The following is a 72,089-nucleotide window of genomic DNA, read 5'->3' on the forward strand; positions in this document are numbered from 1 at the left end:
ATGCACCTTTCAGCAACTTCCCTGTATTCATTTTTCATGTTCTACTAACCTAAAAATGTTTTGCCACAGATTTCCATTTGCATCCAATGACAGATGCCTCTTGTGTCAGTGTTCAACAATAGTCAGCCAACATTAATGGATTCCAGTCGTTCTAATACTGCATTTTCATGGTTGCAATATCCTGGTCAAACTCAGTCTAACCTTTCTGTCATTTTCTGTAGCATGTAAGTAGAACAGAGATGAAAACTGCACAATTCTCTGAATGAATCCTACTAGGATCGCATTAAATCTAAACCCACCTTCAACACTTCTGAATTCTATTTCCCTGGAAGTAAATCACATAACTTTGTTAGAATTGTGAATTGATTTGAAAATCAAAAGTTTTGTGCTTAGTAATTTGCAACCTAAATATTTTTTGCTTTCTACCTGACCCCAATTCTGGAATGACATATAGTCCAGAAGGGGAGTTGTCCACTTAGCATTGTAGTGACTAGAATTTTTTGGGGGAAAACATGTATTTAATTCTTTGAACTTCAACTCTTCAGTTATAATCGTGGAGATTGAATTAACTCTAGAACTTTGAATAGAAGTCTAATCACTTAACAATTACTCTCGTACCATCTGTTAGGACCCAAGCACCTAGAGTAGCCAGGATATATTTTTAAAAATTTTTGTCTTGTTTTTATTTTTTAAGCCAAATTACTGCAGTATCATGGAATCATTGGATCCCAAAGGGAACCACTGATGGAAATTGCCTTTCTGTTTTGATGTCTACAAAACATTTTAGTCTATTTTTAACTATCTTTTCCCGCTTACCTAATCAAACTTCGAGAGTTGTAAAGTATTGCAGCATGACATCCTATCTTTCCTCAAATCCTAATTCACTAATTTGATACAACCATCAAAAATTGATACATTCCTTATCTCTAAGTCCAAATCATTAATGTATGTGATAATTCACAATAGTGTCAAGACTTGCCTCCAATGGAATAGCTGTATATTATTCTAGTGTTATGTTTTTTTTTTTTAATTCTAATATATTGTTTTGGCGTAGTAATGGTTATCTATTTACCTCTGTAAGTCTAACCTTATTCCTGAGTCAGCCACACACTTTCTAGATGGCATTTTACAAACCTAAGAAATAAGACATAATGCAATTTTCATCACAGCTATTTCCAGCTATTTCTTCAAGTTGATAAAAGGTGGTTTCACTTTTCGGAAACCACTTGAAAGTTTTTTTTTTAATTTATTTTTCATTTCTTGTCATTCTTCCAAGAAAGAGAAGAAAAAAAAAAATTAATTGTCATTTCCTGGTTATCTTAGTTGCTACAATGTTGAGATGACAGGTCTAAATTTCATTTTTTTTATCTGTAAGTTCATGATCAAATGGCATAAGTTGTTCTTAAGTTTTCAAGCACTCTGCTGCAGAAGAAAATCAAACATGTTCAGAACTGAACATAAAAACAGAAACTATCATAAATACTAAGCAGCTAAAGTATCCGTGGAGAGAAAAACAAAGTTAATGATCATTCGTCAGAATTATACGAGCGAGAAAGTGTAAAGGCATGTTGGTAATTGCTGAGAAGGAATGGATGGAGAAACTAAGGAAATATGAAACCCAATGTTGTCCAGGACACACAATATTTTTGGAACTGCCTACTTAAAAGATGAATGAGTACAGTCAGAAAGAGAGTTCAAGATGGAAGAAAGGACCATGCTAAGACAGCAAGACGCAAAACATCAATTGCTGGAAATTTGGAACATCATTGTAAATATGTGGCATATCTGACACACCAAAAAAATAGCATTGGATTAATGTAAATTATCATTGAGCAATTCAGACCCAAGCAAGAAAAAGCTAGTAACCTGAAATTGTTGAATGTTGTATTAAGGGGTGAAGGCTGCAACCTGCTCAGAGGGGAATGAGATGTGGTTCCTAGAGCTTACATTGGGCTTCACTGAAGATTGTTGGAGCCCAGTGACAGAGAGGGTGAATTAAAGTGAAAGGCTGGAAGTTCAGGGCTAGTCATAGACTGAATAGAGAGATGTTTAACAAATACTCATCTAGTCCAGCCACTTCACCTGGAAGGACTGTTCACTTGCATTTCCAGCAATTCCGTGAAAGGTATGCAAATGAACAGTCCTTCCTAGTGAAGAGGCTGGACTTTCTGTATTTTCCTGCACTTTGTGTTTTATTTCACTCTTCTATATAGCTTACAAACATCAAAACTTCTGTTTTTTTTTAAAACAAGTTTAGGTTTACTTGATAAAATATGGGTACAGAGCTGGATTTTAACATCCTAGTTTTCTTATCTCAATTATGTTTTCCCACTGTATTGCCACTGTATTGAAATGCTTTCAAAACCCATCTTAAAACAGTGTCCATTTCATTACACTTCTTAGCTAAAAAAATAAGGTAAATGTCATCCAATTTTTATTGGATTTATTTTTTTTATTATGGTTAATTTGTCTTGATCAGCCTTTAATGGTTTTATCCTTTCTTAATTTATTTTCTATCACAAGAAATAGGAGCAGGAGTGGAAAGAACAAAAAAATACTGCAGATGCTGAAATAAAACAGAAAATGCTGGAAATGCCGACGTCTTGATGATCCTGTTATTGCCATGGTAATTCTGCAGCTGATGGAGCTGTCTGGTTTATAATGAGAGGGTAGAAGAGAGGGAGAAGATCAACAGCAGGACATGGACGAACTGTGAAATGCAGATCACAACTGTTTCTGAGGCCTAAAGATAAAAGGAGAGTGCTGGAAATACCCTGCAGATCAGGCAGTGTCTGTGGTGAGATGAAAAAAATAAAACAATATTAAAGCTAGGATCTGTCAAACTGAGGAATCCATAAAGAGTTGAATCCTGACTTCATCCAATCAGGAGAAATCCCTTGTCCTAGCAGGTCCTCCACCATGGTCTCTACACCTCAAACAAACTTGTTTTCCCACTTTCGCAATGATGTTGAAGGATCTTTAACATGAAACTTTATGTTTGATTTCCATCCCAGAAACTTCCTTACCTATTAAATGATTCCAGCATTTTCTGTTGTTTTCGGAGTAAGAAATGGCCATTCACATTAATGGACCTCTTCTTCCATTTGGCTGATCTAATGATGATAACAGGTTTATTGACATCCACTGTACAATAGCACTGAAATGTTTACTTGCTGCAGTGAAGCAGGCACTTTTGTTAAAAAAAATGTCTGATGGTATACACAAAGTTACCTTAAAATGTCAAGAGACGATAAATATAAAAGATGGATAATAAGCATTCACTGTTAATGTTAGAACAAAGAAAAATAAAGTGGTGTTCCAATAATGCAAATAGGTCTTTTTGTAATACTAGTGCAGTTGATGATAAGGGTAGTAAGGAGATGTTCAGGGGCCTGATAGCTGTTGGCAAAGAAAAAGTGTTCTTGAACCAAGAGATGCAGGACTTCACGCTTCTGCACCAAAATAATTGGGTAGCATGGCTGGTGAAGCAATGCCATTACAGTCCCAGTGATCGGGGCCAGAATTTGAATCCTGCACTGTCTGTAAGGAGTTTGCATGTTCTCGAGGGGTTCTGATTTCATCCCACCATTCAAAACATACAGGGGTGGGCGGGGTGGGGTTAATTGGGCGGCACGAGTTCGTGGACCAAAATGGCCTGTTACCATGCTGTATGTCTAAATTAAAAAAAAAATACATTCCTGCCAAATCTCTACAATGCTTCACTCCCCTATAGCTCAAAATTTATCAATGTCAGCTTTAAATATATTCAATGACTTATTTCTCTGGGTTCCTTGATTCCAGATTCACAAACTTCATTTCAGTTTTAAATGGCCATCTCCTCATTTTGAGATTGTGCGCCCACAAGAGAAAGTTGCTCAAATAAGCCACTTGGGATCATGTTTGTCTCAATGACATAACCATCATACTTCTAAGCACTAGGAAGCACAAACTCAATTGTTCAGTCTTTCATCTCAAGACATGATCAAAATGGTGAACTTTCCTTTCATAGTCTCTGACACAATCATATATCTTCTTATGTAATTGAGCAAAATTGTACATAGTATTCCAGGGATTGTTTCACCAAATCCCAGCACACTTACCGCAGGACATCCTTTTAATTGCATTTTACCAACATTGTGAAAAAGACTGATGTCACATTTGCTTTGGTTCAAAGGTTCAAAATTGAATTTGCAATTGATGTTTCATCTTGGAAGTCACCTTCAGAAAGAGAACACATTTTGACAAACAATATACAAGTAATAATGTGCTCAGCAGCAATACTGCCAAATGGGCAGATAAGGGATTTTTGAGACAACAAGGCAAAGAACCCAAACAAATGTTACCTTGGAATATCAGAAACTCACTAACCAATTGTGTACATCCATTGCTTCAAAGTTTCCATCACAAAAACTTGGAGGTTGAGTGGTGAATAATTAAGCATAAAAAGCTACGTGGACTAGTTGGCCGGTTGTTGACGTTGGTTGTCTCTCAATGGTTGTAGGTATCCCTTTCCTTTATAAAAAAATCATGTCATTTGCATGCATCACAAAAATACAGAACTTCCTTTCTGTAGAATAATTTTTTTTTAAATGCCCTCGGAGCTTGAATGCAGCCGATATTCCACCTGCTCTGAAGAACAAGTGTAAAACCTGCAAGGAAATATCTCCCACCACTTAGCTTTGACAGTGCCAATTGAAACAGGAACTTGACAGATGTGGTGTTTGCTTGTTGTGAGTGAAGACTTCAGGCAGCATGGTGATATTTTGCTGAAGACCAAAGCAGCAAGCTGAAAGAAACTGGTGATAGGTTTGTGCCTTGGCTCACTGAATTAACTGCCAACTACCTACAATACATCTCTTGTCTGGAAATGTGGGTGTTTATTGTGCCAGCTATCAAGAGTACATTCCATTAAAAAATGTGGAGGTGGCAGCTTAAAGAAAGAAAATGACATTGGAAACAGGCAAAACAGAAGATCACACGGTTACTTTGGGACCAGCTCACAAGTGATGTACATGTTCTTCCTGTTATGATATAACTGAGGGAGGAGGGGGGTAAGAGTGCTGTCTGAAACATGTGATTTTAGAGGCCGCTGTGATTTGCTGAGATGCTTTCTTAGCTTTTTCAAGGAAATGCTGATGCTCAGTGAACAGTTAGTAGAAGCAAACATATATCCAAAGCAGCACTCTAGTAGGAGGTTAGTGCCAAGCATGTTGATAATTGACAGACCTAAAGCCCAACAGCTCCACTATGAACAGAGTTGCTGAATGGAGGTAAACAATAATCACTATCTAGAAATAATGATGGATCTTATCCACATCATGTCAGATCAATTCACAAAAAAAACCACAATAAATGCTGTTTAATTGGATGAAGGGAGGAAAAAAATTGCATAATAGCTCAGTGAAATTAATAGAATTTTAGACAGGGATATAGAGTCTGGGTAACTTTTAGACAATCACAAGAGTCCTGAGGAAATAATCAAGCTGCAAGATGCAGAATGAAGGAGAGATCCGTTTTATTGGATATTCGAAAATAGAAAAGTTTGAGGTAAAATTATAGTTTCAACTCAACCTTAACTCTCTCATTCTACAAGTAAACAGGATCCGGGGGGGTTTAAGTAGAACATGGGAACAGGGTTCTGAACAGTTCAAGGTTCAAAGTTCAAGGTTCCTTTTGTCCCGCATCGGACTTGTCAGCCACAAACGAGCCTGCAGCTGATGTGGACATTACCCCTCCATAAATCTTCGTCCGCGAAGCCAAGCCAAAGAAAGAATAATACATTAAGAATGTAACATACATTCTTTATTTCTTATATTACTTAGAAGAAAGATCTCTGGATTTTTTCGATTTGGATGGAGCATAAAAAAGATTTATTATGATAGCCTTACCTGGAAATTAGAAGATAGCCTGAGAATACAGCAATGGTACATAGAAATGAATAAATGTATTCCATTGGAAAAAATAACATATAAGAAAAAAAATCACAGTATTCGTACAAATTTGGGAACCGAACATGGAACACAACAGAGAACTCTGACCGCGGACCTCCACCACCTAAAATGACGGAAGGAGAAGACGACAAAATGAACTGACCCATTATGTAAAACTAGATGACACAAATTTCTTGTTTATTTTCATTGTGTGATGAAATTGTTTAATGGGTTTAATGTATCATATATGTTGAGTGGGTGGGGAGGGGGGGTGAAGGAGGGAGGGAAGGGAGGGAGGAAAGGGGAGAAAATGACACTGTGTATATTCAAGAGGGAAATGTTTGTGTGTATTTTGGTCAGTATGGTTCATAGTGTGAAAAAAATAAATAAATAAAAAAAGAATGTAACATACATGATATACTTTAACTTCTGTCTGCCTTAATTGAACATTGCCCCACGACCTTAACTCCAGGAGAAAGAGAAACAAAAAAACAATCCCTTCAGAGCAACTGCATGTCACTGGATTTGGTTCCAGCAACATCTGCAGCCACACAGATTTCTGTTCAAACCATCTGCTGTCCAAGCTCCTGATCCAAACCTGTGATGCAACCAGGAGACCTTCAGTACTTGAGGCCCCTCTGAACCCTTCATTCCCTCAGCACCCTCTCAAATTCCAGTTCTAATGCCTGGCTCCCATGAGCTAGTCTTCAGCTGCCTGCAGCAGGTCAGGCAGCCTCCTTAGGTAGAAATGTTGTCAACATTTTGGGTCTGAACCCTTTATCAGGATGATGAGAGATTGGGTGAAATTACCTATGAGAAGTGGGTTAGAAGCAGAAGGAGGGGCACAGTGGTAAGACAGGACAGAAGGTGTGAAAGTTGGAGAGACAGGTAGAAGGAGAAACCATGTGGAAGAGGGGGTTGGAAAAGAAATGTTAGAAATGTATATGAGTACGTAAAGAAGAGTGGAATTTGAAGGGGTTAGGGGTTACCAAAAAGTAGAAAAATCTTTGTCTTCAATTATAGTTAGATATCTACAGCTAAGTTATTGTGCAACATTGTAACAAAAATCAAGGAGCTTCCAGACCAGACTTATTTTGTCACTGTGCAGGAATCTCTGGGTATTTAAGCATCCAGAGAGTCAGCCTTCCAACACTGCATTTGGGTGACTGGGCTTTCTGTTTGCAGTTTTTAGAACATCAATGTGAATTATTTTGCCCCAACCAAGGAGTCTGAAAATTCAGGTGTTTCATCAATAACAGTGTACTTCCATTATACATATTCAAATGAACAATTTGTCAAACTCAAAATATTGAAGAAACTATGTCATTTTTGCAACTAATACTGGAATAAATTGCCTTCTGTTACCTTTATATTTCAGAGTATAAAACCTCAATGTGGATCAGATATTTTTGTTCAGAATTTCCACTGACAAGTTCTCTGAGAGTAGGCCTGCTTCCCATGATAAATAAAGACCTTTTGCAACTATTAGTTTCAAGTCACCAATAGCTTAGACAGTCACACTAGAAATTAGTGTTTAATCCAGACCACTAAAATTCCCTTTCAAAGATGAGATGGTGATCTATGATCTTGAGTAGAAACACTTAGAAAACCATGCACAAGAGAGAGAGAGAGAGAGAGAGAGAGAGAGCGAGAGAGAGCGAGAGAGAGCGAGAGAGAGCGAGAGAGAGCGAGAGAGAGCGAGAGAGAGCGAGAGAGAGCGAGAGAGAGCGAGAGAGAGCGAGAGAGAGAGAGAGAGAGGTAATCTAAAGCAGTTGGTGTACAAAATCTCAGTGTCATACTTGCAGACAGAACTTAGGTGTTCTGCATTAGTCATTCCCAATACAATGTACTTTCTCCAATGTAAGGGAGACAATATTGTGAAAAGTCATTACAATTGCATCCAAGTTAAAAATGCACAAATAAATTAGTGTTTCACTTAAAAGGTAAATTTGGGACTCTAAGCAGGGAAGGGAGGAAGCAAAATGACAGATCTTAATTTCCAGCATGAAGGTAGCAAGCTGCTGTGGCAATGGCAAGTGACACTGATAATTATAGAAAAGTGTATAATTAACTGAAATTTACATCTGAATCAGGTTTATTGTCATGAACATGGGTAATGAAATTTGTTGTTTTGCTGCAGCAGTATGGTGCATTACAGGTGGAAAAAGTGCTATAAATTAACTTTCCATAAATATACCATCTAAAAATAAATAAGTTACTGCAAAAGAAAAGAGAAATGTGAGGATGTGTTGGTGCTCCATTGTCCATACAAAAATCTGATGGCAGAGGTGAAGAAGTTGTTTATGTAATGTTGGCCATACATCTTTCCTGATGGTTGCAGTGAGAAGAGAGCATAGCCTAGATGGTGAAAGTTCTTAATGATGAAGGCTGCTTTCTCGAGACACTGCCTCTGAAAGATATCCTTAATGGAGAGAAGGCTAATGCTCATGATGATGCTGGCCCAGTCCACAACCCTCTGTAGCCTTTTCCTGTCCTGTTCAGTGGCATGCCAACACCCAACAGGGATGCAACCAACCTGATTGCTCTCCACAGTACTCCTGTAGAAAATTTCAAGAGTTTTTGGTAACATACCAAATCTCCAGCTCCTAATGACATATAACTGCTGTTGAGCTTTACTTCATGATTACATTGACATGATGGCCCAGGATAGATCTTTAGAGATGATGACACTTAGGAAATTTGAGTTATTTACCCTCTCCACTGTTGACTCCTCGATGAGGACTGGTTTGTGTTCTCCTGGTTTCCCCTTTCTGAAGTCCATAATCAGCTTTTTAGCATGTAAGGTTGTTGTGGTGACACCATTCTATCTCATTCCTGTACATTTCCCATTGCCATCCATGATTCTGCCGACAACCATGGTAAATATTTCGATTGCATTTGAATTGTGCCTAGCCCCATAGTCCTGGGTGTAGAGCGAGTAGAGCAGTGGGCTAACCAAATATCCTTGAGATGTGCCTGTGTTAATTGTCAGTGAGGAGGAGATGGAACAAATCCACACTGACTGTGGTCTTCTAATGAGGAAGTCAAGGACCCAATTGCTGAGGGAAGTGCAGTGTCCCAGGTTTTAAAGATTGCTGACCAGAATTGAAGGGATGATGGTGCTAAAAGCTGGGATGTAGTAAATAAAAATCACCCTGTTGTACGTGTTGCTCTTCTCCAAGTGATCCAGGGCTGAGATGGGAGCCAATGAGATTGCATTTGCTGTGGAAAAGTTCTGGTAGCATTTAACACTGATAATAGTGTACAGGGCTTTTCTCTTCTGTGTTTGTTGCACTTGAGCTAATTATAGAGTTCTATCATGAGTACAAGTGCATTTCATAATTTCCATAAGTTATATGTACAAATTTAAAAATAAGTTAATTAACACATTTAACTGCTTGAGTCAATATATAAAGGAATGTGGTTTTCATACTTCTATTTTGGGCAAACCTGTTAATTAAAAGATTGCACTTGTAGCCATCAACTGGATTGGAATTTGTGATTATTATCCCACATAGTCTACTAGTCACTATCATACTTCTAAGATCGAAGCTTCCCTGTGTTTTATTTGCATCAGTATTTACTCAGGAAACTGGCAGAGCGCATAAGGAACAGAAGTGTCATGGAAAATGGATTTAAAGGAGAAGTGTTTGCTGCCTTACAGCAACTAAATGTAGATAAATCCCCCAGGCCAGGTATAATACTCCCTTGGAACTTGAGGGAGACTAGTGTAGAAATTGCAATGGCCCTGGCAGGTATATTCAAAATGTCCTTAGCCATGGGTGAGGGGTCAGAGGATTGGAGGGGAGCTCATGTTGTCCCATTATTTAAAAAAGGCTCCAAAAATAAACCAGGTAATTATAGGCCAGTGAACCAGATGCCAGTAGTAGGTAGATCATTGGAAGGAGTTCTGAGAGGTAGGATATATAGGCATTTGGACAGCCATTAAGAAAAGTCAGCATGGCTTTATGCATGGTAAGTTGTATTTAACAAATCTTGTAAAGTTTTTCGAGGAGGTTACCAAGAAGGTAGATGAAGGAAAGGCTGTGGATGTAATCTAAAAGAACTTTAGAAAAGCCTTTGACAAGGTCCGACATAGGAGGTTAGTTCAAAAGGTTAAGACACAAGATTGTAATCTGGATTGTAAAAATTGGTGAGTGGTAGTGGACAGTGCTTCTCAGACTGGAGAACTGTAATGAGTGGTGTGCCTCAGAGAACTGTGTTAGAACCATTGTTATTTGTTGTCTATATCAATGATCTTGTAGTGGGCGCACAGCACGGTATTGCAAACCATCACCACCAGTTCACAGACTTATCTGAAACATCGAGGGCTAGCAGTGCAGGGCACAAAGTACAGCGAGTAGATCAGATGAAGCCCCTGCCTAAAGGCACGGGGCACTAATGGCTCATAGCTTTAACCTGCTGGTCCTGTGGACCAACAGCTGTTCACTAATGAGCTCATTAACAGGCAGGGAGGGAATAAAAGGTCTGTGTATGTCTGCAATAAACCAGTCTTGAGTTGACTACCTTTGTGTGTGTTTGCCTTTATTTAGTAGCATCTACCATAGTAGTTGCTATAAATTAGTGACCCTGAAGTTAAGATTCAATGAATTTGAATCATTATAGAAAAGGAGGAAATTTTAACAGCAGCAACAACTGCCGCCGCCACCATGGCAGTTAATGTAGTTGGCCTTCATTTGCCTCCTTTTCTGGACACATCAGCCTCGAATTTGGTTTCTTCAAGCTGAAACCCAGCTTTGTCTTTGGGGTATAACAGCGGAAGACACAAAATTTTGGCATGTCGTGAGTACATTGGATGCAGCCACTACATCGCGAGAAAGTAAACTTATTGCTCATCATCTGGCAGAAGACCAGAACACAAGGTTCCGCCAGTTACTTCTTGACACATTGGAACTTACAAGGCATGAGCGTGGCATGCGTCTTTTGAACATGGAAGGCCTAGGTGATAAGTATCCATCCGACCTGATGAATGAGATGGTGGCATTGTCAGATGGTCATTCCCATTGTCTGTTTTTCAAAATTTTATTTCTGTCAAAACTTCCAGCTCACATTGCCATACCCATTGGTAACATGGATTTCTGCTGTCCCCATGACGTGGCTCGAGAGACTGACAGGCTCTATCGTACTCCTACACATGAGTTGCCAGAATACATCCAGTTTTTGCAACAGAAGCATCTCCTGCATCCTACCAGCCTCCTGTATCTCAGTCCAATCCAAGAAAGAGAAACCTGCTGAGGTACATCGAGAGTGGTATTTTTACCATCGCCGCTGAGGAAAAAATGTCCATAAGTGCATCCAGCCATGTGCCTACTACAAAAGAAGTCGGGAAACGAGAGAGCCGGCTGCCAGTAGTGGCCTCGGCAGCTGGCGTACATACAGGCCTATTGAATCTTCAGGACGATGTGGGTAAGTGCAAATTCCTTGTAGACACAGGTGCTGAATTTTGTTTGCTCCTTCTGACCTTTTTTGGAAGGATGCATAAAAAAACTCCACTCGGCCCTGCCAGTGGTGAATGGAACTGCCATTCCAAGTTTTGGCACTAGAAAAGTCACAATCGGAATAGGTAAAACCTCGCTTCTGTCGCTCAACCCATTTTGGGTGTGAATTTTTTACGTCCCCACGATTTATTGGTAGACGTAAAACACAGAAAATTAGTTCAGGCCACCACCTTTCAGACATATCCACTGGCATGCATCAAGGGAAGAGTTTCACAGCTCGGAGTACATACACAAGGACGCATATACTACTCTACTCAACGAATTTCCCCATATTCTCACCCCTAACTTCCATGCCTCAAGAACAGCCCATGGTGTATCTCATTACATAGACACATCAGACCCACCGGTCCATGCCAGGGCTCGTCTTCTGGCACCTGATAAATTGCGGCAAGCAAAGGCAGAATTTAAAGCATGGAAGAATTGGATATCATCCGACACTCAAACAGTCCTTAGTCCTCACCTCTGCATATGGTACCCAAGAAGATAGGCGGATGGAGACCCTGCGGTGACTACCTAGGCTTAATGATGTCACTACACCTGACAGATACCCAATTCCACACATACAGGACTTCACCGCCCATTTGCATCGTTGCCACATATTTTCAAAGATTGATTTGGTTAAAAGATATCATCAGATACCGATTCATGAGAATGACATTCCAAAGACCGCAATTATTACGCCGTTTGGTCTTTTTGAATTCCTCAGAATGTCATTTGGCTTAAATAATGCCACGCAAACTTTTCAGTGGCTTATGGACGCTCTAGGCAGAGATTTATACTTTGCGTATATTTACTTGGATAACATCCTTGTAGCAAGTCAAAATGAGCAAGATCACCACCTGTATTTGTGCCGCCTTTTCCAACAGCTCCAAGACTTTGGTCTGACAATTAACTTTGACAAGTGTCATTTTAGCAAATTAACCATAGAATTCTTAGTGCATAAAATTACAGCAGATGGCATTATCTCGGTTATCAGGCAAGGTAGATGACATCCATATATTCACCAGACCTGTCACTGTCAAAGGGCTACAGAAGTTTTTGGGAATGATAAATTTTTATCACAGATTTATTCTCGCGATTGCTGACATCCTGCGACCCCTGTTTGACATCATCTCTGATCCAAACAAAAACAATACCTGGACTGCAAAGGCAGAGGCCACATTTATGGCTGTTAATGAGGCATTAGCCAAAGCAGCAATGCTTGCACATCCAAATCCTGAAGCTGTTTTGACGCTTAGCACAGATACCTTGGGAACAGCTGTGGGTGCAGTTCTGGAATAATACGTCAATGGCAATTATCAGCCCCTTGTCTTCTTTAGTCATCATCTAAGACCAGCGGAAATGAAGTACAGCGCCTTTGATTGAGAACTATTAGCACTTTATCTGGCTATAAGCCACTTTTGTTATATCTTGGAAGGTCGACATTTCACCATATTCACAGGCCATAAACTGTTCATTTTTGCCTTTAGCAAAGTCACAGATCCTTGGTCGGCAAGACAACAATGACATTTTTCCTACATTTCGGAATTTACAATGGACACACTTCATATTTCGTGAAAGGACAATCTGGTCACAGATGTGCTCGCTAGATCAAGTGTGTGCCATATTCAAGGTGGAGTCAACATTGCTGAACTGGCTGCGGCACAATCCGCGGATCTGTATATACAGGCATACAGTACAGCTATTACTGGACTCGACATTCAACAGGTGGTACCACAACAAGGTAGACCAGAACTCCTTTGCAATGTTTCATTGGGCTATCCTCGACCATTGGTCCCATTATCTTGGCGACAGCGTCTTTTTGATGACATTCACAATCTATCACACCCATCCATCAGGACTTCAGACAAAATAATGTCAAACAAGTACATGTGGCATGGTCTGAAAAAAGACATTGCGCAATGGTCATGAACGTGTATATCTTGCCAATCTGCAAAAATTCAACACCACACCAAAGCACCCCTGCAGCCTTTCCTGACAATACACAGAAGATTTGAGCATGTGCACATGGATTTAGTTGGGCTATTACCAGTATCACAGGACACAAGGTATATTCTCACGGTAGTAGACTGCTTCACATGCTGGCCAAAGGCCATTCTATTACCAGTCAGTGATACTGAGGCATGTGCTAGAGTGTTCATCTTAAATTGGATTGCTAGATTTGGAGTGACTACACACATAACTTCGGACCGTGGACCGCAGTTCACTTCAGCATTATGGGCTTCCTTGGCTCGTTTTTGTGGTACACAATTGCACCACATTACTGTGTACCATCTGCAGTCCAACGGCCTGGTGGAACGTTTCCATCGACAACATAAATCTTCACTGAAGGCCCACCTCATCGGCCCCAACTGGGTCGATGAACTACCTTGGTTCTACTAGGAGTATGAACAGCTCCAAAAGAAGATCTGTCTGCATCGTCTGCAGAATTGATGCATGGTACGACCCTTATGGTTCCAGGAAATATTCACTTCACAAGCAATTCAGACATGGATGGCCTGCAACAACTCCACAAGGCTATTGCTAATAGGAAACCATCCTAACTGGCATGGGAAACCCAGGCAACAAGTGCCCAAATCACTATTAATCACTGAATTTGTATTCATACGAAGACAGGTTCCAGGGTCACTGTTACTTAAACTATATGAAGGACCATTTTGTGTGATTAAGAGAGATGGAGTGGCATGTACATTAGATATCGGAGGGCATCCACAGCTATTCAGCGTGGATAGACTTAAACCTGCCCATACTGATCCTACTTCACCAGTTTAGTGCTCTCAAACCAGGCGACGTGGATGTCCACCTAAGTCGAGCGTATCTGGCATCTTAATTTACGGTGAAGATTCTGGGGGGTGTTGTAGCGGGTGCACATCATGGTATTGCGAACTGCCACCATCAGTTCACAGACTTACCTGACACATCACGGGCTAGCAGTGCTGGGTGCCAAAGTACAGTGAGTAGACCAAATGAAGCCCCTTCCTAAAGGTGCGGGGCACCAATGGCTCATAGTTTTAGCACTAACGAGCTCATTAACAGGCAGGGAATAAAAGGGCTGTGTGACTGTGTGCAATAAACCAGTCTTGAGTTGTATGTATTGGCCTTTATTTAGTAGCATCTACTGTAGTAGCCACTACAATCTGGATGATAATGTGATAAAATGGATCAGCAAATTTGCTAATGTCACTAAGATTGGAAATGTTGTGGACAGCAATGAAAATTTTCAAAGCTTGCAAAGGGATCTGGACAAACTGGAGGAATGGGCCAAAAAGTGGCAGAAGGGCTTTAATGCAGTCAAGTGTGAAGTGATGTATTTTGGAAGGTTAAAGCAAGGTAGGACATCCACTGTAATGGTAGGTTACTGAAGAATGCGGAGGAGCAAAGAGATCTGGAAATACAGATATATAATTCCCTGAAGGTCGTCTAACAGCTGGACAGGATTGTAAAGAAAGCTTTCAGCATCTTAGCCTTTTAAATTCTAAGTATTTTGAGTGTATGATTTGGGATGTTATGTTGAATTGTCTAAGACATTGGTGAAACCAAATTTGGAATATTGTGTGCAGTCATGATCACCTAACTTCAGAAGGATATCGATAAGAATGAAAGAATGCAAAGAAGATTTATTAGGATGTTGCTGGATTTTCAGGAGTTGAGTTACAGGAAATTATTAAATGTTAGGACTTTATTCCTTGGAACAAAGAATAATGAGGGGAGATTTGAAAGAGCTTTAGAAGATTATGAGAGTTATAGACAGAGTGGATGTAAGGCGGCTTTTTCCTCTTAGGTTGGGGGAGATGAATTCAAGATGTTATAGTTTTAAGCTAAAAGGAGAAAGATTTAGGGGAAAGCTCTTCACTTAGAGAGCGGTGGGAGTGTGGAATGGACTGTTTTCTAATGTGGTGAATCCTAGCTTTATCTTGTTTTAAGAATAGATTTGATAGAAACATGGATGGGAGAATTCTGGAGGGTTATGGAGTTGAAGCATGTCAGTGGGATGAGCAAAATAGTGGTTGACACAGACTAGAAAGGCCAAATGGCCTGTTTACTATGCTGTAGCATTCTATGGTTCTGCAGGGTTCCTGTAGAATCTTGAGGATCCCAATTGTGACCTCTATAAAATTCCATTGTGGCTGCATGCTGCACATTGTAGGCCAACTTTGCCTCAGTTCAAAGTTATGAGCTATTCCAGGAACTGATGACATTTGGAGGACTTCAACAGAACGGGTGAACCTTGATCATAGGCAGGGCCTGCATGACATTTTGGTTCCACATGGAATTGTCTTTGTTCTTTGAAGGTAACTAACAACAAAATGCTTGTTAATGAGATGATAAATTTGGTCACGAAGAAGGCAGGAAACCATGTCAATGCAATGGGCTGACTCAGAAATACAGGGATCTTTATTGTTGAAGATTCTGAACAGTTTTCATTGGAGAAAAATGGGTTCACACACGTGTGTGTGTGTGTGTGTGTGTGTGTGTGTGTGTGTGTGTGTGTGTGTGTGTGTGTGTGTGTGTGTGTGTGTGTGTGTGTGTGTGTGTGTGTGTGTGTGTGTGTGTGTGTGTGTGTGTGTGTGTGTGTGTGTGTGTGTGAAAGTTGTCTCATTAATCTCTTCATCTCAAAACAATCCTTATCAATTAATGAATTTAATATAAATAAACTACCTCTTCCATTTATTAATATATATGATATTTTTCCTTTATATCTGTCCAACTTATCCTCCAATCATTCAAATCTTACTTCAACCTACTATTCCTTTATATCTACCCAAACTATCGACCAATAATATAAATCTGAACTACTCCAACTCTTCTTGAAATCCAGATGTGGAGAAAAAAAAGAGAAATAATAATGAATTAAACCATACTGTTGATTAATACATAATTTATAATAAGTAAATAAAAATTCCCTCCACTGGCGCAGTTTAAGGAATACAGCACCACCCTCCTCTATTATGCGTGATGCGGTGACTGCCGCAAAAAAATAAATAATCAAAGGTTCCCAGAACCCAACACCCATGACCTCACAGGTATACACATCTTTCAACGATGTATCAACCTTAATAATCAACTTCTATCAACCAATAAAATAAACAAATCTCATTCCCTCCATTCAATCATAGGTAATGTCTCCACAAAATCTGCCACTTGTTTACAATCTGTAAACAATTTCTTGTTGCCACCAAGTAATGAGATCTTTAACACAGCTGGATAACAAAATATGAATTTGTAGCCTGTTTTCCCCAAAGAGTTTTTTTTCAAAAACTGGATTGAACTCTCTTCCTCTGGCCAACAATTGTGAACTAATATCCAAGTAGAAGAAAATCTTTGATCCATGATATTCAAGTCTCTTTCAAACACCAAAGCTATATTTTTGTTTATTTTGATATTTTAAACATTTAACCACTATAGAGCGGGGCTTTTCTTCCAGTTATGGTCGTGGCCTAAGGGCTCTCTATGTGCCCCTTTAATTTCAATAGGACTTTCAATTTATTCACCACCACCACAAGATACAATCAAATTGTATTTTGTTTTTCTTCTCCCTCTTTCAATCTAACAATTTTAATATTATTTCTTCTACTAAAATTTTCAACATTATCATTTTTTTCAAAACATTTCTTCCTTTCAACAGATCTCACCATAACTTTGTTCTTCAGTTTTCCAACTTTCTCTTGTACATTTTCAACCTTAGCTTCCACTTTTTTAACTTTATGATTTATTTTACCCACATCTTGGATCTTTTCCAACTTGATAAATTTTATATTTATATGTTTTACTTCAAACTTCAAATATACTATTTATTTAGCCATTCCTGGCGTAGATTGCAACATTTTTTCTTACAAGCTCCTTCTGTGAAGTCCCTATAGATTCTGTTCCTTGCAAGAAATTCCATTCAGATAAATCTTTCTTCAAAGCTAATACATCCTCAAGTGGCTTGTGCTCGCCTGCTGATTCAGGCATGCTCAGTGACACACTCCCTTCTTGTCCAATGTCATTTTCCCCAGTCTTCAGGAGGTACGCATCTACAAGTGTCGCCTTGTAATGGAGGATTTAGACCAGCTTATGCAAAAATGTATACATGTAAATCAGAAGACATAATCTAATATAAACCATGAGGCTCAGAGATGCAGTTGTCTTTTGTTGGTCCCAGACTGTCAGGAGACCTTGAAGATAAGAAAATCATTTATTCAGGGTGATGGGCTATGAGTAAGCAATTTTTGGGTAATATAAGCCATGGTCCCACTGCTGAAGTTTGAGACTCTACGAGGGGTGAAAACATCTCTCAGCAAGAAGAAGAACTTCTAGAGTCCAACCAATGTCCCAGATGGGGGAGGTGGAGCAGCTGCTATCGGCGCCCTGACAATCTACTACAAGTGTGCAGTCATTGCTTTGCTTCAGCAGTTGGGACCAGTCCAGGTGTTGATAAGTATAATTGGGAAGGGCTTGCATATTGTAGTTTGAAATCAGCTTTAGATTTAGTAATAAAGATTTGTATAAACTGAAGTACTCTCAGTGTGTGTCTCTGTTTTCTTTCGGTACCTCAAACACTGTGACCAATCTAAAATGAACAAAGTGAGTACAAGTATACCAGGACACCCCTCCAATTCATTCTACCACCAGGACTTTATCATAATTCCAGGTCCAGGCACCTTCTGCGATGGAGGTCTCCCTTTGAATTCTTTGGAGACACTACGAGATGATCCAATAATGAAATTTTTCTTATTTGGATACATCCTAAAAGGTAAATATATTATTCTTCCAGTGTTTTTTTCCTATTTAACTTCATCTTAGTTCATTAAAAGATTATTTTTTTCCTGTTTTCCTGGGAGGATTGGGATCCCATGTCCTATGTCGTCCTGATCACGTGACTTCCCCATTTCATTGAATTTCTGAATAAAATCAACTCCATGCCTTGCTCCCAATAAACAAGTAGACAAATCCTCATGAAAATTTGAAAGTCTGGTACACAATTGAGATCTAGCAATAACATTTTATCCCCCTATTGCATGGATTAAATGTATAATATCATGTATGGATTTTGTGTTAGATTACTGAAATTCAGTTTGTTGAAGTTCCTGTCCTTTGTCACTAAAAACTCAGCACTTTCCAATTATCCTATAATAATCTTAATACATACTGAAATGTGAATTGTGATACTGGATGAATAAACTGTGGAAGGCTGATCAATGCTCTATTTCTAAGCATACACAAAAATGTCATTTGTAGATTTAGACAGGATGATGAGTGGTTGCACCTATCCATTATGCAGCTGGCAAAAGAATAGATTAAAATCAAAATCCATGTCAACAAAGGATTACAATAGAGTACCCTTGATCTGAAGTTCCAAAGTCCAAAACTTTTTGAGCGCCGACATGACACCACAAGTGGACCAGTTTGTTATCAACCATCTTCACTACCAGACCTACATGTATTATTCACTGTGATTTTTTTTTTTGCCATCCAGCAGAATTTCTAGTACTTGGTGTTGCATTTATTTTCTTTTGTAAGCAGAGATCAACTTTTTTTTGGTAAATACAAAACATTTTTCACATTATTAAACACATTATTCCAAAATTTGGAAAACAAATCCAAAATCTGAAACACTTCTTGTCTAATGCATTTTGGTTAATGGGTACTTGACTTGTAATAGGTTATTAGTGTCTACGGAGGGTAAATTTTAAATTTCATGGGATGAGAATCAATTTTATTGCATGTATTTTCTTGAGACTAGTGGACCAAAAAGTGAAAATGATACTAAACATGGCAGAAAAATTATGGGACAGCATTTTGTGGATATGCACAAATGAAATGTATGTTGAAAACATCCTTAGGGGCAAGAAATATACTCAGATGACCAAGAACTGCTTTAAAAAAATGACATGTGATGTGCCATAGTAAAATTAGTATTTAGCAAACATAAATTGAATTTCACAGTGAATTTATAAATCTCAGTGGGTGTCCAATGAAATCAAGTGCTAAAATACTGTTATATAAATATATTTAAAATATAAATTCCATTCTGCTCTCAAATCTAATTAGGTTCAACTTGGTAATTAATTATACAGAACTGAATAGCTAAATCTATCATTCCTAACATATCTCCATCTATTAAATGGTGGATTGAAAAGTTAACAAAGTATACAGGAGTCAAACTGAGGAGCAAATCCAAATGTTACTTATAAATACTTAATATTTGAAAAAGTGGTTCTATATTGGGCACTGAAGGAAACTGAATTCTAGTCAAGATTATTAACACTCAAAATGACAAGGGGAATCTTCACCAATCAGACCACATTTTATTAGCAGCCATTGACCTTCATAAAGCCTCTTGATTTCAATAGGAAAGTGCAATTTATCTTGAAGAGTGATACATTCTATTCTATATTTATTTACAAGTTAATATTGACCACTGCCAGTGGGCTGATATCGCCTCAAACTGTGCATCTTGGCGCCTCACAGTTCAGCGGGCAGCAACCTCCTTTGAAGAAGACCGCAGAGCCCACCTCACTGACAAAAGACAAAGGAGGAAAAACCCAACACCCAACCCCAACCAACCAATTTTCCCCTGCAACAGCTGCAACCGTGTCTGCCTGTCCCGCATCGGACTTGTCAGCCACAATCGAGCCTGCAGCTGACGTGGACTTTTACCCCTTCCATAAATATTCATCCGCGAAGCCAAGCCAAAGAACAATATTTTGATCATATTAGACAGCAGAGATATGTGCTCTAACTGTCCATGTTTCTTAAATAATGTCACAGGTTCATAGATTCAGAGATATACCATGTAAATAGTGACTGGGTGGCTTGTAAATATACTTCTGTCATTTTGAATATAAACTTGCTGATCTCAATGCATTCGTGAAGATATTAAAAAGCCATTACACCTCAGGTTTAAGGGATTTCTAGTTGAACTCAGATTGAGGGGTTACTTTTTTGTTGACTGACAATAATCAGTCAGTCTTAAGTAGAGTGAAGATAAAATGTTATAACTTATTGCATAACTACAATGACTAATTTAATGAATTATAAATGAGAACAAGCTTCAAGCATTAAATTTCCAAGCAATAAGAGATTGTCTTTACATGCTGGCATAATGGACGTGGATAATTCTGTGAGGATGGCAAATGAACCTACAAAGGGCCCATACAGGACCCAACCCATTACCTAGCATCACAACCTGTGGTGTGCATGTCTTGGGTAAACTTATACCTCTCATTCTTATACCTCTTGCCGAAGCGAGGCAATGACTGCACACTTGTAGTAGGTTGTCAGGGCGCCGGTAGCAGCTTCTCCACCTCCCCCGACCGGGACGTTGGCTGGACTCTAGAAGTTCTTCTTGCTGAGAGATGTTGCCACCTCTCGGAGAGAAGAAGAACTTCTAGAGTCCAGCCAACGTCCTGGTCGGGGGAGGTGGAAAAGCTGCTACCGGTGCCCTGCTCGCAGCGCCAATTGTGTAGGGTAAACTTGTACCTCTCATTTTGTTCGTTTTAGATTGGTCACAGTGTTTGAGCTACCAAAATAAAATAGACATACACACCGAGAGCAGTTCAGTTTATACAAATGTTTATTACAAATTCAAAAGATGATTTCAAACTACAATATGCAAGCCCTTCCCAACTATACTTATCAACGCTTGGACTGGTCCCAACTGACGAAGCGAGGCAACGACTGCACACTTGTAGTAGGTTGTCAGGGCGTCGGTAGCAGCTTCTCCACCTCCCCCGACCGGGACGTTGGCTGGACTCTAGAAGTTCTTCTTGCTGAGAGATGTTGCCACCTCTCGGAGAGAAGAAGAACTTCTAGAGTCCAGCCAACGTCCTGGTCGGGGGAGGTGGAAAAGCTGCTACCGGTGCCCTGCTCGCAGCGCCAATTGTGTAGGGTAAACTTGTACCTCTCATTTTGTTCGTTTTAGATTGGTCACAGTGTTTGAGCTACCAAAATAAAATAGATATACACACCGAGAGCAGTTCAGTTTATACAAATGTTTATTACAAATTCAAAAGATGATTTCAAACTACAATATGCAAGCCCTTCCCAACTATACTTATCAACGCTTGGACTGGTCCCAACTGACGAAGCGAGGCAACGACTGCACACTTGTAGTAGGTTGTCAGGGCGTCGGTAGCAGCTTCTCCACCTCCCCCGACCGGGACGTTGGCTGGACTCTAGAAGTTCTTCTTCTTACTAAGAGATATTGCCACCTCTCAGAGAGTCTCAAACTTCAGCAGCAGGACCATGGCTTAAATTACCCAAAAACTGCTTACCCAAGCACCTATTCCCAGCACAGCAAGAAAGATAAGCAAGCAAGCTAGCATACTAGGCTTCTATCGAATAACATATTTTTTTTCAGCTTATCACTTTGAATACAATGGTTTATTTTGCTTCAAGGCTAGGCCTCTGACAGTCTGTGACCAAACCAAGCAGAAAGATTAAATGTTCCTGGTACACAGATGTCCTTTTCAGATAACAGCATCTCTGGCCCCTCGGTGGAATTTAGCTTATGTCTGCTGATTCTAAAAACAAGCAGGTTCTCAGCCTTGCAGAAGAAAAAGCTGCAAAAGTATAAACAAGCAGGTTCTTAGCTTTGCAGAAGCAGAGTGTGAGTGCAGTGTCAAGGGGCATGGCCACCTAGATAGGAATAATAACGATAACAAAGGTAGGATGAAGATTAGGGTAAAAGGTAGAAAAGAGAATATAGGTGAGGGTCATTCTCGGAAATGCATATATTTTAATGCAAGAAGCATAATTAACAAGGTATATGAGCTTAGAGCACAGACAGATACTTGGGGGTCATGATATTGTGGAAATTAGTGAGACCTGGCTACAGGAGGGGCAGGACTGGAACTTAATATTCCAGGATACATTTGTTTTAGATGTGATAGAGCAGGGGGTAAAAAAGGGGGACTTTACTGCCATGAGGTGGCAGGATGGTCTGGAGGGATCGTCCAGTGAGGCTGTTTAGGTGGAATTGAGGGGTGAAGGAGGCATGAGGGTCCTAATAGGGGTGTATTACAGATCACCAAATGGGCCAAGAAAATTAGAGGAACAAATGTGTAGAGAGATAACGTATATGTGTGAAAATCATAAGGTAGTGATCATGGGAGATTTTAACTACCCTCACATTGATTGGGATACCCATACAGTTAGAGGGCTGGATGGGCTAGAATTCGTTAAATGTGTCCAAGATTGATTTTTAAATCAATTAGTAGAAGAACCAACTCGGGACGGTGTAATACTAGATCTCCTGTTAGGGAATGAGCTAGGTCAGGTATCGGACATTAATGTTGGAGAACAAATTGGGTCTAGTGATCATAACTCTGTTAGTTTACGGGTAGTTTTAGGGAAGAGCAAGGAGGGGCCTAAAGTTAAGGTTCTGGATTGGAGAAGAGCAAATTTTGAAGGAATAAGAAAGAATTTGGGGAGTATTGAGTGGGACAGGATATTTTCAGGTAAGGATGGAAATTTAAAATGGAGGATATTCAAAAAAGAAATTTTGAGGGTAGATATGTCCCAGTGAGGATCAAAGGAAAGGCTGGAAGTCATAGGGAGGCTTGGTTTTCGAGGAATATTGGAAATTTGGTTAGGAGAAAAAGGGAGGTGTACAAGAGGTATAAAGAGCAGGGAGCTGAGAGTTTGAAGGAGGACTACAAGGAGTGTAGAAGGAATCTTAAGAAAGAAATTAGAAAGGCCAAAAAAAGGCACAGAGGCTTTGACAGACAGAGTAAAAATAAATCCAAAGGGTTTCTATAGGTACATTAAAAGTAAAAGATTATTCACTAGGGGAAAAAATGTTCACTAGGGGAACAAATGTTGAACCAGTTGAAGTAAAGAAAAATAGTGGGGAGGTCATGAAGCATATAAGGATAACCAGGAGGTAGTGATGGCTGTGTTGAAAAAGATAAAGGTGGATAAATCTCCGGGACCGGACAAAATATTCCCAAGGACACTCAGGGAGGCTTGTGGACAGATAGTGGGGCCATTAACAGAGATATTTAGGATGTCACTGGTCACAGGGGTAGTGCCAAAGATTGGAGGGTGGCGTTGTTTAAGAAAGGGTCCAAATGTAAACCAGGGAATTTTAGGCCCGAGAGTCTGACGTCTGTGGTGCGTTAGTTGACGGAAAGTGTTCTGAGGGATGGTATTTACAAATATTTGGAGGTACAGATATTGATAGGGAGTAATCAGCATGGTTTTGTCAGGGGTAGATCATGCTTGACAAACCTGATTGAGTCTTTCGAGAGGGTTACAAAAAAAGGTGGATGAAGGGAAAGCTGTGGATGTTGTCTATTTAGACTTTAGTAAAGCTTTTGACAAAGTTCCCCACAGGGGGTGAGGAAAAAAGGTGGAGGCATTAGGTATAAATAAGGAGGTAGTGAAATGGATTCAGCAATGGTTGGATCGGAGGTGTCAGAGAGTAGTGGTAGAAAATTGTTTGTCCAATTGGAGGCCGGTGACTAGTGGAGTTCCTCAGGGATCGGTCCTGGGTCAATTCTTGCTTGTTATATATATTAACAATCTGGAAGTAGGGGTGGAGAATTGGATAAGCAAGTTTGCGGATGATACAAAGATTGGTGGTGTTGTGGACAGTGAGGAAGATTACCGTAGATTAAAAGGTGATTTAGGAAGGCTGCAGGTGTGGGCTGAGAAATGGCTGATGGAATTTAATACAGATAAGTGTGAGGTGTTACATTTTGGAAAGGCAAATCTAAATAGGTCATATGCATTAAATGATGGGCTATTGAGATGTGCAGAGCAACAAAGGGATTTAGGAGTGATGGTAAATAGTACCCTCAAGGCTGATACTCAGGTAGATGGTGTGGTGAAGAAGGCATTTCGAATGCTGGCCTTCATAAATCGTATTATTGAATTCAAGAGTAGGGAGGTTATGATGAAATTGTACAAGGCATTAGTGAGGCCAAATTTGGAGTACTGTGTACAGTTTTGGTCACCAAATTATAGGAAAGATATAAACAAAATAGAAAAGGTGCAGAGAAGGTTCACGAGAATGTTGACAGGATTTCAAGGTTTGAGTTACAGGGAAAGGTTGTGCAGACTGGGGCTTTTTTCTCTGAAGCGTAGAAGATTGAGGGGGACTTGATAGAGGTGTTTAAGATTTTAAAAGGGACAGACAGAGTAAATGTGGATAGGCTTTTTCAATTAAGAGTGGGGGAGATTCAAACTAGAGGGCATGGTTTAAGATTGAAAGGGGAAAATTACAAGGGGAACATGAAGGGAAATTTCTTTACGCAAAGAGTGGTAGGGATGTGGAATGAGCTTCCAGCAGACGTGGTTAAGGCGGGATCATTGGTTACATTTAAGGATAGACTGGATAGTTACATGGAGAGGAGAGGACTGGAGGGGTATGGATGGGTGCTGGTCAGTGGGACTAGGAGGGTGGGGATTTGTTATGGCATGGACTAGTAGGGCCAAACTGGCCTGATCTGAGCTGTAAGTGATTATATGGTTATAAAAAAAAACAGTTAGAATCTTCCATTACAGTGCATTTTCCCAAACTTAACCGGAGGTGGTTGAGCAGAACCCAACTGAACATATAATTCCCTCACCTTAACTACCGGTATTTGTTTTCTGCATCTAAATTGGATAAAATGTGTACTTTGCAAACTGAAGAGCCACAGCTGATGAACTGGGTGAATGATTAAAATGTTGAAATAGAAGTTAAGGAAAGTAAGTCTTTAGTGACTTATCATTGAGGCCAGTCTCCAGAATGTCCTGTTGATCTCTAACAGAATGCAGGTATCAAAGAATCTCAAACTAAAGTCAATAATAGGGCCTCCTTCCCAAACAATGTATGCCAATCAAGGTTCTAACCATGATACTATCATATGCTTGGGTTTGGCTAATATCCCACAAAACCTTTTCTGGCCATGTACCAGTCGAAATCTCTTTAAACATTAGAACATAGAACACTAGACTACAGTACAGCCTACAGTTATACCCAGTTTACTATTTACTTTGGTGGCTTGTTCCGTATATACAAAACCCTGTGTGAAAAAGTGCCCGTCAGGTTTCTTTTTCCTTTCACCTGAAATCTATGCCTTCTAGTTTTAGTTTCTCCCCCCGCACCCCCACTCCTCCATCCTGAGAGGAAAAAAAGCTGTGACTAGCCACCTTACTCATGTCCTGCATGATTGTATAATATTCCCTCTGTCAGCCTCCCTGGGTTCCATGAAAAATAAAGGTCCCAATTTAGCCAGCATCTCATTATAATTCAAGCCCAAATCTCAGTGATTTGTAGTTCAGTGATATCCTTTCTACATCTGGATAACAATGTGCAAAATAACTGTTTCTAAATATATTTCATGATTCAAATAAATTTGAGGCAAAAATCATTAAAACTTTGGAATTTATGTTAAAAAAATTGTGAAGAAAAATAATTCCCAGAAGGATGGTGACCCTAATAAAGGTATAAAGCTGGATGCCAAATTCCTCTATCTTGTACACAATTACTTCATTCTCATGTTCAGTGGTGAGGTGAGTGGCAGAGAGGGAGACATGAGCTCCTGTCTGAGCTCCATGGAGTTGTTTGAGACTCCATGGAGTTGTTTGGCGTGAGTCAGAAGTGACTGACTGTGGGCAGTCAGATCCATTCAGACAAGGTCTAAATTCATGCAGGGGCCACTAAATAATTTTTATATATTTCATTTCAAAATTCTTTCATAAGTAATGGGCATTTTGGTAAAATAAAGCATCTTTGATAGCCAGAGAGTCATGGAGTTATACAACACTGGAGCAGGTCCTTCAGCTCAACTTTCATTCCAACCAAGGTGCCTGCCTCAGTTAATCTCATTTGTCTACATTTTACCCATATTCTCCTATGCATGTACTTGTCCAAATGTCTTAAATATCATAATTGTGCCGGCCTCTACCACTTACTCTGACAGCTCTACTCAATCCTCCAAGTGTTGTCTCGTACAGTTGTAACATGATCCCCCATCTCTATTATAGTGTTGTACACATTCATCACCCTGTTGAACTATGTTGCCACTTTCACAGAACTACTGTTGGGTCTCAAACCAGCCACAACAAAAGATGCAGTACAAAAGGGTTAAATTTCTAACTCTATATTTATTAATAACTCTTAACAATATTATGTCTTAACACAATTAACCCCACTATATGTGTCTGTAGCAAATATGCAGATATCATATATTTAGAAACTGTGTGTATTTGGAAAATACAGTCCATTGGAGTCTGTGCCCAATATTCAAAAAGGAAAAATCCCCCCAAAAAACCCAGGTCAGTCAGTCAAGTAAGTCAGTTCAAAAAATACATTCCACAGAATTCAATCTCAAAGTTCAATGTCCAAGTTCAATTCTTTAACTGATAATAAAGGATGAGAGAAATTACTGATGTTGCTTTGCAGGAATCTTATGAATCCTCACATATGAGGCATGTGCATTTCACACAGCTCTGCAGCTGCCCTCCGCCGTTCCAACTGCTGCTCTCTGTTTCACAGCTAAATTCTCCCTTTGTTCTCAAAAGTTCCAAGCAATTGGTGAGTCAGCACTCAGTTGTATCAAAAGTTGCAGAGTTCTTAGCAGAAATCCATCCTTTATAATGACAGTCCACAGCCCAAAAGGTCATACTTGTGCCCATGTTTTCCTCAGTTCAACAACATTTCCGAAGGCAACAAATTCCATTGACAACACTCTGGTTGAGGAAATTCCTACACATTTCTGTTTCAAGCAGACGTCTGTCCATCCTGATGTTACATTCTCTTGTCCTAGAACTTCCCACCATGGGAAACAACTCTTCTACATCTATTCTGTCCATGCTTTTCAACATTCAAAATGCTTCAATGAGTTTCCCCCTCATTCTCCTAAAGTCCAATGAATACAGGCCAAGAACTGTCAAATCATCCTCATACAATAACATTTTCATTTCCAGAATCATCGTAGTGAACTTTGTTTGAACACTTTCGAATGTCTCCACACCTCCAGAGGGTTGTTAACTCGGCTGGTGACACCTTGGGCAGCTGTCTTCTCTCCATCAAGGACATCAAAAAGAAGCAGTGTTTTAAGAAAGCAGCCTCCGTTCTCAAAGACCCTCACCATGCCCTTTTCACTCTGCCACCGACGGGAACAAGGTACAGGAGCATGAAGATGAGCACTCAACAGTACAAGGACAGCTTCTTCCCCACTGCAATCACATTCCTGAATGATCAATGAACCAAAGACACTGCCTTACTTTGACTATTTCCTTTCTTGCACTATTTTTTAATTTATTTTGCAAGGTTGTTTATATAGATGTTGATGTTGCTGCAAACCAATCTCGTGAAATGTCCATGACAATTAATTCTGATCTTTTCTTAAATAAGGAGTCCAAAACTGCTCACATAACTCCAAGTGAGATCTCATCAGTGCCTTATAAAGTCTCAACATCACATCTCTGCTCTTATATTCTATTCCTCTTGAAATGAATGTCAGTGTCGCATTTGCCTCCTTCACCAGCATCACAACATACATGTATACCTTCAGGCTATCCTGCATGAGAACTCCCAAGTTCCTTTACATCTGGGCATTTTCCATTTTATTTCCCCATTAAAAAAAAATAACCTGCCCATTTTTTTCTACCAAGTTGAGTAACCATACACTTTCCAACATTATATTTCATTTGCCTCTTTTCTGCCCATTTTTTTCATCTGTCTTAAGTCCTTCTGCAGCCTCCCTCTTTTCTCTACACTACCTGCTCATCCACCAAACTTCATATCATCTGCAAACTTGGCCACAAAGCTACTCATTCCATAATGCAAATCATTAGTATACTACATCAAAAAAAGTGTCCCCAAAACTCACCCCTGCGAAACACCAGTAGCAACTGGTATTCCAACTCACCTCTGAGTGCGTCCAATTCCGACATGGGTTTCTTCGGACAATTCAGAACTGGAGTAGAAGACGGTCTTCCTCAACCCCATGTACTTTCTCAGTTACATACTAGACTTTTGCATATTGATTTGCAACAATGGTCAAATAGGCAGATGGAGTACATGAGCCCAGAACCCTGCACCGTACATTGGGAGTATGTAGAGGGCATAACATTGGAGGTGTAGACCTATGGTTATCTTGACCATGCTATCTTCTTCCTTAGGAAATACAATACTAATTCTTCTCTATCATCTGGCTCAAATGCTTGACCCAGTTTATCTGAACTTTCCAATATTCTCTTCCTTACCCATTCCCTCTGACAAAAACATCCTATGCTCATATAAATGAGTGATATGAATCAGGGTGTGTTAACCTACTAATTTAACAACAAACAGCACAATGTACCTTTTAATTGTTCAAACAAAAGGACTCTTGACAGCTTTAAAAACTCTACCAAATTTTTTCATCTGCTCTGCTTAATTGATGCATTAGACATTTTTATTGATACCAGTTGTGGTTCTAAATGGAGACAGACAATATTTGAAATAAAGGGAAAAGTGCAGGAAGGTGGTTCTTACATAGAAAGCCACCATGATTTGATTGATAAAACATGAGAAGCTGAGTGACTTACTCCTGCTTTTGTTTGTTATGTTATTATTTTTAGTTAGTAGTCCTCATATTGGTCAGGCAGATGATAGTTGCTCAAGACTGATTTTATGGCTCAAGTGCCAGTCCAGAGACTTGCACACTAACATTTTGATTGACACTTCAGTGCAATACTGAAGAAAAGGTGCAGCTTCAGAGGTTTCTCCTTTCAGATACAAAAAAAAAACATGATTGTGCAAGAGATGGCACTGGGTATAATTACAAGATTGCTGTCTGGCAGGATTGGATAATGTAGGCAATGAGGAATGGTTGGATAAGATGAGTTCTTTTTAGGGGAACTGAGGAGGCCAAGGGGAAACAAGAGAGGAGCCAAGGTAGCATCAATGGGAAAGATTTAATTCAGTTACTGAAGTGGTCAAAAATCACAAAGGAATTAGTAAAATAAAATTAGAGAACAATGAGGAAAGATATTATCACCTAGGAAGCAATAGAGGTCAGAAGCTCACTTTCTAAAACATTCTGAATTCCTCACCATGTTTTAAACAGTGTCTAGGTACAAAATGCATGTATTTGAACAGGTATAGCCTGCAGGCTTATGAAACTTTAGTTTTCCAGAAAGTAAAATAAGAATGGATTTGTAGAGGAAAAAAAAAACAAATTAGTTGTAAACTTTCTACTCACTGCTGCATGTACTGTGTGAAACTCTAGCCAATAGTACCATCTCTCTTGACTGCTGAGTTGAAATGTACTAATACCAACCTGTGTCATAAGTTCTCTGGATCACTCGACTTCTATTGTCTAATCAGTTTCCTACTGATCAGAGCTTTTCAACTCCAACTGCCTGAGTCACCTGACTCTGATTGCCAGGTGCAACCTACAGATAAAATCCCCGTTGAAGTTTATTACAATTTTTTTAAAGACTAGTACAGATACCATGGGTTGAATGTCCTTTCTGTGCTGTAAATTTCTTCTGATTCTATCCTTTTTGAAATGTCATGTTGAGGTCTTATTTGTGCTCCCAGGTAGATGGAAGAGGTTTGAAAGGAGTGGATTTGAAAAGTACAGGAGGTTTCCCATTTATTGTTGAATGGGAGTCATTCTGGAATGCTGCAGTTCTGATGGATTTCTTCCTGATGTTGAAATGAAATGGCATGGCCTGTATTCGGGCAAGCTTCTATTTAATTGGAAAATAGCAAGACTGTCCTTTATTGAACATAAAGGCAAAAAAACAGGAAACTATGGTCAGATGGCTAAACATGTCATAAGTCCAGTGTTTCAAGGTATAGTTACAGATAATATGTGGATTACTTCAAAAAGTAACCAAAACTTGAAAAGTGCAGCTGACTAGCAGGAAACAAACTATTGGCAAAAATGGATGGTCGTCCAATTAGCAAGATGTTAAGAGTTCTGTGTTATAGGGATTGGTGCTGAAGTAGCAATTGTTTGCAATTTATGTAAATGTTTAGATGAGGGTCACAAAGGCCTGGTTGCTAAAATTGATAATGATACTGAAATTGGTAGGAAGGTAATGAGACCTCTAAAGAATACAAATAGGCTAAGTGGGCAATGATCCAGTAAATGGAGTACACAGAAAATGTGAAAAAAAATATAAACTTGCTGTCTATATTGGGAGAAATCACAACTTATTGAGGTGAAGTGGGACCTCAGTTCCCTCATGGGAGAGCTGCAAACAACTAATTAGCAGGTATAGCAAGTTATTAGGAAATAAAACATAATATTTATGGTTGTGGTGAGACCAATGCAATACAAAAGGAGGGAAGTTATTGTTTCTGTCTTATCAAAGAGACCTAGCATACTGTGGGACAGGAACACAGGACCTGGAGTAAGGGTATAGGGATCAGGTAGTGGTCTGTACTATGCAAGGACAGCCAAGACCAGTGGAGGCTTTTATCTTAAAAGGACATGCTTTTAAGGGTAGCAGTAATGGATGAAGATTGTTCGAGGTGTGACCACTAACGAACAATTAATAGTCATTTCCAGAACAGGCAATTCAATATCCTACCCAAAAGGACCGTTGCTTCAGATTTATTGTCAGAGGACATGCACTACATCACATACAATTCAGAGATTCTTCTTCTGTGGGTGAGGTAGATTGGTAGTGCCAAGAAAATTATGCAGTGTATACATGTAAACAAATAAGGAACTGTAAACAGATAACCAATGTAAACAAAGTGTGAGAGAGAACAAAAAAAACCATAAAATGTACAAGTAGAGTCCTTAAATGAGTCCCTGAATGAGTTTGTTGTTGAGAGATTTGATGGTGGAGGAGTAGCATTTGTTTCTGAAGCTGGTGATGCAAGTCTTGTGGTGCCGATACTTGTTTCCTGATGGCAGCAGCAAGAACAATGGGTGCTTCTTTCCAACAGTAGCGTTCCCTGTAGATCAAAGGTTCTCAACCTTTCTTCTTTCCACTCACATACCACTTTAAGTATTCCCTATGCCATCGTTGGTCTGTAATTAGTAAGGGATTGCTTAAGGTGGTATGTGGATGGAAAGAAAAAGTTTGAAAGCCACTGTTTTAATTTTACCTCTTTATGTGCATGGTTTTCTTAGCTCCAAAGGAAATGGGCCAATGACAATTTTTCTCAAGCAAAATATTTTCAGTGACAATTGGGTCTAGAGCAATGGTTCTCAACCTTCCCTTTCCATTCACGTACCACCTTAAGTAATGCCTTACTAATCACAGAGCATCGATGGCATAGGGATTACTCAAAGTAGTAAGTAGTATGTGAATGGAGAGACAAATGTTTAGAACCATTGCTGCAGATGTATTCGACAGTGGGGAGGGTTTTGCCTGTGATGTCCTGGACTGTATCCATCACCTATCAGAGGGTTTTATGCTCGAGGTATTGTGTTCCCATAACAGACCACGATGGAGCCGGTCAGCACACTTTCCACCATACTTCTGTAGAAATTTACCATTGTTTGCTACATGTCAGAATATGCCAGTTATGACATCAGCACATGCATGAATAATGCCTTGAAGTACCTGCTCAGATTTCCAGTGCAAACAAGAAATGTCACAACTGCTGTTTACTGACTGAATTATTCTGCAACACAAATGAATTCATAAGGAAAGGGGACTATTTTAAATGCCACAATAAATGTAAGTATATTTGTACTTATTTATCAAGATTGTTTTCCATGCTGATGCATCCATGTTGTATGTAGTATAATTTCTTAAGTGAAAAGCCTGGATTTGCACATGGTACATTAACTGTAATCTAACCATTGTTTTCTGAAAATCTATATTTAATTATTGATGCATGCATTCCATGTTCCTATTCAAATCGGTTTCTTCTTCTATACTTGCACAATCTGCTCTCAGGGAATTTCTTTTTAGCAATCTGAGTTGCTGTTCCATATTCTTCAGTGTCTTTTCAGTAAGTGCACTGGAATTTTTTTTTACTTTCATGCAGAATATATTTTTATTTTACTCATCCACATTAGAAAGTATCTGATGCATTTTTTGTCCATTCCATTATGTCTCTTACTTCCAGAAACCTTTTACTGTCATTTTCACTCTTTGCCATTTGTGTCATCAGCAAATTTTGAGATTGTGCAGTCAGCAGATGTTCAAATTGCATATATACAAAGCAGAAAAACGTTCAAAGTCTGTAATTGGTTGCAGAATGGCACAATGAAATGTTTGCTGGTGAGCTTGCCATTGTGATGTTCATTAACATGTAAGACTTGAGACAAAATGCAATATTAATCAGTCATTGCACACTTCTTGGACTTGTAACCATACAACACTTCAGCAAATAAAACAGGCCATTTGGCCCTTCTAGTTCATGCCAAAATATTATTCCGTTTGTCCCATTAGCCTGAATCCATTCCATAATCCTCCAGACCTCTCCCATTCATGTCTCTATCCAATTTATTATTAAAATTTAAGAGTGACCGTGCATTTACCATGTCAGCTGGCAGCTTATTCCACACTCCCACCACTCTCTGAATGAAGACGTTCCCCTAATGTTTCCCATAAACCTTTTCCCCTTTCACCGTAAAGCCACGTCACCTCGTATTTAAAACTCTCCCAATCTAAATGGAAAAATCCTATTCGCATTTACTCTGCCTGTACCTCTCATAATTTTGTAAACCTCCATGAAATCTCTCTTCATTCTTCTATGCACCAAGGAATAAAGTCCTAACCTGTTTAATCTTTCCTTATAACTCAACTCCTGAATACCCGGCAACATCTTGGTAAATCTTCTCTGTACTCTTTCAATCTTACTGATAACCTTCCTGTAGTTAGGTGACCAGAATTGCACACAATACCCCAAATTTGGCCTCACCAATGTCTCATACAACCTCACCATTACATCTCAACTCTTATACTCAAAACTTTGTTTTATGAAGGTCATGATGCCATAATGTTGAGGAACAGTGGAAGATTTTCAAAGAAATATTTTGTAATGCTCAACAAAAATATATTCCGTAGTTAACAAAGGAAATAAAGGAGTATAAAATTGAAGGCGCAGGTGTACAAAGCTGCAAAGAGCAGTGGGAAACTGGAAGATTGGGAAAACTTTAAGAGACAACAAGGGGTTACAAAGCGGGTAATAAGAAATGGGAAAATGGATTATGAAAGTAAATTGACACAAAATATAAAAACAGAAAGCAAAAAAATTTATAAATATATAAAACAGAAGAGGGTGACCAGAGTTAACATAGGACCCTTGGAGGATGAGAAAGAAAAACTTATAGCAAAAAATGAGGAAATGGCCGAGGTATTAAACAAATATTTTGTGTCAGTCTTCATGGTGGAAGACACGTCCAGCATGCCCAAGTGCGGAGTTAAGGATGCGAATGTTGGGGAGGGCCTTGATAAAATAGTTGTTACAAAGGAAGTAGTGATGGAGAAACTAATGGGACTAAAGCCAGACAAATCACCTGGTTCTGATGATGTGCATCCAAGGGTTCTGAAGGAAATGGCAGAAGTTATAGGATGCATTGGTGGTCATATATCAAAATTCCTTGGATTCTGGGCAGGTCCTGGCAGACTGGAAGACAGTAAATGTCACGCCACTTTTTAAGAAGAGATGTTGGCAGAAGAATGGAAATTATCGGCCAATTAGCTTGATGTCTGTAGTTTGAAAAATGCTTGAAGCCGTCATTAAAGATGAAATAGTGAAACTTTTGGAACGTAAGGGTTCAATCAGGCAGACACAGCATGGTTTTAGAAAGGGAAGATCTTGTTTGACAAACTTGTTAGGATTCTTTGAGGATATAATGAGTGCGGTGGATAGAGGGGAACCGGTTGATGTTGTATATTTGGATTTCCAGAAAGCGTTTGATAAGGTACCGCACAAGAGACTTCTCAGTAAGATACAGGAAAGTGGAGTCCAGGGAAGTACATTGGCCTGGATTGAAAATTGGTTGTCTGACAAGAGGCAGAGAGTTGGGATAATGGGAGTTTTTCAGGTTGGCAGAGAATGGTAAGTGGGGTGCCGCAGGGGTCAGTGTTAGGCCCACAACTGTTCATCATTTACATTGATGACTTGGAGGAGGGGACAAAATGTGGTGTAGCCAAGTTTGCGGATGACACCAAATTGAGTGGAAGAGCAAATTGTAATGAGGATGTGGAGAGTCTGCAGAGGGATATAGTTAAGCTGAATGAGTGGGCAAAAGTCTGGCAGATGGAGTACAATGTTAGTAAGTGTGAGGTTATCCACTTCGGCAAGAAAAATAAAAGACCTGAATATTATTTAAAGGGTGAAAAACTACAGCATGCTTTTGTGCAGAGGGACTTGGGAGTGCTTGTGCATGAATCACAAAAAGTTAGGTTGCAGGTGCAGCAGATTATTAATAAGGCAAATAGAATGTTGGCCTTCGTCGCTAGAGGAATTGAATTCAGGAGTAGGGAGCTAATGTTGCAACTGTATAAGATACTGGTGAAACCGCACCTGGAGTACTGTGTCCAGTTCTGGTCTCCATATTTGAGGAAGGATATACTGGCTTTGGAGACAGTCCAGAGGAGGTTTTCTAGGTTGATCCCTGGGATGAAGGGGTTGACTTATGATGAAAGATTAAATCATCTAGGATTGTATTCGCTCGAGTTCAGAAGAATGAGAGGAGATCTTATAGAAACATATAGGATTATGAAGGGTATGGATAGGATAGATGTAGGAAGGTTTTTTGGTTAGGGAAACTAAAATGAGAGGACACAGTCTCAAGATTTGGGGGAGTAGATTTAGGACAGAGATGAGGAAAAATAGTTTTTCCCAGAGAGTAGTGAATGTTTGGAATTCTCTAACCAGGGAAGTGGTTGAGGCCGCCTCATTAAACATATTTAAAATTCGGTTAGATAAATTTTTACATGATAGAGGAATTGGGGGATATGGGGAGAAGGCAGGTAGGTGGAGTTGGGTCATAAATTAGATCAGCCATGATCGTATTGAATGGCGGAGCAGGCTCGATGGGCTATTTTTGGCCTACTCCTGTTCCTACTTCCTATGTTCCTATGACCTTATAGAAGTATAGAAAATCTTGAGGTGCAGGGATAGAGTGAATGTTTGGAGTCCTTTCACTAGGATAGATGATTCTCAAAGTAGACGGCAGAGGTTTCAGGTGAGAGGGGAGATATTTAAAGGGAACAAAGGACAACTTGTTCACTCAGAGGATAATCCCATCTGGAATGAATTGCCAGAAGAAGTTCTTGAAGTGGGTATGATTTTGATGATCAAAAGACAATTGTGGTCGCACAGTTGGCGTGGCAGCTAGCGCAATACCTTTACAGCACCAGTGATCGAATCCTGCGCTGTCTGTAAGGGGTTTGTACATTCTCCCTGTGGCTGCATTGGTTTTGGGGTTCTTTGTTCTGTTAAGTTGGGCAGCTCTGACTTGTAAAGCCAAATTGGCCTGTTAAAAAATTTAATTGACTTACAGAATTCAGAGTCAAGAATGAAAGAGAAAACTTTCTTTGAAGCTCAACTATCCTGGAGATTTGAGATTCATTTGGCATTAGTTAAAGGAAATCAATGTGAAATGTTGCATCCAAGGCTTCTGTGGTCTTGTGCTAAAAAAAATTGCCTTCATTTCTATATCCACCACCTTGTTATTGGTATCCCTATATCTTCTACTTGTATATCTGTCTAATACCTTGTAACAATACCAGATTATAACACATACATATCCCAGTACATAAATCCTGGCATTATCACAAATGATAACTCTCAATGCTTGGTTGTGTTTAGAACCCTACCATCATTATTACTCAATAGAGTGTCCATTACACAAACTGCCAGCCTAACCCAGCACTTCCACCACCTCACCCATTGAGTGTGTTCCTTGTCTACCTATCCTTTCCCCAACTACCAATACTATTCAGAACATTAATTAATGCCAGTACCTGACTCACACTCTGACACCTCTACCCATTTATCACCTACCCATACCGGTTTGAATCCTAGTGCATCCCCAATACCTCAACATCTCTTTGCCCAGTGATCCCTATCATACCATAGACATGAACTCAGACTTCTGATTTCTTCTAAGTCACATCTGATAATTCTCAACAGTAAATTACAGGCCAGTGAGCCTGATGTCAGTAGTAGATAAATTGTTGGAAGGTGTTCTGTGACATCAGATATACAAGTAGTTGGGCAGTCAAGTGCTGAATAAAGATAGTCAGCATGGCTTTGTGCATGGCAGGTCGTGTTTAACAACTCAGAGTTTTTCGAGGAGGTTACTAAAAAAGTAGATGAAGGAAAGGCTGTGGATGTTATCTACATGAAATTTAGTAAGGCCTTTGACAAGGTCCCACATGGGAGGTTAGTTCAGAAGGTTCAGACAGTAGACACCCATGGAGAGATTGTAAACTGAATTTGAAGTTGGCCGTATGAAAGAATTCAGAAAGCAGTGGTGGATGATTGCTTCTCAGACTGGAGGCCTGTGACTGGTGGTGTGCTTCAAGGATCGGTGCTGGGACCATTGTCATTTGTTGTCCTCAACCACAGCCCAATCAATTTAATTTTACCGAATGCTCATTATTCAAAAGCAGACCACAATTTAGCAAACTTGAAGAAGTATTTTGACGAGTATAACTTGGCAAAAGGAATTTAAAATCCACGACTTTTATTTTCAATATTTTTATTAACATTGAAATTTCACAGCCAAAAATATAGAGTACATGTTAAAAAAAATTTAAAATACATTACACTTCAATCATATCATTTCATCCAAGGTACTCCACATTTTCATCAAACAAATTATATTGTATTGATATTTTATTATAAGAAAAAGGAAAATCTAAACCCACTACCAAGAATGAAGCTGTTTGGCCAAAAAAAAAGTAAAGGAAGACAGAATTCTTATCAGAGTGATAAATTACATCATCTACCTTCATAACAAATCAAAGATTATAAATGCAATTTAAAAAGGGTTCCCACAGAATTTGAATTCAAATCAGAAATTGAGCATCCAATCTTCTCCAAGTTTAAACATGATATGTCATGACATAGCCATTGAGCCTGATCAGGCGGGGTAACATCCCTCCATCTGACCAACACCGCCAACATAACCATAAGAGCAATAAAAGCTTCTACATGTAGCTCAGATGGCAATAACATTATGCCACTCTCTCCAACAACACCAAATAAAACAGTTGAGGGATATCATTTAAAATTAACTTTAAAAAGTGAAGTGAAAGTTTGAAATACTTTGATCCAATATTTTGCAAGACTCTGGCATGTCCAGAAAATATACATTAATGAGGCATCTCCATTGTTGCATTTATCATAATGAGGAGATACATCCACATAAAAATTAGATAGTTTGACATTGGACATGCGAGCCCTATAGACTACTTTAAATTGTGGGGGAGAGTGGCGGGCACATAAAGTAGAGCTATTAACCAATTTGAAAATTACATTCCAAGTTTCTGCAGGAATTAAAAACTTGAGGTCCTTTTCCCAGGCTTTTCAATTTTATCTGAGGGAGCCTCTCTTATTCACAACATCATATAATAAATATAAGATATTGAACCTTTATGAAAAGGTTGTAGATTACAAAATGTATTAATTAAATTCTTATCTGTTGAGATTGTAAAAAATAACCTGTAGATAATGAAAAAAAGAATATTTGGTAGACCATATTTAACTGAAAGTTGTTGAAAGTAACAGAGACTCCCGTTGACAAATAAATCTTTAAAACACTGCTCTTAATTTAATGCATGTTAGTTTACACATTTAATAGCACCAACATTACTTGCATTATTATTATACAAATTAATCTCACTTTGGATAGGTGTCAGTAATTGGTTTACTAATTTAGCACCAGGTGTAAACAACAAAATTGACATTAAATCACATTTAAATGGTGGTTTGCCAATTCACAGTTTCTGTTTTGTTTAACTCAGCAAACAAATGTATTTGGAATTATAAGCATACCATTATGGTTTGGAAAATGTTCAATGGTTTTGCTCTATCCTTGCTTCCTCCTAGCCTATGTCACAATTTGTGCAATTGTATCTCTCTGTGGCTGAAGCCCTTTGTGTTCTCTTTGCTCTGGTTTCATACCCCAAACCTTGTTAATGGCCTCCATCTTATTGGACTCTGTTCATAATTTCAAACTGTACTTCCAAAACATTATCTGTAGTTATTGCCCTTCACTTACTTCCTAAGCATTATCTATCAACTACAGCAGAGAAAATAATATAGAAGCAAGTGTGGGTCATTCACTCCCTTAAACCTGCCTCAAAATTATTGTTTTGGCTGATCTACGTAATAACTGTTATATGTAGTTTCGAGGTTCATTTTATTGTCAAGCAATAATATATAAAAATGTAATATATGTCATATACTTTAACTTTTGACTGTTGTAAACCAAACAAAGAATCGCCAAGAGCATTGTCCGGTGTCCCTAACCATAAGAGAAAGAGAAGTAAAAGAGTCCATTCAGAAGCAAAAGAGAGTCCCTTCAGTGTCTATGTATTCGCCTCTAGGACTCCTGCAGACTCCTATTCAAAAGATTGGCAGCTCAAGCTCCAGATCCAAAGTCCAGAAGTAATCAGGAATCCTTCAGGACCCCTTCTTGCCATCAGCACTCCTTTGAATTCTGGTTTTGATATCTGGTTTCCAATAAGACAGTTTCTGGCAGCCCTGCAGCCTGTGAGGGTTCTTTGATCACAGGTCGCCAGCAGCCTGCAGCCTGCGTAAGTCCTTTGACCACAAGGTGCCGGCAGCTGTGTAAGTCATTCGACAGCAAGTTAAAAACCATCCACAGTCTATGAGTGTCATTCCGCTGGTGAGCCCCTTGCTGGTCTGCTGCCTTGATCATCTTCCCTGTCAGGTCACCTCTCATGCTTCTCCTCTCAATGGGAGAGTTCTCCCCATTGCTGGTGCCCTGCACGGGTCCACTGTTCTGCCAGAGTCTGAAACCCCACCATCTTGGGCACAGACCTCCACGGTTGCAAGATTTAAAATAAAAGGCTCCCCTATCAGGACCCTGTGGAGCAGCACTGCGTCACTGCCCTTCCCCTCCCCCGGTCCACACGAGCGGAAGCACTGTTACAAAGGCTTTGGCAGTGCTTCCATTTTTTTTCCCCAGGTCCATCATTATCCCTATCAAGAATGGTTGTCAATCCCAGATAAAGTAAATTTAAATTTATTATTTCATTTCAGAGATACTTCCTCCCAGACTTTCCAAAACTGAGGTCCTCCATCAGCCAGCTCCCCACCATGACTACCAGCCCCCCCACATCTCCATCGGGCTCACAAAACTCAAAACGGTCAACCAGTTTACCTATCTCGGCTGCACCATTTCATCAGATGCAAGGATCGACAATGAGATAGACAACAGACTCGCCAAGGCAAATAGCGCCTTTGGAAGACTACACAAAAGAGTCTGGAAAAACAACCAACTGAAAAACCTCACAAAGATAAGCGTATACAGAGCCGTTGTCATACCCACACTCCTGTTCGGCTCCGAATCATGGGTCCTCTACCGGCACCACCTACGGCTCCTAGAACGCTTCCACCAGCGTTGTCTCCGCTCCATCCTCAACATCCATTGGAGCGCTTACACCCCTAACGTCGAAGTACTCGAGATGGCAGAGGTCGACAGCATCGAGTCCACGCTGCTGAAGATCCAGCTGCGCTGGATGGGTCACGTCTCCAGAATGGAGGACCATTGCCTTCCCAAGATCCTGTTATATGGCGAGCTCTCCACTGGCCACCGTGACAGAGGTGCACCAAAGAAAAGGTACAAGGACTGCCTAAAGAAATCTCTTGGTGCCTGCCACATTGACCACTGCCAGTGGGCTGATAACGCCTCAAACCGTGCATCTTGGCGCCTCACAGTTTGGCGGGCAGCAACCTCCTTTGAAGAAGACCGCAGAGCCCACCTCACTGACAAAAGGCAAAGGAGGAAAAACCCAACACCCAACCCCAACCAACAAATTTTCCCTTGCAACCGCTGCAATCGTGTCTGCCTGTCCCGCATCGGACTTGTCAGCCACAAACGAGCCTGCAGCTGACGTGGACTTTTTGCCCCCTCCATAAATCTTCGTCCGCGAAGCCAAGCCAAAGAAAAAAATAGATGAAGATACCTTATTTTATGTTCCCTTATCCATTATATCAATGTCTTTCAAAAAATATTAAACTGACAACTTAATTAATCGCTTTAGCTTCCAGCGATTACTATTTATTTTATTAAAAATAGTCAGTGGTATATACACTTTACAAGTATAAGACTACCTTAAATTTAATTTTAAATTATTCCTTATTTTCTTGTTTATCCTCATCTCTCTTGTCATTTCTAGTCTCTGCTGTTCTCATTCTTTAATCATATTAATCTAATTCTCACTCTGGAAATATTTCACTTAAGTAAAAATAAAGACCATAAGGTTCAAAAATTAAACTCATTATTTCATTAACAAAATACATCTATACATACCTTGATTTATATTATATTTGCCTTCAACAGAGGAATTTAACAAGTTTTAAATTCCTGGGTGGGGGGTGCGTGGGGGGGGGGGGGGTCCATATCTCTGCTGATCTTACTTGGACCTTGAATTCATCAATTTTTATTATAAAGGCACAATAATGTCTTTAATTTTTGAGATGCATGAGGAAGATACACCTCTGCCCAAGAATACTGTTGGATTTCTATAGAAGCACAATTGAGTGTGCTGACATACAGTATTTCAGTGTGGTACGGGAAATGTACTGTACAAGATCGTAAGGCACTCCAGCGGGTAATGAAAACTGCCCAATGCAACTGTCCAATGCAATTGCCTACCATTGAATATATCTATAAGAAATGATGTCTGGGCAGGGAGAGAAATATTATCAAAGTCACAACACACCTTAACCATGAACTATTTACTCTATTTATGTTATAGGACACTTCACTCATACACCACTAATCATAAAAAGAGCTTTTTTTTTAATGAAGCCGTGATACCAGTTCACGGCACTGAGTGATACAGTGCTTGTATTTTATAATTAGTAATTCTTAACAATTCATTTTAGAATAGTGCTTTTAAATATATGGTTATTTTTTGCTTTTTTAATTGTAATGTAATGTAATGCAACTCTATTTTGAATTCCAGTCGATTCTGATGTATTTTATTGGTTGGTCTACCAGCGCAATGATAATAAAATGTGATGTGTGGAGGGTTGGAGGGGGTGGGGGAGGGGGAATGACTTGAACTCAGCAGCTGATTTTGTACATGGTTATAATTATATTTGTAAATATTTGAATATGGAAACTATTTGAGTTTGAACAATAATAAATAAAATATTCATAAAAAGAGAGACATCAGCCAACCACACCAGGAAGACTCCAGTATATGAAATACAAAACACTATCTGAATCCCATGCCCCTAATTAACATTGTCACTTTCTGCTTTAACTGACTGAGTTAGAATGTGCAGATGAAGAAAGAGACCAAGGGAAAAATCAAGGGGAGAGAAAGAAAGATGCAAAGTTCATCTGCACCACAAAAGAGAATTAAAAGAGATTAGAAATTAAAAAACAAAATGGTGTGAAGGTAAAGATGAACTATGTAGTTGGATTATCAAGGAATGTTAAGTAAAAAGGAAAAGCTGGGATGGAATGAACAGAGTACCTCAGAAAGATAGCAACAATCATAAAATTGTCCTTAGAGGAGGCAGTGAGTCAGCGTCTGGTGTCGTGTGAGAGGAGGAGGAGCCAGGAGACAGCATCAGAGAGGTGAGTAGCATAAATAGCTGGACTTACCGGGGCTCGGTCTTAGAAAGGTCAGACTCGGGGTCGGAGGAGGCAGTGAGTCAGCGTCTGGTGTCGTGTGAGAGGAGTTAATTGGGGTTAATTGGTAAGGGCTAATAAAAGGAGTAGAAAGGGAGGGAGCGGCCAGCGAGGAGCGGCGCAGTGAGTGAGTGGCCCAGGGAAGGAGTGGGGACTTGGGACTTTGGCTCAAAGGACTTTGGTGAGCAGGGGCTAAGAAGGAGCTCCTTGTGTGGAAAGGTATCTTTGAAATCACATATTTATAGTAAGAAAGGAGGAAATGGAGTCAGTTGGGGTAGTTAAGTGCACCAATTGTGGGATGTGGGAAATCAGAGACAGCACAGCTGTTCCTGATGACTACACCTGCAAAAGGTGCATCCAGTTGCATATAATGAGTGACCGTGTTAAGGAGTTTGAGCTGCAGTTGGATGAACTGAGGATCATAAGGGAAGCAGAGGCATTGATAGAGAGGAGTTACAGGGAGACAGTCATCCCTAGAAGGCAGGAGTCAGGGAATTGGGTGACTGTGAGGAAAGGAGGGAGAGTGCCAGTGCAGAGTACCCCTGTGGAAGTTCCACTCAGCAATATGTATTCTGCATTGGATACTGCTGGGGGGAACAGCCTATCAGGGATGAGTCGTGGGGGTCAGGTCTCTGGCACAGGGGCTGCCCCTGAGGTTCAGAAGGGAAGGCGGGATAAGAACAGGATACTTGTAGTTGGGGACTCGTTAGTCAGAGGGACAGATAGAAGGTTTGTGGGATGAGATAGGGGATCCAGGTTGGTCTGTTGCCTCCCTGGTGCCAGGGTCAGGGATATCTTTGATCGAGTACATAGCTTTCTGCAAGGGGAAGGAGAACAGCCAGAAGTCGTGGTCCATGTGGGGACCAATGACTTAGCTAGAAGTGGGGATGAGGTCCTGAAACAGGATTATGTAGAATTAGGTAGGAAGTTAAAAAACAGGACCTCCAAGGTAGTAATCTCTGGATTGCTGCCGGTGCCATGCGCTAGTGAGGGTAGAAATAGGAGGATGTGGAGGATGAATGCGTGGCTAAAGAGATGGTGCAGGGGGCAAGGGATAAGATTTCTGGATCATTGGGATCTCTTCTGGGGAAGGTCGGACCTGTACAATAGGGATGGACTCCACATGAACTGGAGGGGGACCAATGAGCTGGCAAGCAGATTTTCTAGAGCTGTGGGGAAGGTTTAAACTAGTTTGGCAGGGGGATGGGGAACAGAATGTGAGAGCAGAATCAAGGGAACATGGCCACCTAGATAAGAATAAAAATGATAACAAAGGTAGGGTGGAGATATAACAAAGGTAGGGTGGAGATTAGAGTAGAAGGTAGAAAAGAGAATGTATGTGAGGGTCATTCTCCGAAATGCATATATTTTAATGCAAGAAGCATAGTGAACAAGGTAGACGAGCTTAGAGCATGGACAGATACTTAGGGTCACGATATTGTGGCAATTAGTGAGACCTGGCTACAAGAGGGGCAGGACTGGCAACTTAACGTTCCAGGATACATTTGTTTTAGATGTGATAGATCTGGGGGTAAAAAAAGGGGGAGGAGTTGCTTTGCTTGTTAAGGAGGACATTACTGCCGTGAGGTGGCAAGATAGTCAGGAGGGATCGTCCAGTGAGGCTGTTTGGGTGGAATTGAGGGATGGAGGAGACATGAGGGTGCTAATAGGGGTGTATTACAGACCACCAAATGGGTCAAGAAAACTAGAGGAACAAATGTGTAGAGGAATAATGTGTGAGAATCATAAGGTAGTGATCATGGGAGATTTTAACTTCCCTCACGTTGATTGGGATACCCATACAGTTAGAAGGCTGGATGGGCGAGAGTTCGTTAAATGTGTTCAAGATTGTTTTCTGAATCAATTAGTAGAAGAACCGACTCGGGACAGTGTAATACTGGATCTCCTGTTAGGGAACGAGCTAGGTCAGGTATCAGACATTAATGTTGGAGATCCAATTGGGTCTAGTGATCATAATTCTGTTAGTTTTAAGGTAGTTTTAGGGAGGAGCAAGGAGGGGCCTAAAGTTGAGGTTCTGGATTGGAGAAGAGCAAATTTCGAAGGAATAAGAAGGGATTTGGGGAGTATTGAGTGGGACAGGATATTTTCAGGTGAGTGTGTAAATGAGAAATTGAGGATATTCAAAAAAGAAATTTTGTGGTTACAGTGTAGTTATGTCCCAGTGAGGATCAAAGGAAAGGCTTGAAGTCTTAGGGAGGCTTGGTTTTCGAGGAATATTGGAAATTTGGTTAGGATAAAAAGGGAGGTGTACAAGAGGTATAAAGAACAGAGAGCTGACAATTTGAAGGAGGACTACAAGGAGTGTAGAAGGAATCTTAAGAAAGAAATTAGAAAGGCCAAAAAAAGGCACGAAGAGGCTTTGGCTGACAGAGTAAAAATAAATCCAAAGGGTTTCTATAAGTACATTAAAAGTAAAAGATTAGTGAGGGATAAAATTAGACCACTTGTAGATAGTGAGGGTAGGCTGAGTGAGAAGTCAGAGGAAATGGGGGAAATTTTGAATGATTTCTTTGCCTCGGTATTCATTAGGGAAAAAAAATTGAACCAGTTGAGATAAAGAAAAATAGTGGGGAGGTAATGAAGCATATAAGGATAACTGAGGAGGTAGTGATGGCTGTGTTGAAAAAGATAAAGGTGGATAAATCTCCGGGACCGGACAAAATATTCCCAAGGACAATCAGGGAGGCTAGTGGACAGATAGTGGGGCCATTAACAGAGATATTTAGGATGTCACTGGCCACGGGGGTAGTGCCAAAGATTGGAGGGTGGTGCATGTGGTTCCGCTGTTTAAGAAAGGGTCTAAATGTAAACCTGGGAATTATAGACCTGTGAGTCTGATGTTTGTGGTGGGCAAGTTGATGGAAAGTGTTCTGAGGGATGGTATTGACAAATATTTGGAGGTACAGGATTTCTCGGGAGTAATCAGCATGGTTTTGTCAGAGGTAGATCATGCTTGACAAACCTGATTGAGTCTTTCGAGGGGGTTACAAAAAAGGTTGATGAAGGGAAAGCTGTGGATGTTGTCTATTTGGACTTTAGTAAAGCTTTTGACAAAGTTCCCCACAGGAGGTTAGGAAAAAAGGTGGTGGCATTAGGTATAAATGAGAAGGTAGTGAAATGGATTGAGCAATGGTTGGATGGGAGGTGTCAGAGAGTAGTGGTAGAAAATTGTTTGTCCAATTGGAGGCCAGTGGCTAGTGGAGTTCCTCAGGGATCGGTCCTGGGTCCACTATTGTTTGTTATATATATTAACGATCTGAAAGTAGGGGTGGAGAATTGGATAAGCAAGTTTGCGGATGATACAAAGATTGGTGGTGCTGTGGAAAGTGAGGAAGATTACCGTAGATTAAAAGGTGATTTAGGAAGGCTGCAGGTGTGGGTTGAGAAATGGCTGATGGAATTTAATACAGATAAGTGTGAGGTGTTACATTTTGGAAAGGCAAATCTAAATAGGTCATATGTATTAAATTGTGGGCTATTGAGATGTGCAGAGCAACCAAGGGATTTAGGAGTTGTGGTAAATAGTACGCTCAAGGCTGATACTCAGGTAGATGGTGTGGTGAAGAAGGCATTTGGAATGTTGGCCTTCATAAATCGGAGTATTGAATTCAAGAGTAGGGAAGTTACGATGAAATTGTACAAGGCATTAGTGAGGCCAAATTTGGAGTACTGTGTACAGTTTTGGTCACCAAATTATAGGAAAGATATAAACAAAATAGAAAAGGTGCAGAGAAGGTTCACGAGAATGTTGACAGGATTTCAAGGTTTGAGTTACAGGGAAAGGTTGTGCAGGCTAGGGCTTTTTTCTCTGGAGTGTAGAAGATTGAGAGGGGACTTGATAGAGGTGCTTAAGATTTTAAAAGGGACAGACAGAGTAAACGTGGATAGGCTTTTTCAATTAAGAGAGGGGGAGATTCAAACTAGAGGGCATGGTTTAAGATTGAAGGGGGAAAATTATAAGGGGAACATGAGGGGTAATTTCTTTATGCAAAGGGTGGTGGGGATGTGGAATGAGCTTCCGACAGACGTGGTCGAGGCGGGATCATTGGTTACATTTAAGGAAAGACTGGATAGTTACATGGATAGTAAAGGACTGGAGGGGTATGGACCGGGTGCTGGTCAGTGGGATTAGGAGGGTGGGGATTTGTTACAGCATGGACTAGTAGGGCCGAACTGGCCTGTTCTGTGATGTAAATGGTTATATGGTTATATAAGTTTATGTGAAAATTTGCATAAAGTTGATTTCAATTGATCTTACTTCAGAATATTTTTTTTTAATAAACACAATGTTTTTCAATCATCAAAAATTGTCCCTTGGATTGAAATTCACCTACATATCCTTTTTCTTCTAATCAAAGTTTTCATGATCTGTCTTTGGAAAGGCAAAGATTAAACTCATACATCTATTTTTTTCTGTCCAAATTATCTATTTTTCATTAGTTCACTAAATGTGTCACATTGGCAGGAAAGCATACAAGAATGCTTCAGAGAAAATGGGACAAATAACACACATGTCTGACAATTGGATAATATTGCCCTTCAAAAAGTAACTGGCCTGGAAATGTTTTATAATTTGTAATTCAAGAAGTGTTGTGAGCAATAAAAATGTAAATCTGCATCACACATGTTCCACTCCATCAGTTTCTGATGTACAAAAGTGCAAGCAGTACATAAATGATTTTCCAGTGCTATGTTCAAATGTTGTGATAGATCATGGTCAGAACTAAGTAGGTTGCTGTTCGCGACATCTGAACATTATAATCCAATGATAAACATTTTAAAGCCAGAGGAAAATGGGGGAAAAAAATCAGGCTGTAATATGTATTTTAATGGGTACATTTTTTTCATATTATTTTTGTCCAGAAGAACACCTTGGTCTTTTTCACATTGCCAATTAAAAAGAGAAGAAACAAACTCAGGAAAAATCAACAGATGAAGCTGAAGAAATTGAAGTCCAGTGAAACCTGAAAAACAAAACAATGTGAGTGCAGAGGATTCAATCTTTTATTGTTTCTTTCATTAAGGAAACAAAAAGCTCCATGGCCAGTAAAATGAGGAAAGAACATGAAGGACAAGGAAGATTCATATGCAAATTCAAAAATGATGTAATGAAAATATTTTTCATTGTTTTTTTCTAAATCCCCAAGTGGCAAGAGCCTGACATTAACTTTAAACTTTAATCATTTCTTAATCTTCTGTGTTTAGGTGATGTGACACCATGATGATTGTTAGTTTACTCAGAAGAAAATGTTACTAGCTGAAGAAGCCTTGACACAATTCTACAATTCACACAATAAAAAACTGGATTAGTTATGTTACTTTCTACCACATTCATGCTCATTTGCGCATATCTTCAACATCATTGTATTAGTAAACCTGATGCTAGCATATCAATCATTTCCTCAAGATATGGGCCTCAGATATCTGTGGATGAGAGAAATATCATCCAAAGAATGTCAAACAATTTTTTTTAGTTCAAAGTAGGCATGGGAAGGGGATAGAGCATGGGAAGCGGGTAGTGGCACAATGTTGTTACAGTTAGAGCCAGTGCTTCACAGTTCCAGTGACCAGGGTCCAATCCTGATCTCTGGTGCTGCATGTTCTCCCTGTGACATGCTCCAGTTTCCTCCCCTAGTTTGAAAACATGCTGGGTTAGTATGTTAATTCACTCCTAAAATTGCCCCTCGTCTTAATTAGGTGGGAGATTGGATTTGATGGTCTTAACACTGAAATTAGTCTCAGAACAGGAAAAAAAGTGAAAGATTTGGATTGATGGAATAACTCAGAGATAGAATGGGTTCAGTGGGCAGCAAGGCTTCCTATCTCATTGGAGGGAATTTGAGGTTTAGGATTTGAGTTCAGTGGATAGCTCCATGGAGTGACCACCATTTACCTAAAAGAAATACATTTAAATTGATTTTGCATGTTTTACCCAGTGAGAACCAAAGGTGTGGAGCCAGTTCCAGTATTTGAACTGTGACACTGTACATTGAGAGTTCTCCTCCCTGCCTTAGCTAGCTGTTAATCAATTACTCTCAATGTTTCTAACTGTTTTCATAAGAGGTAATCAGGAACTGCTAAAACAAATACATTGTTTGTCCAATTGGAGGCCAGTGGCTAGTGGAGTTCCTCAGGGATCGGTCCTGGGTCCACTATTGTTTGTTATATATATTAACGATCTGAAAGTAGGGGTGGAGAATTGGATAAGCAAGTTTGCGGATGATACAAAGATTGATGGTGCTGTGGACAGTGAGGAAGATTACCGTAGATTAAAAGGTGATTTAGGAAAGCTGCAAGTGTGGGCTGAGGAATGGCTGATGGAATTTAATACAGATAAGTGTGAGGTGTTACATTTTGGAAAGGCAAATCTAAATAGGTCATATGTATTAAATTGTGGGCTATTGAGATGTGCAGAGCAACAAAGGGGTGATGGTAAATAGTACCCTCAAGGCTGATACTCAGGTAGATGGTGTGGTGAAGAAGGCATTTGGAATGCTGGTCTTCATAAATCAGAGTATTGAATTCAAGAGTAGGGAGGTTATGATGAAATTGTACAAGGCATTGGTGAGGCCAAATTTGGAGTACTGTGTACAGTTTTGGTCACCAAATTATAGGAAAGTTATAAACAAAATAGAGAGAGTGCAGAGAAGGTTCACGAGAATGTTGACAGGATTTCAATGTTTGAGTTACATGGAAAGGTTGTGCAGGCTAGGGCTTATTTTTCTGGAGCGTAGAAGATTGAGGGGGGACTTGATAGAGGTGTTTAAGACTTTAAAAGGGACAGACAGAGGAAATGTGGATAGGCTTTTTCAATTAAGAGTAGGGGAGAGTCAAACTAGAGGGTATGGTTTAAGATTGAAGGGGGAAAATTATAAGGGGAACATGAGGGGAAATTTCTTTACGCAAAGGGTGGTAGGGATGTGGAATGAGCTTCCGGCAGACGTGGTCGAGGCGGGATCATTGGTTACATTTAAGGATAGACTGGATAGTTACATGGAGAGGAGAGGACTGGAGGGGTATGGACCGGGTGCTGGTCAGTGGGACTAGGAGGGTGGGGATTTGTTACAGCATGGACTAGTAGGGCCGAACTGGCCTTTTCTGTGCTGTAAGTGGTTATATGATGATATGGTTATAGCAGGCTTTAACAATGTGACAGAATATATAGAAATGACAAATGCCCCTGCAACATTCCAAAGCATGATTAATTCGATAATCCAAGGGGTAACACATAGAGATGCTTATATTGATGGCTTGGTCACAAAAAGTGACACATGGGAAGAACATCTAAGGAAATTGGACAAATTGCAAGATTATCCAAAGCAAATCTAACTGTTAATTAAGGCAAATGCCACTGTAACATACTTGGGTCATGTAGTTGGTGATGGCAATGTTGCACCTATTCAAAATAAAGTGAATGTAATTTCTGAGTTTCCTACTCCCAATGGCAAGAAAGCAGTGAGAAGGTTTTTAGGAATGGAAGGATATTATAGGAAAGTTTGCAGAAATTTTGCTGAGGTTGCTCTTCCTTTAACCAACCTTTTGAAGAAAGAGGAGAAATTTGTGACGACAAAAATTTGTCAAACTGCTTTCGAAAACTTAAAGGAGATGCCCTTTTTGTAAAATCTCCTGATTTTGACAAATAATTTTCTTTATCAGTGGATGCCAGTGAGGGAGCAGCATGTGCAGTTTTATTGCAAACACATGATAAAATTGACCATCCAGTTGCCTACTTTTCAAAATAAATTCATTGTTCATCAAAAGAACTATTCCACTATTGAAAAAGTACTGTTGTCTATATTTGCTCTGCAGAATTTTGGTGTATATCTCGGTATCTCTCATGAACCAATTGTAATATTTACTGACCACAGTCCTCTGGTGTTTTTAAATACAATGAAGAATAAAAAACAGAAGTTTGTTAAACTGGAGTTTAATATTACAAGAATATAATCTGCAAATTAATCATATCAAAGTTACAAATAACGTGTCAGCAGATTGTTTGTCAAGCTGTTAAAACTGATCATGTATAAAAATGCTCTCAGCATTGGGTAACTTTATTATAACATGTGTGTATATATATATATATATATATATATATATATATATTGCATATTATTATCTCTTTAGTGATTTTTAAAGGCACTTTAGCTATAACTGTTGTCTACAACAGACTCGGCAAGGCAAATAGCGCCATTGGAAGACTACACAAAAGAGTCTGGAAAAACAACCACCTGAAAAACCTCACAAAGATTAGCGTATACAGAGCCATTGTCATATCCACACTCCTGTTCGGCTCCGAATCATGGGTCCTCTACTGGCATCACCTACAGCACCTAGAACGCTTCCACCAGCGTTGTCTCCGCTCCATCCTCAACATTCATTGGAGCAACTTCATCACCAACATCGAAGTATTCGAGATGGCAGAGGCCGATAGCATCGAATCCATGCTGCTGAAGATCCAACTGTGCCAGGTAGGTCACGTCTCCAGAATGGAGAATGGAGGACCACCTTCCCAAGATCGTGTTATATGGCGAGCTCTCCACTGGCCACCGAGACAGAGGTGCACCAAAGAAGAGGTACAAGGACTGCCTAAATAAATCTCTTGGTGCCTGCCACATTGACCACCGCCAGTGTGCTGATATCGCCTCAAACTGTGCATCTTGGCGCCTCACAGTTCGGCGGGCAGCAACCTCCTTTGAAGAAGACCGCAGAGCTCACCTCACTGACAAAAGACAAAGGAGGAAAAACCCAACACCCAACCCCAACCAACCAATTTGCCCTTGCAGCTGCTGAAACCGTGTCTGCCTGTCCCGCATCGGACTTGTCAGCCACAAATGAGCCTGCAGCTGACGTGGACGTTACCCCTCCATAAATCTTCGTCCGCGAAGCCAAGCCAAAGAAAGATTAGCTATAACTGAATTTTAACTCAAGAATTAAAATTCCTTTAAAGTGGGAAGGTGTGACAGAGTATTCGGAAATGTTTCTGGGAGATAAATTGGGAAAGGTTTGTTAGACTAGGTCACATGCATACACTTTCAAACAGATCTTATTTGAAATACTAGAGACAGAGTGGCTTCTCACACCTTTTTGCAAGAACCTTGAAGACTGCTCCAAAGTATCTCAGTTGTGGATGTCCTTGGAACAACACATCTCTCTCTGAAGTCCATCAAAAACCTTCCTGAGTGGTAACCATTTACCTTTCGAGCACCAAAGCCTGGTGAACTTTATACATGTTAAATTTTGTGCACAGTATAAGAATTGCCTGCAACCAGTGAACTTGGAGGAATAAGAAGTGAGATTTGAATGTGAACCAACAAACTTTTCTGAACTTACACACACATTACACACACGTGCGATTAGAATTAGAAGGGGGTTAAGTTAGGTAAAGTAAGTTAATAGAGATAAGTTAAAGTTTAATTCTGTTTTCATGTTTAAAGATAATTAAATGCAACTTTTGTTTAAGTAACTATTTGTTTTGGTGAATATCTATTGCTGCTAAGTTTTTGGGGTCCTCTGGGCTCGTAACACCAATAACTGCACAGGTACCACCTAAAGCGGCGAGTAGGTAGTCCAAGGCCATCTGGTTCTGCAAGGTAACCATGCGAACAGACATCAGCTCTGCTGACACTCAGATCAGAGCATCTTCCTTATGCTGCAGCCATCTCATTGGGCAGCATCTCCAGCACATTGGTTATGCAGATTACTTTGCACAGCAGGCGGCCAGTGCCATACTGGAGGAAGGCAATCATCCAGAACCTTTCCCTTTCAGTGATTGCCCTTCTGGCCTTATGTCCATGGTAGGCTGGGTGTTTCCTGAGATCATTAAGGCACAATATACCCTGGAAAGCAATAACCGTACCTTCTAATGTGGAGGAAGGGGTAGGCACAGTATCTGGATATCTAGTGAGTGCCATTGAGCATCCATAGAGCCCCCAGATTTTCTGTGCTCTTGGCTGTGGACACTGGTCTACCTGGGTATCATTCTTGCTCACACTCACTGTGACCTACCAACAGGTTTGACCAGTGCTCATCAAAACATCTGCACCAACATTTTCCAGCCCTGTTTATTGGTTGAGGAGTCACTCTGATTGTAGGGAGGAAAAAAAAACAGTTCGTGAAACACCCATCTCACCAGGGCTCACTGGATGTAATGCTGCATAAGGGGGAGGTAGGTGAGAGACCCTGACATCAGAACACCAAAGTTCATGTAATTAAACAGTTTATGCAAGAAGTCTATTTCTGTGGTGGTGAATGGGATGGACATCAGTGGAAATTCCTCAGCAGCAAGTGCAGACCCAGCAATTTGATCGGTTGGTGCAGCTGATGTATTCATAGGCCACCCTATGAACGCAACTGATTTTACTGTAGTGTTTTAATTACATATGCAGGGGAGTCAAAACAGGGGTAAAAGACACAGACATACACTCACCGGATTAAACAATTCACTCGCAACCACTCACGTATACAAGGCTTTACAATCAAGTTATCACATATGATACCTGACATCCCTTAATATCCCTAGCTGGCACAACTCTTATCTGACTAAACTAAGGACACTAAGTACACATTACTAGAACTCCCAACCCTTTGTCTGGGCACATCTTTCCAATTAACCTCCAGCATTACTCACTGTTTCCAAACTGGAGTGGAGCTTGGGTTCATTCCAGAAGAGAAAAGAGCAAGATGGCTCATGTGTGGTGGGCTTTATCATATCATCAGCTGGAGGGTCTGAACCGGTATCAATAAGCCAACTAAAGGGGCTAATGACCAGGTGTGTGCAGACCTGTGGGCAGGTAAGGTGACATCCGATCAAGTTCCAGATGGAGAGGCTACATGCCCTTCTACAATCCACATTCCCACCAGATTCCAGGTGGAGGGGTTACATGACCCTCCACAATCCACAGTATAAGCCCACTGGACATAGGCCATCTTCCTCTTTCCCTTCTAGAATGAACTCAAGCTAATTAGGATCAATTACCAGGCTTGATGGTAGTTTTAAAGGGAAACACACATATACCATAAAGTTACAGAATGAGCCAAGATTGAATTTAATCAAATAAAAAAATAAACAAAACTTGCAGATGCCATACTCTTGAGAAACATAAAGGGACTCAGCAGGTCAGGCAGCACAGAAATGGTCAGTCCACATTTCTGGTCAGAATTTATTGTCCTGAAAGGGTCATGACCTATAATGTGGACTGACCATTCTTATCTATTGATGCTGCCTGAGCCATAGAGTTCTTCCAGCTCTCATTGGTTACTCCAATGTAAGTAATGCTGATTGTTCAAAGATATTCAGGACAGTACATTTTGAGCTCCTGGAAACGTTCTAACTATCCACCTGGGAGGATGATAATGCCACACATTTTAGTCAGGTATATTTTCAAAGTAAAAATATGGGTTTTTCCCCCCACAAAGTCTACATAGTTGTCACATGTATCGATATCTTTCTGTATAAATACATCCTTAATTAGATAATTAGATTGGAAAGTCAAATAGGATTTTCTAGGTGAATTTCCCACCACCTGTAAATTTGTGGGGCCGTAGGCTGGTAAGACCTGTTTGAGTGCTGTATTTAAAAAAAAAGGCAGTTACTAACTACCTCCATTCACAAAACTTAGGTTGTGTTGTGGTACTAGTGCAACAAATGCCCCCAGTAAATATGTGACTGGGTGGGAGTAGCAATTTGTAATCACTATTAGAACATTAAAAGGCCTGCTGACTGCAGTTTGCTTTCAGTGGTTTAATTAATATTCATTTAGGAATATACATTAGTGGTACCTCAAACAAGGCAAAGGATCTGTAAAAATTGTACCAAGTTTTAAGTTACAATTTTCAACAGGGAAGCCCTCACGGAAAACCTTATTGTGTAAAAGAGACATTTTTACAAATATTTAATGTCATTGGATATTTATACAATATCCTATAGACCTATTAAAGAGAAGAGTTATGCACAGTGTCCTGGCAAACTGAGTTTACACACAAATTGGAGGAACAACACCCGATATTCTTAACTGCACTCTTAACTAGATGACATTAATATTGACTTCTCTAGTTTCTGTTTAACCCCTTTCCTGTTTCCCCTTCTCTCTCTCTCTCTCTCTCTCTCTCTCTCTCTCTCTTCCTGTCTGTTTGTCTCCTTGCCTCCAACACCTGAATGGAAGGAGAAGAGTGACACCCCCCCCCCATCACTTCTCAGTTCTTTTTCTTCTGTCCTCCCATCAATATTCACCTATGAGGTCTTATGTGTTAGCCTGTGCTCCTTCCACTGACTCTTCCTCCCTCCTCTCTTCTTCCCCTTGTCCCAAATTTTATTCAGGTGTCTGCCTGCCTTTTGCTCATACTTTGGTGAAAGGCTCTGGCCCAAAATGTTTGTTACCTTTTATTTCCTATGCTGCATGACCTACTGAGTTTTTTAATGTTACCAAGGCTGGTAACATTGTCTAATGGTTCAGCTCATTAGCTACCAAGTCATTTTGTGTCTTGGATATTATTACCCTGCACTGATTGTACTCTTTACTCTTTTTATGCATAGACTTGCTTCTAATAATGTTCTCTAGAAAGCACCTCGTTCATCTGCCAAAGGAGGGAAGAAAGAGGAAATTAGCAGATTATGTTATTTAGAAACTGCAGTCCTGAACTGTTTTCTTCAGGATCTCTACATCAAAGAGTGCATCAAAACTATAACTGCAAGTCCTAATCTTTGAACATGGAACGTTCACTTCTATAATTGTCACATTTATGAATAGATCTGTCATGAAAATCCATGCACAGTGTTTTGATTTACTCTATTCTGATCCAGAACAGAAGCAAACAATAAGTTTTAATTTCAAAATGGAGGGTGCCCTGTTCTCAGGTTCTAGTTGAATACAACATTAATCTGGTTTATAATTCTTCAATGTATAAGAGGCTGTCTGAAGCTAAGCTGCACTGGGGACATGCCTGAATTTTGATCAAGTTTGTGAGGATTTGTTATTCTATGTAAAATTTCCAAAAAAAACGACACGTGCATTGGAATCAGCAATTCTTTTGCCGAGGCTTCACTATTTCCATTAGAATGTGCTTGTCAAAAAAAAAGCAGATCAGTGACTTCAAATATCTATTTGGAGAACTGAGATAATCCTGCTTGGACATTCTAGGTCCGCATTAATTTCCCAACTGTATTTAGAAATCTGATGCATGCAGATAAATTTCAATCACATAGGATATAATATTGCACTACACAAACAAAATTCCCACATAATCCAAATGAAGCATTAAATACATTTTGATACCTAGTTTATTGTTCTGATATTTACTTACATATTTAAATCCAGGAAAGTAGGCAGGTTAGAAAATAACACCCCCTTTTGTAAATCCCACATTATCACCTATTGTAACTTGGCAAATAGTCACACATTTAATAGCCCTCATTAAAAATGCAATTGTATAATCATTCCATTCACTGATTAGTATTATGCCAAGAATAAACTATGATATATTTCATTTCATTACCATATTATTTGTTAATTTTAATTATATTTCTTTAATTTTACACAATTTTTGAATGAGGTAATGGATACATAGGTACAACCATCACCATTATTAATTGGCTATTGAAGATATAATTAGAAATTATCTCTAAGAGGATATGATATTTAATGCTATCATGTTTAAAATATATTTTTGGAGTACTGCTATTTCTTTTGTTTCAGTTGATGATACTATGAAGTTTCAAGAAATATTTAAGTGTTACCACAAAATATTTTAATTGGATGAGGATTTCTCTAATTATAATTTAAATGTACTTATAATCAAAAGTTAATATATGCACTTCAAGTAAACCCATTTAATTGTATATAATGTAAGTTTATTTTAGCTGGTGTTTGCTTGTCTGAAATATTCATATTCAGATTTATTGTCAGAGTACATACATAACTTCACAAACAACCCTAAAATTCTTTTTTTCCTGTGGGTGTGGCAAAATTAGCACTTATTGGTAGTGCAAAAAAAACTGAATGTAATGTACACATGTGTAGCGGGAGCCCCACACGAACAACAAAATCGCACGCAGCCACAGGAGTTTAGTAAATACATTACCAGAGCACATAGCCTCCAGTGATGTCCCAGTCCTCCAGCTTCAAGCCATGCACCAACAATTAGGAAAAGCATGAGAATAAGAGCCCATGCTTTTTATGGCACCTGACACCTGAGGCTGGAAAGTGACGTCACTATGGCATCCCAGAAGGCTCAGTGTGTTAAATGCAGGGGAAACTATAAAAGCTGTAGTTAAGCACAATAAAGGGACTGATTCCTGAGACTACTGTCTCCAGTGTCATTTACTGCCACTTGTGTAAGGTAGTGCCGTCAGATAGGCCATTATACATGTAAACAAATAAAGAAATGCAAACAAACTGTGCAATGCTGAGAAGAAAAAAAGAAACAATAAAGTGCAAACGTATGAGTCTTTAAACGAGTCCATGATTGAGTTTGTTGTTGAGGAGTCTAATGGTGGAGGGGAAGCAGCAGTTCCTGAACCTGGTGGTCCAAGTCTTGTGGCACATATAGTTCTTTCCTGCGAACAGAGCATGCACTGGATGATGTGGATCCTTGATAATTGCTGTTGCTCTTCAACAGCAGTGTTCCCTATAAATGTTCTCAATGATCAGGAAGCTTATGCCTGTGGTGTGCTGGGCTGTGTCCACTACCCTTTGTAGGATTTTATGGTCAAGGGTATTGGTGTCCTCATACCAGGCTGTGATGCAACTGGTCAGCACATTTTCCACCACACATCTGTAGAACATAAGAACATAAGAAATAGGACCCATCAAGCCCGTCAAGCCTGCTCTGAAATTCAATAAGGTCATGGTTGATCTGATCATTGACTCAACTCCACCAACCTGCCTTTTCACCATATACATTCATTCAGTTTTTTAAATGTAAAGATCTATCTAAATGAACCTTAAATAAGTTTAATGAAGTAGCTGTGACTGCTTCCCTGGGTAAAGAATTCCACAGACCCACTACTCTCTGGGAAAAAAAAGTTTTTCCTTATCTCTGTCTTCAATCTACTCCCCTGAATCTTGAGGCTGTGTCCTCTAGTTCTGGTCTCACCTACCAGTGAAAACAATTTTCCTACCTTTATTTTATCTATACCTTTCATAATTTTATATGTTTCTATAAGAAACATATAAGGAAATAAGAAATCTAACAGAATTTCTGATGTCATACCAAACCTCTGCAAACTCCTGTGGAAGTGAAGGTGCTGATGTGCTTTCTTTATGATGCCATTAGTGTGTTGGGTCCAGAAAAGATCCTCTGAGATAGTAACTCCTGATAACTTAAATTTGCTCACTCTCTCCACCTCTGGTTTTCCTTTCATGAAGTCAACAATCAGCTCCTTGGTTTTAGTGACCTTGAGTGCAAGGTTTTTGTTGGTACACCTCTATCTTGTAGGTTGATTCATTTGCTGCTTTTTATGCAACCCACTATCAACATCTAATTTGTAGATGGTGTTATTATCATACTGAGCCAAACAGTCATAGGTGTATAGCAACTAGAACAGGCGACAAAGAATACTGCACTCTGGTGCTCCAGAGAAAGTAGGCAAAATGGAGATTCTGGAGAAGACATTCTTACTAATCCTCACTGTTTGTGGTCATGAGGTGAGGAAATCCAGGATCCAATTACACACTGGGGTGTGAGCCCCAGATCTTGGAGTTTGCTGATCAATTTTAAGTAGATGATCATATTAAATGCTGAAGTGTAGTCGATAAAGAACATCCTGATGTATGCATCTTTGTTTTCCAGGGCTTTGTGTAGAGCCAGTGAGATGGCATTTATTGTAGAACCTTTTATATGATAGGCAAATTGGAATGGATTCATGTCTCTGCTCAGACAGGAGATGCTATGCCTTTCAAAACACTTCATCACTGTTGATGTGAGTGTTCAATGATCATTTAGGCGGGTACCACACTATTCTTGGGCACCAGTGCAATTGACGTCTATTTGAAACATGTGGGTACCACACCCTGCTGGAATGAGATGTTGAAGATATGCATCAATGTTGGCAAGCACAGGCTTTTAATACTCAGCCAGGTACTAGCTTCAGACCAGATGCTTTTCTCGGATGCACTCAAGATATTCCAAGATAGATTATATATTTAAAATAAACAAGATAGAGGTTGCTTTGCAAGGAGACCAGCTGAACGTCTTGAATGTAGTACCACAGGTAAGATACAGTACAGAAGAGGAGAGTTGCAGAGATGAAGGGATCAGTTGATATAGTGCAAAGGCAACATTATTTTGATATATTGAGGACCATTCAGGAGACAGACAACAGCAGGAAATAAACTGCCCTTGAATCTGGTAGTATGTGATGTCCTACTCCTGAATCTTCTTCTAACAGGAGGGAGGTGAAGAGAGTGTGATGTTGGCTGCTTTTTCAAGGCAGTAGGTGTTGTCAATGAAGAGGATGAAATATTAAACAGAATAGGCAATAAAATACAAGCTCATTACCCTTTATAGTTTCTTCCAGTCTTGCAGTGATGCACCCTACACGGATGGTTTTAATTATATATTTATACATGCTAAATTATATATTTTTTTAAATTTAAATTTAGACATATAGCACAGATGCAAGCCATTTTGGCCCATGAGTCTGTGTTGCCCAATTTACACCCAATTAACCTGCACACGCAGTCTGTTTCAAATGGTGGGAGGGAACTAGAGCCACCGGGAAAAACCCACACAGACAGAGGGAAAACATACAAACTCCTTACAGACAGTGTGGGATTCAAACCCCAATCCTGATCGCTGGCACTGTAAAGTTACACTAACTGCTAACCCTGAGTTGTCAAAGGATGTCAAATTTCCTCAAATCACTGGAAAACAACTTGTGTCTTTTTTTACACACTCTTACCAAGGTTGTTAAAAATAAAATGACTGACTCGTAATTTCACAGAAATTAAGAGTAACTTGAGAATCCTGTGTGAATTGAATGTGGTAACTTGTTCTCTGCTGTATTATTTTCATTTATATTTATATAAAACTGAAGATGTAAAGCAGTAGATCATTCTTGACATTTTGCACAAATACCATTATTTGGAAAGCGGCTTGAATCTTCTATTGATGTTCAAAAGTGCAAAGATAAACAAAGATTTGAAAGATTTGCCTTTGAGCTTGTACTGAATTTAAGTTGAAAAGATTGGGACTCATCAGTAGTTCGCCATCAACCACACCCATATTGGACTCCTTGTGGAGATCAGTATCAAAGAAGTCTTTACTTTGAGTGTGGAGCACATATACAAAGGAATCAGGCATATGGAGTAAATTTACAGCTGCAATGGCCACAGGTGATTTACTTTTTTTGAGATACAGAGTTCATTTTTAATCATTCTAACATGAATTTTGTTAATGTTAAATATTAATTCATTCTGCCTCTCAATTTGTGCTGATATTTGGCAGTCAGCTGTCAAGATGACCCAATAATTTATATATTTAGACTATTTTAAGGGTGCAGTGTGTTGTAAGTGCTTTGCATGTGTGGATTCACATGTGATAGGATTATCACACACAATGGTCTGCTGTTGTACAGTGGTATACCATTGAGCATTGGACTAGCTTTTTTTTCATACTGGTTGATCTGCAAAATGGAAATCCATAAAGAAGGATTCATCAAGTTCTGACTGAAAGATTATTGTTGGCATCTGCTATACTTTTATCTCTGTTCATTTTTATTTCTTAAAAAAAGTCTAAATTTGTGTTTGAAAATCTAAAAATTAACTATAGATTAACTCTGAATTAAACCAAAATACTGAAAAGACTCAGCTGATAAGTCAATATCTGTGAAGAGAGAAATAGTTAATATTTCAGGTTCTCGCTCTTTGTCAGAACGCAAACAGGATTGGGAGTTGTATTGGAACACACATTTATTTAACTTTTGCATTTGTAGAGCACTGAAGCAGATGTAATATTATACAGGAGAATGCACATAATAAATGGTAAAAATTTCTTTCTTTCTTTCTTTGGCTTGGCTTCACGGATAAAGATTTATGGAGGGGTATGTCCACGTCTGCTGCAGGCTCATTGGTGATTGACAAGTCTGATGCGGGACAGGCAGGCACGGTTGCAGCGGTTACAAGGGACAATTGGTTGGTTGGGGTTGGGTGTTGGGTTTTTCCACCTTTGTCTTTTGTCAGTGAGGTGGGCTCTGTGGTCTTCTTCAAAGGAGGTTGCTGCCCGCCGACTGTGAGGCACCAAGATGCACGGTTGGAGGCGATATCAGCCCACTGGCGGTGGTCAATGTGGCAGGCACCAAGAGATTTCATTAAGCAGTCCTTGTACCTCTTCTTTGGTGCACCTCTGTTTCAGTGGCCAGTGGAGAGCACCATAGAACACGATCTTGGAAGGCGATGGTCCTCCATTCTGGAGACGTGACCCACCCAGCGCAGTTGGGTCTTCAGCAGCATGGAATCGATGCTTGTGGACTCTGCCAGCTCGAGTACTTCGATGTTGGTGATGAAGTCATTCCAATGAATGTTGAGGATGGAGCGGAGACAACGCTGATGGAAGCATTCTAGGACCCGTAGGTGATGCCACTAGAGGACCCATGATTCGGAGCTGAAGAGGAGCATGGGTATGACAATAGCTCTGTACAGACTGATCTTTGTGTCTTTCTTCAGGTGGTTGTTTTTCCAGACTCTTTTGTGTAGTCTTCCAAAGGCACTATTTGCCTTGGTGAGTCTGTTGTCTATCTCTTTGTCGATCCTTGCATCAGATGAAATGGTGCAGCTGAGGTAGGTAAACTGGTTGACCGTTTTGAGTTCAGTGTGCCCGATGGAGATGTGGGTGGCTGGTGGTCATGGTGGGGAGCTGGCTGATGGAGGACCTCAGTTTTCTTCAGGCTGACTTCCAGGCCAAACATTTTGGCAGTTTCCACAAAACAGGACGTCATGGGCTGGAGAGCTGGCTCTGAATGGGCAACTAAAGCGGCATCGTCTGCAAAGAGTAGTTCACAGACAAGTTGCTCTTGTGTCTTGGTGTGAGCTTGCAGACTGCCATCCGTGCGGTACCCTCTTTACTATCTTCTTCAGCATGATGCAGAAACAATTTACGTATAGTTAATAAACAGGATCCGAATCTTTAAGTTAATTGCACTGGTCAACAATTTTTTTCAAAATATTTTATTTCTGAAAAAAAAATTGGGGATTGTGATAGACAAATTCAAGCTGAACACAAATTAGGTTGTAACTAAAAAAAAACCTGTACAAGATAGGAAAATATTAAGGTTATTTTCATGATCAGCAGTCCAAAATCCATAAAATTCACCCAGAAGTGTTCAGAAAGCAAAATCTTTGTTATACAGAGGGCAGACCTTTCTCTCAATTGGTAATTTCTATCCTTGTTAACTTAGCCTCTCAAAGCTGACTAGGGTATGGATAATAACTATAAAGAATCACTGGATTAGTTGCTCTTTATGCTTAGAAAGTTGTGAAATATTGGTAATTTGTACAGAGTGTGACAGCCAAAAGAATAATTTTACCTGATAAGTTGGTTAAAGAAATAAATTACTGTAAAAATTTATAGTACACAATCAATAGTATTCATGGTAATTTGCAGTAAATAGTTAAAAATACAGAACTGCTTTTGTTTATCATATGCTTTGGGCATAAGTTGTTCAATAGGATGAAAGAAAAGAGCTTAAATGCTAAATGTTAAATTAGCTTAATAGAAAAGGATTATTTATAACAAGGAATTGAAATGTTTGATAAAAGCCCAATTAGATTATCAAGGAGCGCCGTTTTTAATTTATATTAACAACTTTAATTCAGCAACATTTACCTAGTCTATAATATGAAGCATAAAATCTGTGCTTGGAGAATTCCCAAAAGTGGAGTTATTTTCTCATTATGGAATATGTTTGCAAAGGATCAATCTTGTTCTTTTAGAGTATTTGTTAATGCAAGTTCATCTTTTCATGATACAGTGAATGTGTTTTCAAGTGTGTTCTGATCTCAAATGCTAAAACCTCAATACACATTGCACTCATTTACACCGATTCATTTTTATAGATTTGAACATTCCATTAACTTTATTAATTGACTCAATGTATTGTTGAGACAGTCATATAATTTCATTATCAAACCAATGTTGTAATGAAATTAGAAAAAAAAAAATCTTTGTTTCATGATACAAAGGTATCCTGCAGGTAAAATTTGCTCATGGCTAAAAGTATAACATCAATGCAAGGCACGCTTCAACATGTTCTAAAACATGAATTCATCAAGCCTCAGTATATATTTTAGGATTTTGGCTCATCAGCATTCTAATTTTTGAGAAGAAAAAAAACTGCAGTCTCGAGAAACATTCAAGAGGTCAGACAGCAACTGTGATGGGTGAAATGGTTAACTTTTCAGGTCAAGGACCCTTCTCGACCTGAAATGTTATCTGTTTTTCTTCCCAAAGATGTGCTTGGACTGCCATTCCCAGCATTTTCTGTTTTGTTCTGAATTTCAACCACTACTTATAGCATCATTGGTACCCCTTGGGTTCATTATAATCTTCAGAGTATTAGCTTGAAAATTTTGTGAAGGATAATTAATTTCATGATCCCAATGACATTGATTAAACTAAATTTCTTACATAATGAGAATGTTTGTATATTAAAATTTCTTAAGTGGAACCTATTGTCATTAGATATGTACCTTTATCATATTTCGAGATGTTATTTTTGGTGCCACAATTGGTAACTATTTGTAAATTAAAGATGTCTGCAGCTTTAATCAGGTTATTGTCCATTTCATTGGACAAATAATTAACATTAAAAATTAAAATTTGAATATACCATAAGTAATTCAAGTTTTAATTTAATAGAATTAACTAGCTCAATGAAGAGAAAATCCAATAAACTACAAATGCCTGAAATATGAAATACCCTCCATAAGAACTGTTGAAAAAGAGAAAGCAAGTTTTTTTTTAAATATCTCTTAAAAATTTTCTTCTTCAACCTATTTAAATTGTCTTTTTTTTTCCAAAAAAAGCAAGTTAATCTTAACATTTTTTTCTTGCTGTATATCCATTATGCATAAAAATAGACCAGAGGCACAGAATGATCCATGATCTTAGGAAAAACAAAAAGTTTAAAGACCTTCTAGTTATTCAAAGGAAAGTGTGAAAACATAAGGGGCATTGGAGAAAGATACAGTACAGGTTGAATCTCTATTATCTAGCACTCTGTGGTCTGGCAACTTACTTGGTCCAGCACATTTTGAATCTGCTTACAGACAGCTCCTCTGCACTACTCAATGGCCTACCATTTACTGTGTACATTCTACTCTGATTTGCTTTTAAGTGTGAGGTATTGCACTTTGGAAGAGCAAATCTGCTTTAAATTCCATCAACCATTTACTGGCCCAATTTCCCAGCTAGTCCAGATCCCTCTGCAAGTTTTGAAAATCTTCCTCACAGTCCACTACGCCCTCCATCTTTGTGTTATCAGCAAACCTGCTGATCCAATTCACCACATTATCATCTAGGTCATTTATATAGATAACAAACAATAATGGTCCCAACAATAATAAACCATGAGCCACCCTGATTGACAGATACCTCCTGTCTGAGAAGCAACCATCCACCATCACTTTCTGTTTTCTTCCACCAAGCCAATTTTGAATCCAGTTTGCACCTCTCTCTGTATACCCAGTGTCCTAACCTTCTGAACCAACCTCTCATGTGGAACTTTGTTAAAGGCTTTTAGTTCATAGAAACAAGACCCACAGCCTTTCTCTCATCAACTTTCTTGGCAAACCCTGGTTCCGAACGCAGGTACTGTAAAGGCATTGCCATAACTGCTACACTAACCAGGATTTGATTTGTGATATATTTGATCCTTTTAGCTCAGAAAATGGGTCTGATCAAGGCACCTTCCACACCTTTGACAGCTATTTTCTATTTTCTGGCATTTTCTGTGCTCAGCAATGACCACAGCAATGTCACCAAATTAAAGAGGTTTAAATGGTATTTCTGGCTCTATTGACTATGCAAGAAGCAAGACCAGTGATTGATGTTGATGTAATGACTTAAAATTCTATCCTGTGGTGCTATAGTTTAATTTGTCATGTGGATGAACATGATCTAAACTCTGACAGCACATCTCCAACAATTGGTTGGAGTTCTCCATGTAGGACATGCCATTATACAAATGGCTCTTAAACAAGTATAATGATGTTAAGCGGTATTTTGAGAGCAATCTGCAAAGTAATTTTGCACATGTGATGCCCATGACAGCAGAGCACCTCAAAATTGTGTCATCTTAACTGAAAGGTTGAGACCTACTTTTGTTAAAGGGGGCCCTGAGTTAGAGCCATTCAGTGCAGAAACAGATTATTCACCCGGACATATCCACATCAAATATTGGGCACCCATCCATTTTAATTCAAGTTTCCTGGACTTGACGCATAGCCTTCTAAACCAAGGTGTTTCAAATGCTCAACGATATAATTCTGAAAAGCTGTCAGAAGGTTCTACTGTTTTTCAGGCACTCTATTCCAGGTATGTATCACTCTCTGGAGGGGAATCATGTCCCTCTCAGATCTCTTTTGAATGTCTTCCACCTTCTAATTTTAGCTTCCTTTGATAGTGAAGTCTCCTATCTGTATATCCCCTCATAATTTTATGTATGTCAATCATGTTCCCTCTTACTCTCCTCAATTCCTAGAAAAAAATAGTCCCGATCTGTCCTATCCCTCCTCATCAGTGAACATCTTGGTGAATTTCCTCTGCATCATTTGCAATGCTATCACACATCTTTGTTAACAATGTCCTCAAGCTTCTTGATCACCTCCTCTGCTTTCCACTAATCCAAAATCACTTCACTAGTTGATGCCCATTCTGTATTGAGAGTAACTAATGACTTCCTCATTCACTCCCATCCTGACTCCATCTCTAACTGATATCTACATATTAACTTTGCTCCAGCCTGATCCTTCCTAATCTATTGATCCTCTCTCTCTTTCCCTCAAGTATTTGTAGTCATCATTCATCCACCTTTCCCTCTCCTAACCCAGAACTATTAATTCTCCCATGAGAGGTGAAAAGTAAATGACTCTGTATGCAGGAAGTATGTCAGCCCTTTATCTATTGCATAAAACTCCTTGGGTCTTAAATGTTAGAATTTCATTGCCAAAAGAGCATTTTTTTCAAAGCAGATGTGGGATCAAATGAAGGGCTATTTTAATGCAACTTCTTATGCAGTGAATAAGTTGTTGTCTGGTCTTAATGCAGAATAATGTCTTAAAGTACTTCACTTCACTCACAGAAACATGTTGACCAAATAGTCATGCTAAAACTAAATTGGAGTGCAACTTGGACCTAGGCAAATCGTACAACTATACAGCACAGAACATGCCATAAGGCCCAATTTACCCAAGGTCACCAAGTTAGCACTGTGCTACTTGATGGCATTTGGTCCATGTGCTTCTGAACTCTTCCTACCCAGATATTTAAATTTTAGATATTTAAATTTAATTTTCTTTAAAATTTTAAAATTTACACATGCAGTACAGTTACAGACCATTTTGGCCCACAAGTCCATGCCACCCAATTTACACTCAATTGACCTATGTTTTGAGCTGTGATAAACCAATGCAGCCACAGGGAGAATGTACAAACTCCTTACAGAGAGGGTGGGATTCGAACACTGGTGCTGTAAAGATATTGCGCTAGCTGCCACGCCAACTGTGCAACCACAATTGCCTTTTGATCATCAAAATCATACCCACTTCAAAAACTTCTTCTGGCAGTTCATTCCAGATGGGATTATCCTCTGAGTGAACAAGTTGTCCTTTGTTCCCTTTAAATATCTCCCCTCTCACCTGAAACCTCTGCCGTCTACTTTGAGAATCATCTATCCTAGTGAAAGGACTCCAAACATTCACTCTATCCCTGCACCTCAAGATTTCCTATACTTCTATAAGGTCATAGGAACATAGGAACATAGGAAGTAGGAACAGGAGTAGGCCAAAAATGGACCATCGAGCCTGCTCCGCCATTCAATACGATCTTGGCTGATCTAATTTATGACCTAACTCCACCTACCTGCCTTCTCCCCATATCCCCCAATTCCTCTATCATGTAAAAATTTATCAAACCGAATTTTAAATATGTTTAATGAGGCAGCCTCAACCACTTCCCTGGTTAGAGAATTCCAAACATTCACTACTCTCTGGGAAAAACTATTTTTCTTCATCTCTGTCCTAAATCTACTCCCCCAAATCTTGAGACTGTGTCCTCTCATTTTAGTTTCCCTGGCCAGCTCAAAAAACTTTCCTACATCTGTCCTATCCATACCCTTCATAATCCTATATGTTTCTATAAGATCTCCTCTCATTCTTCTGAAGTCGAGCAAATACAATCCTAAACGATTTAATCTTTCATCATAAGTCAACCCCTTCATCCCAGGGATCAACCTAGTAAACCTCCTCTGGACATCTCCAAAGCCAGTATATCCTTCCTCAAATATGGAGACCAGAACTGGACACAGTACTCCAGGTGCGGTCTCACCAGTACCTTATACAGTTGCAACATTAGCTCCCTACTCCTGAATTCAATTCCTCTAGCGATGAAGGCCAACATTCTATTTGCCTTATTAATAACCTGCTGCACCTGCAACCTAACTTTTTGTGATTCATGCACAAGCACTCCCAAGTCCCTCTGCACAACAGCATGCTGTAGTTTTTCACCCTTTAAATAATATTCAGCTTTTATTTTTCTTGCAAAAGTGGATAACCTCACATTACTAACATTGTACTCCATCTGCCAGACCTTTGCCCACTCATCCAGCTTAACTATATCCCTCTGCAGACTCTCCACATCCCCATTACAATTTGCTCTTCCACTCAATTTGGTGTCATTCGCAAACTTGGCCTCACCACATTTTGTCCCCTCCTCCAAGTCATCAATGTAAATGATGAACAGTTGTGGGCCTAACACTGACCCCTGTGGCACCCCACTTACCACTCTCTGCCAACCCGAAAAACTTCCATTTATCCCGACTCTCTGCCTCCTGTCAGACAACCAATTTTCAACCAGGCCAATATACTTCCCCGGACTCCACTTTCCTGTAACTTACTGATATGTCTCTTGTGTGGCACCTTATCAAACGCTTTCTGGAAATCCAAATATACAACATCAACCTGTTCCCCTCTATCCACTGCACCCATTATATCCTCAAAGAATCCTAACAAGTTTGTCAAACAAGATCTTCCCTTTCTAAAACGATGCTGTGTCTGCCTGATTGAACCCTTACGTTCCAAAAGTTTCACTATTTCATCTTTAATGACGCCTTCAAGCATTTTTCCAACTACAGACGTCAAGCTAATTGGCCGATAATTTCCAGTCTTCTGCTTACATCCCTTCTTAAAAAGTGGCGTGACATTTGCTGCCTTCCAGTTTGCTGGGACCTGCCCAGAATCCAAGGAATTTTGGTATATGACCACCAATGCATCAACTATAACTTCTGCCATTTCCTTCAGAACCCTTGGATTCATATCATCAGGACCAAGTGATTTGTCTGGCTTTAGTCCCATTAGTTTCTCCATCACTACTTCCTTTGTAACAACTATTTTATCAAGGCCCTCCCCAACATTCGTATCCTTAACTCCTCACTTGGACATGCTGGACGTTTCTTTCACCGTGAAGACTGAAACAAAATATTTGTTTAATGCCTCGGCCATTTCCTCATTTTTTGCTACCAGTTTTCCTTTCTTACCCTCCAAGGGTCCTATATTAACTCTGGCCATCCTCTTCCATTTTATATATTTATAAAATGTTTTGCTTTCTGTTTTTATATTTTGTGCCAATTTAATTTCATAATCCTTTTTCCCATTTCTTATTACCTGCTTTGTAACCCCTTGTTGTCTCTTAAAGTTTTCCCAATCTTCCAGTTTCCCACTGCTCTTTGCAGCTTTGTACACCTGCGCCTTCAATTTTATACTCCTTTATTTCCTTTGTTAACTACGGTTGATTTTTCCCTCCCTTGCTGCCCTTTTTCCTGACCGGAATATATTTTTGTTGAGCATTACAAAATATTTCTTTGAAAATCTTCCACTGTTCCTCAACTGTTTAATCAATTAGCCTGTGCTCCCAGCCACTCTGCCCAATTCCTCCCTCATCCTATGATAGTCACCCCTGTTTAAGCATAATATATTAGTTTTAGATCTAACTATTTCCCCTTCCATCTGAATGAGAAATTCAATCATACTATCATAGCTATTTTCCAGATGGTCTCTGACTAGTACATCATTTACTCTACCTATCTCATTGCACAACACTAGATCCAGGAGAGCATTTTCTCTTGTGGGTTCCTTAACATGCTGCTCAAGAAAGCTATCGCGGATGCATTCTATGAAGTCCTCTTCTAGACTCCCACGACCAACTTGATTTTTCCAATCTATATGGAAGTTATAGTCCCCCATGACTACTGCCGTATCATTCTTATATGCCTCACTTACCTCTCTATTTATTTCCCATGCCATTAAACTATTGTTATATGCTGGGTGATAGATAACACCCACCAATAATTTTTTCCCTTTGTTATTCTTTATCTCTATCCAAATGGACTCAACATTATGCTCTTTAGATCTTATATCATTTCTCACTACTGCCTGGATTTCATCTTTGATTAAGAGTGCAACTCCACCTCCCTTACCTTCCTGTCTATCTCTTTGCACCACCTGATACCCTTGAAAGTTTAATTCCCATTCAGGGTCACCTTGTAGCCATGTTTCCGTGATGGCTACCAAATCATAGGCATGGGTAGCGATTAGCGCCTCAAGTTCACTAACCTTATTTCTAATACTGTGGGCTTTCAGATAAAGTGCCCTTTGTCCTTTTAATATCTAGTGACTTCTGTAACCTTTTCTTTTGATTTTTCTGCCCACTATTTTTCTTTGTAATTTTCTTAACACTATCATTGACCCGAAAACTCACTGCACCATCTGAATTTTTACTTTCACCTCTCAACATTACTTTTCCTATTTTACTTTTCCTGGCCATTACTTTATCTTCCCTACCCTTTTTCCTATCACTCTGGTTCCCATATCCCTGCCAAATTAGTTTAAACCTTGCCCCACTGCTGTACCAAACATACTTGCCAAAATGTTGACACCTTTTGGATTTAGGTGCAACCCATCCCTCTTGTAAAGATCATGCCTTCCCAAAAAGAGATCCATATGATCCTAGAAGCCAAATCCTTGCCTTGTACACCAGCACCTCAGCCACACATTCATTTTCCTTATCCTTACATTCTTTTCATCACTTGCATTTGGAACAGGTAGTAATCCCGAGATCACCACCCTAGCGTTCCTGTCTTTCAGCTTTCGTCCCAGCTCACTGTAATCCCTTTTCATTACCTCCTCCCTTTTCTTGTCAATGTCATTTGTACCGACATGTACCAAGACATCAGGCTGCTCTCCCTCTCCTCTCAAAATATTTTGGACCCGATTTGTGATATCTCGTACCCTTGCACCAGGGAGGCAGCACACCATGCGGGTATACTTATCTGGCTCACAGAACCTCCTGTCTGTACCCCTGACAATGGAGTCCCCAATAACTACTACATTTCTCCTTTTCCTTTTCTTTTGCACCACTCTGCCAGGCTCATTGCCATTGACCTGGTGCCCGTGGCCATCTTCTGTCCGGTCATCTCCCTCAACAGAATCCAACATAACATAACTATTGCTGAGTGGGATAGTCATTGGTGTGCTCTCCGTTCTTCTCACTTTTTTCTTTCCCCCCCTGACGGTTTCCCACTTACCTGGTACGGATTCTGGAGTATTTATCAGTCTGAAAGTTGAGTCGATTAACTCCTCACTCTCCCTTACAAGCCGCAGGTCATCAATCTGCAACTCCATATCCCTAATTCGCTCCCTTAGTAACCGCATCTCGGTACACCTGGTGCAGATGTGGCCATTTGGGAGGGTGGAGGTCATCCATTGTTCCCACATCTGACACCCAGTACAGAGCACTAACCTTATTGGCATGACTCTGAATACGAAGGCAAATAACTCAGCTTACCTTTTCTCCTTGCCTGCTTTCGCCGAAGCCTGATAAGCCAAAGCCAGGAAGTATCACTCCTTCACTGCTCCACTCACTCATTGAGCCAATCCTGGCCGGCCGCTCCCTCCCCTTTCACTTCCTCGCCTTTTACTCCTTTTATTGGCCCCTTGACCAATTCACCCTGTCACTTTCAGCAAGCTCCTCCTCCTCTGATTCACAGCCCGACTCTCTCCAAGCTCCTCCTGCAACTCCTAGCCGAACCAAGTCGGCCCAAGCCCCTGTAAGCCCCCGACTTTAATAGCTTACCTTCTCCTCACTTTCAGCAAGCTCCTCCTCCTCTCATTCACAGCCTGACTCTCTCCAAGCTGCTCATCAGACTCCCAGCCGAACCAAGTAGCCTCCTCAGCCTCATATGATCCAAGGAATAAAGTCCCATCCTAACCGATCACCCAATAACCCAAGGTCTAAAGTCCACATTATCTAAAAATCAATTTCATTGCGATAATTGACAACCAATAATTGATAATCCAATGGATTACATTTAAATTCCATTCCTTTAACCCCTCTTCTTTCAGCATTACATCTTTAAATCAACACATACATGATTGGTAGGTGGATATTCCACTCTACTGCATCTCTGAAGGGGTAGCTGACTACCAAGAGATTCAAAGCCTTGCACTTTATCTCATGTATGGAGATAAACCATCAAAGTGCCATTAACACTCGGACTCTGTCTCAAAAGATGTAGTCTATTTATTAGGCTTTCACTTTAATTTATCTTCAACATCATTGTGGCTTGAGGCTGGTCCTTGAGCAACTGTTGTCATAGCTTGAAACAAAACTTGTTCCCCAGGTCTCTCACAAAAAAAAATCATGCTTTAAACAATCTGATTGTGTAACCTGTTTGTTTTCAACATGACTTTACAGTTTTCAACATTGTTATACCTTTTGTTTTAAGAGTTAAACATTATCCTAGATTGAGCAAGCTAGTGGCAAAAGATACACATTTCCTTGACCTCCTTCCCCTCCTTTACCTACCTCATGCAGCCACTGGCATCGAGGCAGTTACTGTTCTTGGCCTCTTTCAGTCTTTATCCCCTCCCTACTGCTATGCAATAATTAGATCCCACAGAGGCAGCATGGTTGGAGTAGCAGTGTGCGTAACACCTTTACAGCACTAGCGATCAGGACCAGAATCGGGTTTGAATCCTGTGCTGTCAGTAAGGAGTTTGTGTGTTCTCCGTGTCCCTATTGGCTTTCTCTGCAGGCTCCGGTTTCCTCCCACCGTTCAAAATGTCGGGGGGTGGGGGGGTGTAGGTTATTGCGGTGTAAATGTGTGGCATGGACTCGTGGGCCAAAATGGAATGTTACTATGCTGTATGTCAAAATTTAAATTTAAAATTTACCCACCCTTGAATTATGATGTTTTTTTGGATGGATGACAGCAGATAATTTAATAGTGATCTCTTTCCTATAAACCTTGGATCCAGATTGAAATTTTCTCTGCTGCCTTTCTGTCTTTCATATTTAATTTTACTTCCTGGTCAACCTGATTTGTATCTTCTCATCCAAAATATATGTGAGTCAGTTAATTGGTTTTCATTATATTTGATTATAATCTTTGGTAATTGTGCATTTGACATTTAGTGATGGCAAATGGGGTTAATGTTAATTGAGGTTGTTTTAACTCTGTGAATGACTTGTGCATAACATCACTTTTCAGTATGTGGGATGTGTGGAGTCGTCTGTGAAAGTCTATTTTTGGTACTGGTACAAAAAAAAAACATCTGGTGAATGAATAACTGTAACCAGTCAATGTACTACTATTAATATACATGCCATTCAGT

At 39.7% G+C, this 72,089-nt stretch overlaps 1 long non-coding RNA gene across 1 annotated transcript; it reads left to right on the top strand.

The window, feature by feature from the left end:
- Window positions 1-15,626: 15,626 nt before the first annotated feature.
- On the top strand, window positions 15,627-47,498 carry LOC138756208 (uncharacterized). The gene is made up of 3 exons (XR_011352861.1): window positions 15,627-15,741; window positions 47,074-47,315; window positions 47,416-47,498. It is a non-coding gene; the product is annotated as an uncharacterized lncRNA (long non-coding RNA).
- Window positions 47,499-72,089: the final 24,591 nt, after the last annotated feature.

The sequence above is a fragment of the Narcine bancroftii genome, chromosome 3 (assembly GCF_036971445.1).
Source record: "Narcine bancroftii isolate sNarBan1 chromosome 3, sNarBan1.hap1, whole genome shotgun sequence".
Taxonomy (NCBI): domain Eukaryota; kingdom Metazoa; phylum Chordata; class Chondrichthyes; order Torpediniformes; family Narcinidae; genus Narcine; species Narcine bancroftii.